Genomic DNA, 70,543 nt, shown 5'->3' on the forward strand with positions numbered 1-70,543 from the left:
AAATAAATAAATAAAATCTTTTAAAAAATAAAATAAAATAAAATAAAAATAAAAAATATTTGACTTTCGTTAATATTTTTATCATTACTTATATCTTGTTCTTTTGCCTTTTTTCACCTATAGATTGACGGTTCTTATATTTTTTTCACTATTTGTCACTATTTCACTAGTTTATACTTTTTCTTTCCCTTTATTTTTAACTCACATGAGGGGGGGCACAGTGTACAGAGAAAGAGCATGAATCCTGTGGCCTTCCTGTGTGGGTCGCTCTCCTCCACTCAGCAGCGGCCTGACTTGGGCCCGTTACTTGATCTCTCTGCCCATCACTTTCCCCATGTGTTAAATGGTGATACAGTATTATTTATATGAAAACCTGATGTGAGGATTACATTGAATTAATAAATGTAAGGTTATAGCAGTGCCCCAAAGCAGTGAATTCTGTATAAATGCTGTTGCAATTACTCTCTCTCTATTAACTATTTGTCGTAAGATTCATACCATGAACCCAATTCTCGGCCAAGACGAGACACACGGCTTGGATCAGGAGCTGCGTCCTCACGTGCACGCGTCTGCCGTGTCCTACTTAATATATCCCTTCTCTAGGTGCTCGTAATAAGGGTTTGTAACTTTCCCTGCAGAAGTCTGGCATATAATTTTTAGATTTATTTTTATTTTGAAGATTTTATAAATGGTGTCTCCCCCCGCCCCAAATTCCTTGTTGGAATGTTTGGAAATGCGATAGATCTGTAAAACAATTTTTTCAATCTAATTAAATTGTTAAATATCCTAATTCAAATAAATTCTTTGTAAGTTCTTCTGGACTCCTACACACATAGTAACATCATTTGCCAGTAATGACAGTTTGATTCTTCTTTCCCAATCTTTATTCCTTTTTTCTTTTTTTATTCTTTTATTATATTCTCTGGAGCGTCATGTGAAATATTGAACAGAAGGGGTATAAATGGACTGTTGGTTTTTATCTCAAAGGGAAATTTTCTGACATTTTACTATTAGATTTGATACCTGCTCTGGCTTCATTGTATATGAACCAGATTAAGAGATATCTTTCCGATTCTAGTTTGATACAAGTTCTTGTTTTGAATGTTTATCTTATCATCCTTCTTTAAGCCATTAAGGTGGGAAATTATATTACAATTTTTCTTATGTCAAAAAAAAATCCCTTGCATTTTGGGGGTTAAACTCAATGTAGGTCCTCTTAAAATAGTGCTAATATTCACTATGTGTTAACGTGAATGTGCGTGCATGGGTGTTTGTGTCCATAATTCGTGAATCATTGAAACTGCGGAGGCCATGTGAGCCTGGCTATTTCTTTATTGAATAGCTTATAAATGATTCAATTGTTTAATGTTTAAACAAACGCTCATATCTTCCACAAGAGCTCATGTTAAGGTTTATTTTACAGAGACTTCATCGATTTTCAACTAGCTTTCATAAACAGAGGTATAACATTCTTCCCAGTGTGTTCTTATTAACATGTTATTTCCCATAGCATCTCTGGTCATAGCCCCGTTATCATTTATAACAACTTTTATTGAATTTCTCTGTCTCTGATCAGTCTTATTGGAGATTTATGGCATCAGTTTTTCTCAGAGGAACAATTTCTGACTTTACTAATCACTTCTATTTATTTTTTTCATCATATAGGCTATGCTCTTGTAACAAACACTTCTAAATTCTAAATGATTTACAACTTCAAAGGTTTATTTCTTGAGCAAGTTGTGTTTGAGCATCAGATGATACTTGCATTAGGTGTTGCTTCCTCTTTTCTGGGATCCTGGCTGAAGAAACAGCCTTTATCTGGCTCCCACTATTCTCATTGGAGCAGGGAAAGCAGCAGGTAGATCCATGCCAGGTTTTAAAACTTCTGCTACAGCGTGGCCCACACCAATGTTTACATCTCCTAGCCAAAGCAAATCTCATGGTCGAGTTTGATGTCAACGAGACAGGTAAATACGTGCTCCCCATGGAGAAGCATGGCAGATCTAATGGCTACGTATATAATGCTATGACATGAGAAACAAAAACTATGGTCAAGATAATGGCCTGAAATTTTCTTTTATTATATTATCCTTGCCAAGAACAAAAATTAATATCATGCTGATGTTCAAAATATAGACATTCACTCCAGATCTCTTACCCTACCCTTTTCCCCAGAAGGCTGACCTGTATGAATCACAATAATTGAATGCAATACGAAGGATATAAAGACTAGGATGCTCCTAACTCCTGGTAACTCTCCTATGCCTTGAATTTCCTCAGTTTTACTGGGCTATTCATTTTCCATTGGGGCCTTGGCTAATACATCGATTTGATAAAGAAATGACCTGAAGGGGGAAAAAAAAAATCATGGGGTTCTAGGACTGGGTTACTTATCTATTTAAGAGTATACAGACAACCATACTAGTGTGAAAAGGGATGAGTTCATCCTTGACATCTGACACCGTTAGCCCTTCCTCAGGTCAGCACCAGTGTGGCATTGTTTGAATTATGGAGGGAGGCCACGGCATCGGACAATCATGGGCCTTCACTTAGATGGCAAGGTAATGACAGTGACTACAAAGAATTTTTAAGCTTCTGGCACTTTTTCAATTATCGAGAGTGAATCCAGACCAAAACAAAGTTACAGGTAATGAATAGACAATTAAAAATGTGTGGAAAACCAGAATGCCCCCTTAACAGATGTGAAGGAGTTCCACATTATCCAGAGTCTTAGGACAGCTTATCCCTAAGGGCAAAAACCATAGCGTATGTTTAGGTTTTAAAGATCAACCTGACCAGAGCTCTTATGCTAAATGAGACATGAGGCACGAGACATAGGATGGATACATTTCAGCTGATCCAAGTGAGGCTGAGATCTTGATCTTCTCATACCCTCAAACCACCCTTGTCTATTGAGGAAGATAGCACCCCCACCCTGTACATGCACATCTAAGGAAATCAACCGTTCTCCACATAAAAGACTCCACGGTTGCACCTGGGCTTATTGACCCATTACCTAACTTTGTTTCTAGGCCTACAAGAGGAACCAGATCACAATGCAATCTGGATAGAGAGGTACAAGGCCTGCTCTGGGGTAGCTTGAACACAAAAAACAAAAACAAATACCTACAAGTTCTGCCAATTTGTGTCAGTGGGAGTTAGGAGGCCATGTTTCTATGCAAAAGAGAATTATGAAGATCTTAGACCAGAGGAGAAGAAACATCAATTTCAATCCCGTTTAATTCATTGATAGAGGAACACTCAACAGGGATTCAGAATTTAATCTGTTGACTCATGCATCCAGAAACAACATCAATCCTCTCATGGAATAACTAATTGAAGTCTGAACTAACCATTGACAAATGTTTAACAAATTGGATATGCCACGGTTTTTTGTAATACATCATAAAGGAATCCCAAAGCTCTGGGAAATAAATGTGTTGGGATAGAAATACTATAGAAAACCTCCTCATCTAACCATTAATCACTATCACCCAGGGAACCTGCTGGTGTTTATAAAACGCAGTGGTGATAGCAATATAAACATCTTTAAAGAGTTCTTTGGTAATTGTTATTATAGACTAGAGATGATGGTGGAAATACTACACAGCAAATGAGTTCACCGATTTCAAAGAGAGTAACAGTATTCTGGAGAGCGGAACCCTAGGAGCCACACAGAACTGTCAGAGATAAGATATGGACAATAAACAACATTAATTGAAGTTTAGGATGATGATTAGTATTATGACCTGCAAAGATCTGTGGAAACAGCTGGCCGAGGGGTTTGGAGCCATAAAATGGATGAGCAGCCAATTGATAAACTGCTTGATCGTATTCTATGTCTGGTGGATGGATGGCTTGGAAGTTATGGTATGGCAAGTCATGGCCATTTAACTAAATTTCAGTACTACGCCAATTCCCAAACCTGAGCCCCCTTGATTATGAAAGAAGATGGGTAATTTTGGTGAAAGATCCTGCAACACAGCCACAACTGTATCCCTAAAACTTTGACCCAGTATTTTCCCAAGGGACCTCCACCATTTACCGAAGTTCCTGTGCACTGGATAAAGGAAAATATCTTGTGGGGATTCTTAGATATTGTTTGTATACTTGTGTTCATCCCAAGAGACCCAGAATGCCACACGATCTGGTCAGAAGAGGGACCGATGGAGGTCACACACTAGATGAAGTCTTGTTTCAGGTCTGCCAGGATCTGAGGCTTTTTGAAACTAGTCTCAGGCTCTGAGAAGGCTGGTTGGTCTATCTCTTGTTTTCTTCATTCCTATTGTGTTCCCTTTGTGGATCTCAACCCCAAATCTTGGGGAATTCTTCAGCTTGCCACTCCTCGGTGGTCCATGAACTGTATTTTTGTCCTCAGATCTCACAGGTCTCAACCTCTTGACTTTTCAGGATTTTCTTCCAGAGTTGTATAATCTTTGTAGATTGACTTTTTTCACTCAACAATATGTATTTAAGGTGACTTGATGTCTTTTTACAGCAGCATAGCTTCTTTCTTTTTCTTTTTTTTTTTTTTTTTTTAGACTTTAATTTTTTTTATTTTTTATAAACATATATTTTTATCCCCAGGGGTACAGGTCTGTGAATCACCAGGTTTACACACTTCACAGCACTCACCAAATCACATACCCTCCCCAATGTCCATAATCCCACCCCCTTCTCCCCAACCCCCTCCCCCCGGCAACCCTCAGTTTGTTTTGTGAGATTAAGAGTCACTTATGGTTTGTCTCCCTCCCAATCCCATCTTGTTTCATTTATTCTTCTTCTACCCACTTAAGCCTCCATGTTGCATCACCACTTCCTCATATCAGGGAGATCATATGATAGTTGTCTTTCTCCGCTTGACTTATTTCGCTAAGCATGATACGCTCTAGTTCCATCCATGTTGTTGCAAATGGCAAGATTTCATTTCTTTTGATGGCTGCATAGTATTCCATTGTGTATATATACCACATCTTCTTGATCCATTCATCTGTTGATGGACATCTAGGTTCTTTCCATAGTTTGGCTATTGTGGACATTGCTGCTATAAACATTCGGGTGCACGTGCCCCTTTGGATCACTACATTTGTATCAGAATCTATAAAGAACTTAGCAAGCTTCTTTCTTTTTCTATTTGTCTATTCCTTCACCAATACCACATCGTCTTGTTTATTGGTACTTTATTGTAAGTCTTGAAGTCAGGAATTATCAGACTTCCTGTGTTATTCCTCTCTTTTAATGTCCTTTAAGATGTAAACTTTATTTTTTTCCAGTTAGACCAATGGATCAGGAAATAATTGCCTTTGAAAAGATAGTTTATTACACACAGTTCCTGTGGGGAAGGGGGTACACCATGTCACTCAGGGCCATACCAAGAAACACTGACTTGAGTCAGAGGGAGAAAGGGTTAGGGGAACTGCAAAAGATCCCCTTTTGTTGTTGTTGTTGTTGTTGTTTGTTTGTTTTCTTGGGAAGGAATGGGCAAGCCGGGGTAAGCAGGCTATGCAGGTTTAGGACTGGCCAGTTAATAATTTCAGTGAGCTCCTGGGTGTAGAGCCACCTCTTGTTTCTAGTGCTTGGCCCTGGGATACCCAGCACAGGGAAATCATGTAAAGAGCCTAAAAAGCAAATATTTTAGGACTATGAGCCCTAGATTGTTTGCACTTGAAAAGCATCTTCTAAGGAAAGCCATTTGTTGTCTCCAGGAACTGGAATCCTTTAACCCCAGGGGGTCAGTCCCTCCCTGGTCAAGGTCCCAAAAGGTAAAACAACAGATACATAAATCAGAAAATGTGGTTAACATGCAATATTGTGTTGACTACCCTGGGTCTTTAGCCTTTCCATATAAACTTGATGATTAGTTCCTTAATATTTCTAAAATAACTTGTGGTTTTGATTGGGAATACCTTGAATTTATAGATCAAATTGGGAAGAACTAACATCTTGACAATATTGGGTCTTCCCATCCATGAACATAGACTATTTTTCCATTTATTAAAATCTCCTATTTCTTTCATCAGTATTTTATAATTTCATAAAATTGACTTCTGTGTATTAACTCCATATGCTGGGATCTTGCTTTAATCACCTATTAGTTCCAGGAAGTTTTTAAAATCTATTCTTTGGGATTTTCTTTTTTTTTTCCTTTTTTTTTTATTGTGTTATTTTAGTCACCATAAAATACATCATTAGTTTTGTTCCAAGATTCATTGTTTATGTACAATACCTAGTGCTCCATGCAATACTTGGGATTTTCTGTATAGACAATCATCCCATCTGTGAAGAAATGTGTTTATTTTTATCATTTCAATTTTGTTCTTTTCTAGAAACTAAGCAGAGTTTCCTTTCTCCAGAGGTAATCCATATTTGTGTATGGTAGATGTTTAGAAGGACTACCAGTTTAGGTCCTTTAAAAATTTACAGTAAGTTTACTATAAATTTACAAGTTTAGATCTACTGCAAATTAAATTCAGAGCTCAAGCTTTCCTAGACCAAGTTGAGATACAAATCTGAGCTGTAAATTTGATGAAGTCTAACTTTTCACCTCTCTTGAATGGATGTATTTTCCCCACCCTGACCCAGTGTCTTTGGCCAGCCTTGAGGTAATTTTTCCACTAGTACTTCCTAACAGGGAGCTAAGGAGTGAGCTTAATTCTGCTTCGTGCTTATGTTAAGGCAGCATCCTTCAGTTACAGCTTAAAGTAGAAGATCGACTCTTTGACCCTCATTAGGTGAGTGCTGGATTTTCATTTTTGTCAGGGTTGTCCTGCGCTTCCCTCAAATCAACAACTTGGATTTGTGTTCCTTCCAGATAAGCAAATGTCCTCAGTGTGAAAGGAACTTCCAGCACTCCACTCACTTTTCTAGATTCTTGCTTTTTTTCAGATTTTATCCTGAAAATTCCTAGCATAGGAATCTTTGCTCAGCTTGCTATTAATGAACATTTTTAGAATATTTCTCCCGTAATTTCACTTGTTTTCAGAAGGATGGTTTACTGAAATACCCATATTGGGGAGCCCAGCCTTCCCTCTTGAATGTCCTGGCACAAAAAAGACAGTAGTTTCCACTTAAGTTTCTCATTCTTAATGTTTTTGTTCACAAAGTCATGGAATGAGTCTCAGCCCTGGTTGTGTCTGAGGGTCTTCACCGGGACATGGCCATCTCTCCAGTGGTCCTGATGTTCGCTGGCACTGTCCTGGTGCCTCAGCATGCCCCTTGTAGATAGCCATGCTGCATTTGTCCCTGCGAAATTGGAATGATCAGTATGATCGGTTTATCTTTGAGGCACTGTGATGTGTAATGTCATGCTTGGCAAATCACTGCACTCTGTGAAGTGTTGCTGAATAAAAGTCTTCCCAATAACTCCCTGAAGGACATTTGAAAAAAACAGTTGTCTAACTTATTCAGGCTTTTGGTAGAGAAGTAAAACAGAGATTTCCTGCGTAATCGCCCACCCTGTCTTTACTTCCTTCATTTGTTAAATCAATCTTCATGTAAACCTTAGGGTTGGAAAACTTGGTTTCTCTTGACATCCTGGTGTTTTGTAAACTTTTTTTCTGAAAGTAACTAAATTCCCCCCATGCTAAAAAAAAATACTTGCTTCCTTTTTTGTGCTTTACAGAGAGGGACATTTTTTACAATCTGAATTATTTCTTCTTGTATTAGATAAGATGCTTTTGTCCACATTCAGCCATTTATTTTCTGTCTCCCGTCAGCTCCCCGGGGTCTCAAAGGGCCCTAGTCCTTAGACTCCCAGAAGACTGGAAATACTCTCCAACTTAATTATAGAATCTGAATTGACATATGAATATAGAATGGACTATTTTCAGCCTCTTACTTAAGACTCAAAGAGGTTTGGACAACTAAGTGTCCAGATAAACTCATCATGAAATATTTCAGTGCATTTTTTTTTTCCTCAGTCACTTAATCTTTCAGGACACATGCCATTGCTTTTACAAGTGACCTTGTACTACTCCTTCTTTCAATATTCAAAAGATCTACAAGACTGGGAGCCATTAAACCCAAAGTCATATGTCAACGTTCTTGATCACTTGAACCTAAGTGGGTAAGTGTATTTCTTTAGTCAGTTACTATCTAAAGAAACATTTTCCACCAAGGAGTTCAAATTTGAATGTATTTGAATAATAGTTTTTACTATTATGAAAAAGAAAAAAGATTCTGCACCAAAGTAAAACTGAATTTGCTTTTTTCTCAAAATGAAAGAAGCATCCACTCTGATTGAGTCTGCGTACACACACAAACAGAACACACACACACACCGCACTGTACATCAAACTGAATGCTGAGAAATCCCAGAAGTAAAGAAGTAAAGGGGCTGGGGCAGGAAAGTTTATCAGCGTAGATTTCTCCTTTTTTAAGATGACTTTGAGAATTAAAAAAAAAAAAAAGAATTAGGAATGATATAGATTTTAATAGAATAGCAGAGAACATATTCTAGGGGAAAAAATTATGGTCTATGAGAAAACTCAGAAACAAAAGTAGAATGAAAGCACACCATCTCGTATTAGGTTTTTGTTTGTAGGGTCTATTCTGTACCCTGTACTGTGGCGGGACTGTAGGTCATTCAGAATATATTGCTATGGTCCCTGCCCCAAAGAAACAGTCTACAGAAAGTGTGTGCGTTACTAGATACTACATATATACTATGCTAAACATGGTACTATGTGCTATATTCACTCTATATTCTAAACTGTAGGATATATAGTATAATGCACTATACTGTGTGTAATATACTATATAATATGTAATATTTAGTATGGAAATATGGTATATATAATAATCTGTACTCCATATATAATGTACATATAGTGTTACAAGATAATGTCCAACCTACTCACCATACATATGATTTCAAGATCTCTAAATAAGCATCTATGGGGACTGTAATTGTCAGAGAAGGTATATTGGAGGCTGTGGGAAATGATGAGGATTTGAATGTAGAAAACAACAGGTCATACAAGTATGTGAAGTGGCATGAGAAAACATAAATATTGTGGCCCTAAACAGGAGCTATCTTAGATGCAATCAAGTTCTTGCTTAAATCACAGAAAAATAAGCTGATGCTTTAGGGAGATGGTGAAAACGGTTTGAGTCGCAAAACTGTGATTAAAATTAAGCAACATCCTTGACATTCCCTATCTTTGAGTGTGTTCACCAGATCCTGGGCTTACCTTATTGCTATTCTTTTGGTTCTTTTTTCTCACCTCCCAACCCAAGGTTTAGAGATAATAAATCTCATATTCTAAAATTTAATAATTCAGGAAAATTTAAGAATTAAAAGTGAAATATTCCAGGAAAATCAGAAAGGGCAAAATGAGTTTTTACTTGAATAAGCAACATGGGACCATGCCTGCTTTAGTGCCTTGGGAAAAAATGTGTGGGACAGATTCTGTCATAAAATGGCAGTCGCATGGGGAGGGGGGGTTGTCCCCGGGTGGCTCAGTTGGTTTAGTGTCTGCCTTTGGCTCAGGTCATGATGTCAGGGTCCTGGGATTGAGCCCTGCACTGGGGTCATTGCTCAGCATGGAGTCTGCTTCCCCTCAACCCCTCCCTCCTGCTCATGTGCTCTCTCGATCTCTCAAATAATTTAAAAAAAAATATGAAAAATATATGGTGGGTAGAAAGTGGATTAGAAGCTAGAAGACTTAAATTCTCGCACTGACTTGACTACTTGAACATATTATTTAGTTTTTTTTTAAATATTCTATTCAGATTTTAAAAATGAGCCTATGATAAACTACAGATTATGCTTTATGCTAGGGATTCAGCTATTAATAAAAATATCAGTCCTAGCTTGTAGGAAGCGAATAGTCCATAGAGGGAGCCAAACACAGGAGAGGAGTTCAATTTAACACCTTCAGTGCAAAGACGAGGCTGCTCCCAGGTTACTCTGCTCAGGAGAGGACACTCGGTGCTCTCACCTTACCTATAAGAAGGATCCAAAGACACTCGTGCTATCTACTGGGTGGGGAAGGCCAAAATGAGGTAGCGTACATGAAAGCATCTTGTTTTCTGTAAAGTGCCATAAAAAGGGAGAGGGTGACAATGGCCAGTGTGGGGAGCTACCTAGACAAAGGAGCCAAGGCAGAGGTGAGGAAGAGGGAACATGCACGCACCTCGCGGGAAGCTATGCCTTATGCTTTATACCCACTGGAGGAGCCAACAAGTTGAGCGATGCCGAGAGGTACACGTGTTGTACTGGGTTTCTCCTGAGTTCCTGAACCTGCACCTGAAAGTAAGAGGATTAAGGCTTTGGGTGTTATTTTAATATGAAATAGGTACGCTTTGTATTTTGCTAACGTTTCTAGCAATAAAATACCTTACACATGATAACTGTCTCCCTCTGAATGAAAGCCTGTGTTATAACACAGCACCTTATAAAATTAAGGGAAGGAAATGTTTGAAGTCAGACCCTGAGAAATACTGCTTTCAAGAGGCAAGTACTACTTCCTCCTGTGTCTTAGCTGGATGATGCACTGGTGGGAAGATTTCCAAGGGTGTGATGTGGAAATAGCCGTGGAGAGATGGTCTGTTTTCTGAAGCAAACCAGGGCTGGGGAGGTCACTGTTCTGCCTCTGACAGATGTGCCCTCCAAAGCCCCGTTCCAAGGGAATAGTGGCAATGCATTTCCCAACGCAAGAGGAGCAATCTACCTTTCCTCTACCACACCATCCTCATTCCAAACCCTCCAAGATACCTTCTGGTGTAGGTCAAGTGATGAGTTGGATTCTTAGACTATTCTCTGCCAGGAATTGTCCTTGAACTTTAAAAATGATGTTTCTTTATCATTGCACCTGTCTTCTGATTGTATCTGACCATCACATGTTCTTTTCTTGCTTGCGTCTATCATAGCTGGCCATCTACTGTGATGGGTAGTGGTCAGAGGACAGGCATATCATGCTGCTAGTAATCATCTGCACTAGCAGATGTTATCAATAATATGTAATATAGATATGTAGTCATTCCAAAAGCATTTTTTTTTTCATTTTGGAAAAATAGTATTATTGTATCTGGAAACAGTAAATCATTCTTATTTATGTTTGGACAATATCTTTTCCAACAAAAGGAGGTGGAAATATCCTGCATTAAAAGTGAAGTATATTAGAATAAATGAAAGAAGATGGGATTGGGAGGGAGACAAACCATAAGTGACTCTTAATCTCACAAAACAAACTGAGGGTTGTTGGGGGGAGGGGGTTTGGGAGAAGGGGGTGGGATTATGGACATTGGGGAGGGTATGTGTTTTGGTGAGTGCTGTGAAGTGTGTAAACCTGGTGATTCACAGACCTGTACCCCTGGGGATAAAAATATATGTTTATAAAAAATAAAAAATTATATTAAAAAAAAGTGAAGTATATTTAGAGTCATCAAATTAAAATAGATTTATTGTTAAATATTTGAAAATATAAAAATATATCAGACAGCAAACCCAAATCTTCTCCAACCTTACCATAAATACAGGTTGATATCTTAAATATGGCTTGGTATCTTATCTTTTCTCTTATTATGGTAGGAGATTTTCTCATGTCCTCATGTCATCTTGGGGAATATCAAAGTAGCTTCTGTTGTTGTTTCTTTTCATCTTGTACATTTCTATAATATAACTAATCATTCTCTCATTATTGGAGATTAATAATTTCTTATAAAAATCATCAGAAGGAGTATCTTCTCCTATCTTCTCCTATAAAAATCATCAGAAGGAGAGGGAGATAGAGGGAGAGAAAGAGGCAGAGAGATTTATTGATACTCTGGGCCTGAAGAGAAGACACTGAAAGAGAAGTCATCGGGAAGATATTCATCATTGTGTCTCCCAAACTCATTTGCAGAAAGAAGTCATCCAGATGCATGGTTCCAACAGAACCACGATGGTTGCCCAGTTTATCCTGGTGGGCTTCTCCAGCCTGGGGGAGCTCCAGCTGCTGCTGTTTGTGGTCTTCCTTCTCCTGTACCTGACCATCCTGCTGGCCAATGCCACCATCATGGCAGTTATCCGCTGTAGCCGGACTCTGCACACTCCCATGTACGGTTTCCTGTTCATTCTCTCTTTTTCCGAATCCTGCTACACATTTGTCATCATCCCTCAGCTGCTGGCCCACCTGCTCTCGGCCACCAAGAGCATCTCCTTTGTGGCCTGTGCCACCCAGCTCTTCTTCTTCCTCGGCTTTGCCTGCACCAACTGCTTCCTCATTGCTGTGATGGGGTATGACCGCTATGTGGCAATCTGCCACCCTCTGAGGTACACACTCATCATGAACAAAAGGCTAGGGTTGGTGTTGGTTTCCCTGTCTGGAGTCACGGGTTTCTTCATTGCTTTGGTGGCCACCAACCTCATCTGTGACATGCCTTTCTGTGGCCCCAACAGGGTCAACCACTATTTCTGTGACATGGCGCCCGTTATTAAGTTAGCCTGCACAGACACTCATGTGAAGGAACTGGTTCTCTTCAGCCTCAGCATCCTGGTGATCATGGTGCCTTTCCTGCTGATTCTCATCTCCTACGGCTTCATCGTTAACACCATCCTGAAGATCCCCTCAGCTGAGGGAAAAAGGAAGGCCTTTGCCACATGTGCCTCCCACCTCACGGTGGTCTTTGTGCATTACGGCTGTGCCTCCATTATCTACCTGAGGCCCAGATCCAAGTCTGCCTCTGACAAGGATCAGCTGGTGGCGGTGACCTACACTGTGGTGACTCCCCTGCTTAATCCACTTGTCTACAGTCTGAGGAATCAGGAAGTGAAGACTGCCCTCAAAAGAGTCCTGGGAATGCCTGTGGCAATCAAGGTGGTCTAACAAAACCCCTGAAATTAATGAGGGAAGCTATAGTTGTCAAAGACAAGATATTTTTTTCTGTCTTTTTACCAATCCAGTCCTGACATGGACAGCATTTCTAAGGATTAAGACCTTTCTCTTTCCTCCCAGTCCAGAAAACGGATGAGTCAGTCTACATGCTACATTGTTCAATGCTTGGTTGAGAAACAAAAAACTGGGGCACCTGGATGGCTCAGTTGGTTAAGCATCAGACTCTTGGTTTCAGTTTGGGTCATGATCTCAGGGTCATGAGACTGAGCCCTGCGTTGGGCTCTGTGCCGAGCATAGGGTCCACTTGGGATTCTCTCTCTCTCCTTCTCCCCCGCCTCTCTTTACTGACACCCTCTCCCAAAACAAACAAACAAACAAACAATGAAACAACTCACACTTGGCAATAAGAGAAAAGTATATATATATATATATATATATATATATATATATGGCATATATATGTGTGTGGGGGGTGTATATATATATGTGTGTGTGTGTGTATATATATATATATATATATATATATATGTATATATATATATGTATTTTTATGAGAAGACAATAATCAAATTGAAAAGTGGTCATGGTTAGCTTTCCTGGATGAGTAGAGAATAGGATCCAAAGCTACTGGCCATGTCTTATCGAAGACGCAGGCATGGCATCTATAAGTAGTAAACCATCTATAAGTAGTAAACCCACTATATACCAGGTTCCATGAAAAGTGGGAAAATCATGACCAGTAAGCTGATAGTTTATAGAGAGGTGGGAAGGGTAGGAACATGAACAGAGAAAGGAAACTATGACAACGCACGATGACCAAATCTGTTAAAAGGATATAAACTAAGAGTTATCAGAGCCAAAAGAAAAAATATATATATTCTTTCTGAAGGAAAAAAAATGGAATAAGTGAGATGAGAAAAGGGGAAAGAAAATCTGAACTGGGCCTTAAAGAAAGAGCAAGATTTCAATATCAAGAACGGGGTTTTCCAGTGATGAGAAGATCCATCAATATTACCAGAACTGTTGATTTTTTCCCAAAATTTAAAACCAGTTTCTTATTATATTAATTATACATTAGATACATTTAAATCATGGTTTGTAGTTTTGCTTTGTTTTCATGGTGACGTGTTCAAGTTTTTAATGGATACAATTTTGTTTTAATAATGGACCTAAAACAACCAGTAATGACATCACACTTGCTACTGAAGTGCAACACAATGTTCTGGAAAGTCTCAAAAGGCTCAGGGCTCGCAGCCCACTGACCCTGCAACGGTCCCAGTGTGAACCTCCCCTGACTCTAACATCTGATCGTCATAATTTGAACTACAAATACTAAATGGAATTGGTTTTAAATGTTATTTTATTTTGTTATTTTATTATTTTAAACCTATTATTTCAAGCCATGTAATTTGAGACAATATCTAAAACTCTTCAAACTGATGTGCTTTGAACTTTTTTTTATCTGGACAACTGAGGAGCTTTTTGTTTTTGTTTTTGTTTTTTTTCCTGGGAATATGCAAATTATCCAGTGAGCCCAGAGCTTGTCTTCTACTTGGGAGAGTCGGTTCTATTAATTAGAATTTTTTCTCTGCCCAGTGACCTAACCCGTACTAGAATAAAAATCTCCTGATTTGTTAAAATTATGTTTCATCACCCAAAGGAAAAATGGTTATCATTAAGTACGTGACTGTGACAATAGCTTGTAAGCAGGGAACGTGTGTTTTATATAAACAGTTACAGCCAGCACGCTCTCTTCCCCGGGAAAAGCTCCCTGGCTAATTCCTCAACATAATCAACACTCGTGTCCAGCACATCACTTCCTGGGGTGTCTGTGTGGCTCAGCCCTTCTAGGCTACACTGTCTACGTCTGTCCTCAGAACCGAGTGTGACAGTTGCACTGATGATCCTAATCATCCTGCTGGTGACGTGTAATTCTGTAGTACGGCCTGGTGAGATGTTATTGCAATCAAGATTATTTGTGTCTAATAGAGGCAGATGGAGTGTTCTGGAAAAATAAAATATGAGCAAGAAAATCACAGAAGAAAGGAAAATCCTAAAAGCTTAGAAGTGTCGTTTGCTTAGATTATTTTGCAGGTGTCTCTAAGTTCCCGCTCGTCCATAAATTCGTGAGAATTTTTCTAATGAGTTATGGGTTTATGCTAAATATGGTCTGAAGGTCTCCAATCATGTGGGCCAACATTTAAAGTAAAAGCTTTATCCCCAAGTGAAAATATGCATGGATATGTGCATGTTTTGGCATTTTGAGTCTAAATAAAGCATTTTAATTATATAAGGGTCGTTCTTTCACTATTCTGCTCTATCAGACTTTTTTGGGTTAGCCACCCAACCATCGGAGCCTATCTGGGGCAGGTATGTTTCAAACAGTGTGAAAATATTCTTCTCCCTGTGGATGACACAGAGACATGATAAGGCAAAAAGAAAACAAAGGAGATCGTGCTATCATGATGGGCATCTAGCTAATTTTCCTTGAATGCTACTTAAGGCCATACAATCTTCCAAAGTGCTCTACAGCCCAATCTCACACAGGCCTTGTTGGCAAGGAATTTACTACTTCCTTCTTGAGGTGACTAAGCCGGAATTTTCAGGAAGCCTGGGGAGGCACACAGTTAAGAAGAGTCAGAATGGTTTCCAGACAAACGTGGAGCGCGGGCTGGTTCACTGAGCTGCTGCTCCTCCCCTCACCCCCGCCCCGTCATGCTCGGTGCCCCTTGCAGAGCCGCCCCTGCAGGACCCAGAGGCAGTTCTGGTGCTTCCCCGGTGGTGTGACACTTTGAGGAATGTGAATCCACGTCCCCCACATAGATGAGGCCTCCTGACACATATACTCCCAGGTCTGAGCTCCAGCCCCCTTTAAGGTAATGTACTAAAGTACTAATGTACTCCGTCCTCCTTTAATTCCCATTCACAACGCTGCCCTGTAGCTGTTGGCACAAACCCACCAGGGTCTGGAGAAAGCCCGAAGTCCAGTTGGTGATTCTTCTTTGCCTTAAAGCAAAACGACTTTTCCCCCTAATGGTGTGCTGTTTAACTCCTAATTTGGCTTAGATTGTGTAGTCATGATTTATCTTCTCTCATGGCTTTAGTAAGTCCTTCGTCAAATTATACAGGAACTACTGAAAACATGTCCTGATCCCTTAGCTCCCTCCTCACACGGCAGACCCTGTTTTCTTTCTAAAATGAAACTTTATAGCTCATTCCAACCAAACACTCTTCCTGGTATCAACAAGTTGAATAAAATATTCTTAAGTAAGAAATGGGAGAAGTGTATCATCAGCATAAGTTTCAGCAGGGAAAACCCCAGCAATGCTGGAAATCAGGTCTCTGGGTGCTGCGTCCACGCCTTCCTGTTAGTTAGCGCTACCCCAGTTACAGACACAGTTGTATCTCTATCAGCTGCTTCATTGTTTTTCTTCTTCTGACCTTATGTCTGCACACCTGGCATCTCTGATCATCCTTCTACAGACTTCCTGTATAAAAAAAAAAAAATGCACTTGGCCTTTTACAGATCTGTGAAATGAAATGGTGATCACTCCGACCTGGCACATACTCTGGTTCCCAAATTTGCCACCCCTCCGGTTGCACACCTTTACTGAAACCCACATTTCTTATTGCGTCAATAATTTGCTGGTTGGCTTGTTAGTACATTAGTGAATTTTTTAAAGATTCTATTTATTTATTAGAGAAAGAGTGAGAGAGAGAGAAAGCACACAAGTGGGAAACGGGGTAGAGGCAGAGGGAGAAGCAGGCTCCCCACTGAGCAGGGAGCCCGATGTGGGACTCGATCCCAGGACCCCAGGATCATGACCTGAACTAAAGGTGGATGTTTAATTGACTGAGCGACCTGGGTGTCCCGGTACATTAGCAAATTTTGGCACATGCTTGAGATATATCTTTCTAAGGGTTTTTAAATATATTTTTAAACATATTGGATTTCTTATGAGATAACATCCACATAACACAACGACACACAATGGCCTGGGTGTCCTGCTTCTTACTTCCAGTCTTAATTTTAGCCAGGTCCTCTTCTCATATTCTATATCTGAGCTTTTCAAACTATTTGGGGTGAAAGACTAACTTTCCTGACAAGTTATTATGTACCAGTGATGTTGTAAAATACAATGAAAGTGAATTATTTAAAAACAAAATTAAAAGGACATGAAAGAACTTATTTTGTCTTACTATTAGACTAACATACGGACAGTTAATTGAGCTGTAAAAGTGTCTGAGCCTGGCTTCTCTCATCAGGAAAGAGTCACAGTTCGTCCTGCTCTCATCCTGTTCCCTGAACAGCATTGCTCAATCTTCTGGTATTTCCAAAATACTTGGACTCCCACAACATTCAAAACTGAGATATTATCCATCTCTGAGCCTGTAAGTTTTCAGCTTGGAGTGTCCCTTGAGCAAGCCAATTTTCCCTTTTGGTGAAATCTCTGACACCTCTCTTGTGATCCAGCAGGGAGAACTGGTCACCCCTTCCTTCTGCCCACAGCACGAAGTTCTCTGCCTGACCTGCTGGCTCTTCCATCTTCTGACAAACTGTTCATACAGCTCTCTCCAGCACTGCAGAGTATTTCTTGAACTTGTTACTGCTCTCAAATAAGTGTCTTCAGTACGGGCATATCTCAAATTTAGAACTAAACCAATGGCTCCTTTGACCTCTAAATTCAGAAATTTATCAGGCATTTCAAATTAAACATCCGAAGCAAAATTCTCAACCTGTTCTCCAGCTCTGTTCCTTTCACAGTCTTATCTCTCTTAGTTAATTGTAAATCCCACTGGAATTCCAGTTTCTTGGAACAAAAACCAGGGGTCACTCCTAACTGTCTTCTTAAAACATGTGACACACTGTTCTCCAAAGTGGCTGCACCAACTTGCATTCCCACCAACAGTGTAAGAGAGTTCCCCTTTCTCCACATCCTCTCCAACACATGTTGTTTCCTGTCTTGCTAACTTTGGCCATTCTAACTGGTGTAAGGTGGTATCTCAATGTGGTTTTAATTTGAATCTCCCTGATGGCTAGTGATGATGAACATTTTTTCATGTGTCTGATAGCCATTTGTATGTCTACATTGGAGAAGTGTCTGTTCATATCTTCTGCCCAATTTTTGATATGATTATCTGTTTTGTGTGTGTTGAGTTTGAGGAGTTCTTTATAGATCCTGGATATCAACCTTTTGTCTGTACTGTCATTTGCAAATATCTTCTCCCATTCCATGGGTTGCCTTTTTGTTTTGTTGACTGTTTCCTTTGCTGTGCAGAAGCTTTTGATCTTGATGAAGTCCCAAAAGTTCATTTTCACTTTTGTTTCCTTTGTCTTTGGAGACTTATCTTGAAAGAAGTTGCTGTGCCTGATATTGAGGAGATTACTGCCTATATTATCCTCTAGGATTCTGATGGATTCCTGTCTCACATTGAAGTCTTTTATCCATTTCAAGTTTATCTTTGAGTACGGTGTAAGAGAATGGTCGAGTTTCATTCTTCTACATATATAGCTACACACCACTTTGGAGGACAGTGTGGAGATTCCTAAAGAAATTAAAAATAGGGCTTGCCTATGACCCTGCAATTGCACTACTGGGTATTTACCGAAAAGATACAGATGTAGTGAAAAGAAGGGCCATCTGTACCCCAATGTTTATAGAAGCAATGGCCATGGTCACCAAACTGTGGAAAGAACCAAGATGACCTTCAACGGACGAATGGATAAGGAAGATGTGGTCCATATACACTATGGAGTAGTATGCTTCCATCAGAAAGGATGAATACCCAACTTTTGTAGCAACATCGAGGGGACTGGAAGAGATTATGCTGAGTGAAATAAATCAAGCAGAGAGAGTCAATTATCATATGGTTTCACTTATTTGTGGAGCATAACAAATAACATGGAGGACATGGGGAGATGGAGAGGAGAAGGGAGTTGAGGGAAATTGGGAGGGGAGGTGAACCATGAGAGACTACGGACTCTGAAAAACAACCTGAGGGTTTTGAAGGGGTGGGGTTAGGAGGTTGGGGGAACCAGGTGGTGGGTATTAGGGAGGGCACGGATTGCATGGAGCACTTGGTGTGGTGCAAAAACAATGAATACTGTTACGCTGAAAAGAAATTATAAAAATAAAAGATAGTGGTAAAAAAAAAATGTGACACAGTAGATAGACCCTCTCAGCTCTGTTTACACAGCACACACAGTTTCAAGTCTTTGTTCACCATCTCCATCTCTAGCCCCGTGTTTTATCACCATCATTGTCATTGTCTTCTTGAATTTTTACAGGAGGCTTGAAATAGGTCTTGCTGCTTGCCGCTGCCCCCAAGTCTATCTATTCTCAACAAAATAGAATGATCCTTTGAAAAGCAAGTCAGATTATATCTCTTCTCAAGTCAAAGCCTTCCAGCAGCTTCCATCCTACTCCACGAAAGGGAATCTTTCTCGGGGTGAACTACAAGCCTGGTAGTTTTCTGGAGGCTCACTCTGCCAAGATCTCATTTCTGGACACTCTCTGGAGCAAAGATCTGCAGGGAGAACAGGGCAATGGGTAGGATGGCTTCCCATCTGTTCCTTGCCTACTTTTTGGGGTAAATTTGAACTTCAGCCCGCAGATATGTATATTTTTATTGTTCAGTGGACTTTCATGTGTGGATGGGAAAAGTCCCTAAAATGTGTACTGGCTTAAAGTTTGTAAAGACTTGAAGTCATCTTACTAACAACATAAATACATCAAATTATATTCTTCAGACCTTAAACACTCATAGTCTTTCTATATGTTTATGCATTAAATGCACAACTAATTATAAAGCATAAGACACACAAAATTAGAAAAATTAATGAAACACCAAGAAGGCAAGTTCAAGAGGAAAGTTAACTAGGCGTTTATAGTATGTGTGTGTATGCATTTCTCCTTTATTAAAATGGTGGCACTTCAAGTTTTTATTTATTTTGAGGTCAGTTTGAACTCAGTACATTAAAAGACTTAAGACGTATTCTTAATCTCTGTCATATTGAAAGCATCCCAAGCATTAGCAGCACCAACTTTGCATTCCACTGAAATGCCATGTGTGTCCCAGCGCACAGATTCTACAAGAAGAAGAAGAAGAAGAAGAAGAAGAAGAAGAAGAAGAAGAAGAAGAAGAAGAAGAAGAAGAAGAAGAAGGAGAGGAGGAGGAGGAGGAGAAAAGAAGAGAAGAGAAGAGAAGAGAAGAGAAGAGAAGAGAAGAGAAGAGAAGAGAAGAGATTCCTTTCAGGGATGTATTTGCTTCATTTTCTGTGTCAGAAAGTAGGTGACTGATGGTCTTCAAAGGCCTTACCCCCTTCCATGGTCCCCACCACACACTTCAATAAGCCGGCCATGCTGGAGTGCTAAGAGTTTTAAGAACACACCCAGTATAACAGGGCTTTCTTCTGCAGTTCCTTGGCTTGGAATGAATGCTCTTCTCCCTGACCTGCATGGCATGGTTCTGGTTCTTGTTTTAGGTCTTCTCTCAAAAGCCACCTTCTCAGAGTGGCCCATTCTGACCACTGTCTTTGCAGTAATAGCCCATTTTCCTGCCTCTGATCCCCTTTGAAATCGTATCACATGTCATTATCTTACATAGAGTATTTTAATTTGCTTATTGTCTGTCTTCCCTGCCCTCTACTATTGTGGAAGTTCTGTGTGTAAGGGATTTCACCCTATGTCTCTGCTGTATTTCATTACCTATCACAACATAGGCTTCCAGTAATAATGTCCTTAAAATATATGTTTAAAAAATTAAAATTAGGCGCCTGGGTGGCTCAGTGGGTTAAAGCCTCTGCCTTCAGCTCAGGTCATGATCTCAGGGTCCTGGGATCAAGACCCACATAGGGCTCTCTGCTCAGCGGGGAGCCTGCTTCCCCTTCTCTCTGCCTGCTGCTCTGCCTACTTGTGATCTCTCTCTGTCAAATAAATAAATAAAATCTTTTTTAAAAAAATTAAAAATTAAAATAAACGTGGAAGTTATTGACTTAAACATTCCCTGGTAAAAACAATTAGAACTTTATTCCCAAATACACTCAGCTGAATCTTCCCTTCTTTAATCCTTCTCCTTCTCCATACTTTTATTCTTGGTCATTTCCTTCCTCCATTTTTATTCTAGAAGAAAACATAAGCAGCTGAGTTTATGTGTCTCCACTGCAACTGTAGTCTTTCATGTCCTGTGATGATGTCATAGCTCGTATGATGTCACTAGTGAGCCAGCCGACTGACACTGAAGAAAAAGCTGTGGAGAGATTCTTCGTTGGGTCCCAAGACCTGGGTGAGAGCCAGAGCCAACGTTATTGCACACTAGAGCTTTAGGAGATTAAACACCAGGGAGGTGGCTTCTAGAACTGGACGTCACCTGAGAGAAAGAACGGGGGAGAAGCCATACCCCTGCCCCCCTTCGGAGCATCCCTCCCGTGCAGGCACCTGAGAGCTGGTGAGAACCTTTGGGTACCAGTGGTGGTGGAGGTCCTGAAGATGCTGCAAGCAACCCCGTGGGCAGCAGGCTGGGGCCCGTGGGGGCGTGACCAGAGAGGAAAAACCCATCAGGTGCACCTGGTAATCCTCGTTGCAGACTGGTTGGTGAGCATCACTGAGACAGACTTTCAGTTAGTGCCAGTACAGAGAAGCAGACCAGGGTGTGGGAGTATGTGCTATTACACCCCATTTTGTGGTCCCCCAGTGGTGAGGCCAAATAGCCCGTGCACCTGAGAGCTCATCTCCTTTTACCTAAAGATGCTCTCTTTTATCCCCGATTCTCCAGTGACTTTCAGCCCCTGTGCAGTGCCCTGGAGGCCCCTTTAGGATCTGGCTCCGACTCACGGACCTCCTCCCATGTTCCCCACCATGTACCCCACTACCGTGGAAGTTCTTTGTCTAAGGGGTTTCGCCTTGTGTCTCTGCTGCATTTCATTACCTGCCACAAGGCAGGCCTCCAGTAGTTATTGTTGAGGGTGTGGTGTACTGGCCAAGCGTGGGTTTGGGAGCAAAGCTGCCTACGTCGCTTACTAGTTATGTGCCCTTTGTCCCCTTATCTGTAAAGTGGGAATAACGGTGTCTGCCTCAGAACTGCTGTGCGGACCACATGAGTTAATACGTGTCAAGCGTGTAGGACAGTGTCTTCTGCACAGCCGACTGCATTTGGATGTTTATTAGTATCTAATCAGGTTTAACTGTACCATAAAATAGGTACGTCGCTTACTTATTTATTATTAATTTATTTATTTATTCATTCCTTAGAAAGAGAGCGTGTGCAAGAGAATGGGAAGGGGCAGAGGGGAGGGGAAAGAATCCAAAGCAGACTCCACACTGAGCACAGAGCCCAATGTGGGGCTCAATCCTACAACCCTGAAATCATGACCTTTCCCCCCAACAAGGGCTCCACAGCACGTTCTGCATAAAAATCTCTCTTCCCAGCAGGTAGCATTCTGGGAGGCTGGATCCCTGTCCCGGGGAGCATTGCTCCATGTAACCAAGTCCTCCACATCCTTGGCCATCTTCGTTTCTCAGGCAGAAGACAGGAGATGAGCGTTCTCTCAAGCAGTGGTTGTCCAAGGTCTTATGGCGACTAAGCGTGGCCCAGCGCATCCTGGTCCCACATGGTCCCACTGCAGCCTCCTCCAATAGTCACTGCCGCTCCTGGAGAATTCACCAGCAACCAGGAATCATGCCTGCATCTCTGCTTCCAAATGACCTTGTAGTGTTTGTACCACATTTGTGTGTGTGACAGAATGCAGCAAGCTCTGGGTTGGACAGGCAGCAGATCAGATCTTCTTCTCGGTGTTACAGCTGGCGGGTGTGGAGAGGGTGACCCCTCACTACCTAGAACACCTGGCTCTCCAGAGAAATAAGCCGGGTTCCAGGAGTCCAGCCAGAAGCACACAGTTAAGAGTAGTCGGTGATAGCTGTCCTCTGGGGTCATGAGGTGACACATTTTGCTCTTAAACACTAGGTCCTCACCCAGGAGCTTAAATTACATGAGATTACCCAACCTGAAGGTCTACACTAGGATGACACCCAGATTCTCTGACAATCTCCTGAACCTGTGTGTCAAACTTCTCCAAACGTATCCGGCAATACAGTCATTTACCCCAGGGCTCTCTCTGAGCTCATCTGTGACAGTCTGAGGGGAGAGAGGAAAAGGATGCACATGTGTAGGCAGCCCCAGTCCATCACTTCCGGGTGCGTATCTTGTGCCTCAGCCAAACATACTCCCACCACTCAACTACGGGACTTTGCTGGAAGTAGAGCTAAGACGGGTTAGGGTATCATATTTAGGAACCCAGAGTTTCCTGAAAATCGCTGTATTCAACAATCATCCTTCCCTAAAATACTCCGTGACTATCCGTACAGTTCAGCAGCTGAGACACCCAGAGCAGCACTCTGTGGTTAACTGGTGTCCTCACTCACAGTATAAAGAGTCCTGAGGGGAACTTCTGAGATCTCCCTCCTGCCTTCCTCCCTACCTGCATCTCGAGCTCTGGCTACGTGTATCAAGACAATAGCCCAAGGGAAAGAGAGAGTCGCCGGTGACCACATGGCCACAATGTTGAGGACGCACTTCATCTTTCACTGACACCAGCACTTTGGAAACGTGTCACCTCCCAAAAACCTAGGGCTTCCTAGAGAACTGGTATCTCTAAGATCTTTTCTGGGAAGTCAAAGATGATGGTATTTGCTCATTCAACAAACATAACTTTGGTCACCCCCTGTATGTCCAGCTACACTCTAGGCACTGGGATTCATATGTGGTCAAGACAGATCTATACGGGATGTCACAGTACCTACGTGGTAGGTGGGAAGGGCACTAATATGTAAAAGAGAATGAGATAATTTCAGCTCAACCCAATAGTTAACACAAATAACTAAAGAACATTGGAATAGAAAGTGACTGAGAAAGAGGGGCCACTTGGGCTACACTGGCCACAAAGGGCCTCTGCGTGAGGATGACGCTTGAGTTGAGAGCTGAACGTTGTCTTGGAATCATCCACAGAAGATCAGCGTGAATGAAGACGGCTCCAGGCGGAGGGAAGAGTTAGAATAACGGTCTAGAGCTGAGGAGCTTGGCACAGTGAAGGATGGAGAGAAGCCTAGCCTCCCAGGACACACACTCGGGAGGGCGGGTGGACACGGAACCTGAGAACCGAGCTTCAGGCATCTTAGGGGTTCAAGATTATTGTGACCAAAAAATTAGAGTAGTGGGGAAAGGTCCATCCAATTGGATCATCTGAACTATATTTGCATCCTACACTTGTGCTAGGAACCGAGAAGTCCTCCGTGGGACTCTTCATTTTGGTAGAGGCCCCCACTTGTGGCCTTGTGCCATGTGAGGGCACCTCGAACTTCATCACAGAGTGCTCCAAACGGCCTGGAAACTTCTGCCTTCTTCCCGGGGCTCCTCTATCCGAGCTGCCTGAACATGTCGTATAGAAGGGGATGGACTTGGTGGGGGAAGGCCAGACCCCAAAATCTTGTCTTTGAGTGAGCATATGGCCTGAATAAGGGGCCACGGAGCCCTGTGTCTTAACCTGAAAATGCCCACTATGAAGAGTGACCCATTTCCACTAAGAAATCTGCACACGGTGCTCAATTGTCCCATCTAAGGGGTGGTATCGGCTGCACATCTGGAGGAACTCGACACCGCACCGGCTTCCTGCTCTCCTGCAGGCTCAGACAATGTGTCTCAGAGTTGAGTAGATAGTTTTTAAATCTGTATTTTTAAAAGTTAGGGGAAACTAAGTAATAATACCAATATTTATCATAATAACCTGAACCAATAAAGAGACGTGAACACAGCATCCGAGACGTAAGCACAGCGTCCGATAGCTCTTCTCCTTCGCCGTTGACTCTGCCCGTCCTCCATCTCCTCGCCCTCTTCCCGACCACTCCAAGGGGGAGTTTCTTCCCTGAGTATCTGCCATGTGAAGGCGAATGTGGCCACACCCAGGCTCAGAGACGTGGGAATGCTCCGTCCTGCTCTGACGGCAGATACCTGCTGTGTTATTATTTCCTGAGATGTCTCTGAGGACGCACGGACGCGCCAGTCACAGAGCCGTCTGGAGCACACACCTGCCCTCCTCACCTCTGGTGACAGAGTCAGGGAGGCAGAGTTGTTTTTTTTGTTTTGTTTTGTTTTGTTTTGTTTTGTTTGTTTTTAGATTTTATTTATTTATTGGACAGATAGAGATCACAAGTAGGCAGAGAGGCAGGCAGAGAGAGAGGAGGAAGCAGGCTTCCCGCTGAGCAGAGAGCCCGATGTGGGGCTCGATCCCAGGACCCTGGGACCATGACCTGAGCCGAAGGCAGAGGCTTAACCCACTGAGCCACCCAGGTGCCCCCAGAAAGAGTTTTAATGAGAACACAGCCAGATGGTGCCGTGAGGTCAAAGGGGCATGGATTGAGAAAACATCACTGAATTTGACACAAATTTATTTCAGGCAGCATTTACTGAGAAACATTTTACTCTGAACCAGCTACGTAATTTGTGGGGCGAGCCCAGAGTGAGAACGCAGTACCTCCAAGTGTTATGAAACCTTTCAAGACAGCAAGCCCTGCGTAGATGACATGCCCGAGAATCTGGCCCCGAATCCAGGTCAGGGTTAGGGTCACAGGTGCCATCCCAAACGCCTACATCCTGCGTTCAAGCAACTCGGGAAAAAACAGAAAAGTCGAGATCTAAATAAGCAGTGTTCCGAGTAGGAAGAGATGAGCGTGTTTAGTATGACCCCACCCGTCGTGGAAGGGCAAACGTGCTCTCAGTCGGACAAGGCAGGGACGCTTCCCTGTGAAAGGAGCACCCGAGTTAGAGTCTGAAGCGTCAGAGAACTGCCACGCGGCCACGCAGAAGAGATACTGCTGGATGATGGGAAGCGGTAAGACAGGTTCCCAGAGCAGTCGAGATTTCTGCTGCAACAAGCCGTTTCATCAAAATTATGCTTTGCTCATAGGCACAAACCTTATTGAAGAAGCAGAAAAGGACATTATGCACTGGGTAAAACTAACGTCCCCAGAGTTGGTTTAGGCTTGTTTTCCATTTCTTTAAAAATCTATTTTTGATCCATGACTCCTGCGGCGTGTAGACCTGGCGTCCGGGAGTCCTGGGGCCCTGGCCGTCGGCCCCGGTGGGCGAGTCAGGACTGGAGGCAGCGGGCGCCAGGGCCTTCCGGTTGGAGCTGTGGGAGAAGAAGACGATTTTCATCCCGAGGAAGGAAATTGGAGAGAAAGCCGGGCGGGGGGTGGGGGGGTGGAAGAAAGAAGAATGAGCTGGTAAGTTGGAGAAACAGAAGTAGAAGAGGCTCACCTGTGCTTTCTCAAGCAGAAGTGCCCCACAAGCAGCACCAGCAGGCTGACTGCGGCCACGAGACAGAGCAGGGTCAGCACGGCGGAGTTCCCACTGCCTGGGGCGTGAAACAAGGACTTCAGTGTCCGAGGCTCTCCGTGGGCACCACCATCAATGCTTCCCTCCTTCCTAGAATGTTCTTCTGCATCTGAAGACTTCATCTCGATTCCTCCTGACTCGGTGTCCCCAGTCCCCACCCCATCTGTTGCCCAAGTCAGCAGGGCCTTCTTCCTTTTCTCTTCAGTACTCCAATCCCCTTCCTCCATTGCTTGGAATCTAGTGGCGCCCACTCTCTGCCCTTCTTTCTCTGGGTGGTCCTCTGGTGCAGCGTGTTCCCTTCTGCCTCCAAGCACCTCCCTCAGCAGCCCCAGGACCGTTGTTTCCCAGACAGGCCCCAGCTCTTTCTCACCCCAGTGGAGGACGATGTCCTGGCCTCCCAGACTGCTGTGTCTCACTCGGCAGGACAGACCGGCCGCCTCCCGGGCCGCCACGTCCAGGGTCACTCGGAGATACCACGTCCCGTCCGCGTGGGGCAGGACGTCGCCTCGCCGGGTGCCCCGCTGCTCCTGCTCACCCCGCATCCACATCACCCACACGGGCTTCGGGTGGAAGCCGGAGACGTGACACACCAGCAGCAGACGGCCGGGACTGGGAGGGCGGCCGGCGGACAGCCAGGCCTCGGGCTTCACTGGAGAGAAGACGAGGAGACGAGGCGCTTAGGGGCACCCGGGCCGAGCTCCGTGACTCGGTGGTCTTCGCAGCTGGAGTAATCACTTCCTTCCCTCTTTTAAGGAACAATCCCAAGCTCAAGCCCCACCCTCAAGCCTCTCAGCATGTGTTTCAGACGGACACGGAAGGGCAGACCATGAAGCTCAAAGTGCCGGGAAGCTTACCTTGTCGTTCCAGTTCTGACTTCCCGGTTTGAAGGATTCCCGCCAGGAACCGAGGGCAGGTGCCCCTGAGAAGGGTCTGCACAATTTCCTTGATGTCTAAGTAGTTGTTGAGCACCTCGCAAGCCTTCTGAGCCGGACTCCCTGCTCCTGGAGATGGCTTCCAGGAGTTTCCTTGGAAACTCAGGAAATCGGAGCCTTGATACGCCCCATTCAAGAAGCTTCCCGAGGCCTTGCCGGCCTGTTCCGTACAGCCGGCTGACACCTGGAGCTCGAAGGGGTCTGGGGGTGGACAGAGCCATGTGGAAACAGTTACAGGGAAGGGAAGTAAGCCGTCTGGGAGCTTTTCTCTGCAATCACACAGCATGCTGGAGTCGGGTGCGGGAGGGGAGGGATTTGTGGGAAGACAACGTGAAGGTACGAAGGTATTTAGGAATAATTGATGCAGACGGGCTAGATGGGAAGGTGTTGGGGTGTTGAGGGCCTGACTGGAAGGGCTCCCTTGGCAACGGGTAGGTACAGGCTGGGCCTGGTTGACTCTCAGGCCGGGGACAGGGGAGGGCAGAACTGGCTGGAAAGGCCATGTCTGGGGTCAGGGGTGGTGGGCGGAAGACCACAGGGAGACACGATTGCAAGGAGCCAGAACACGGTGGGTTATACGGTGTGAAGGGCTGTGTCCTTGCAAGCCCATCTGTGTCTCTGGTGGGTGGGCAGGGGGACTGGGGACGGAGGTGACTGCTGAGGCAGAAGAGAGAGCGAGAGCCCAGCGGGGACAGGGAACAGGTCAGCAAGACTGGGTGAGGTCAGAGCCCCTTTGGAAGCGGGCTGGAGCCTTCAGGCAGGTATGGGCTTGGGACAAGGAACTCACATTCGAACTGAAACTCGTGGGCAAAGGCCTGCACCTCGATGGTAAAGCCGTGGAAGTAGAGCATGAAGAGGTTTTGCAGGTTCTTCAGCTCCTGGGTGCTGAAGTTTCCCTGGGCCCAGGGCCACAGGAAGACGATGGTGCCCAGGACACTGTCCCAGCCGTGCGTCTGCAGCTCGCCCAGCCAGCCTGAGCCGTGCAAGGACGCCCAGCTGCTGTTGGCGAAGGAGGAGGTCTGGAGCACACGGAAGGAGATCGGCTCTTCTGCGGCTGCGCGAGGGGGTCCTGGGACCTGGGATGCTGAGAAGCCAGGCCATGCAGACAGAGTATGCGAGGATGGCGAGGGAGAGCCCTTGTGGGAGTGGAGCCATGGAGACGGTTCCACAGCCTGCACACACTCCCCAGCCCACGCCGCTCCCCGGGCCTGCTCCCTCTCCCCAGAACCAGACACAGGAGAGAGCTGGAGCAGGAGGCTTTGCCTGGTGGCAATCTGGCATGCAGACACCGAGGGCGTCCAGTGGGAGCCCTGCTCCCTCCCGCAGGTCCTCCCAGACGCCCCCCTGCTGCGCCCAGTCTCAGGCGCCTTCCCAGGGCCCTTCCTACCCTCCGCGCTTGCCCCGCGCTGGACAAGTCCCTCGGAGAACAGGAGCAGCAGGAGCAGCATTGCGGCTCAGTCAGGCGAAGGAGCCTCCACAGGCCTCAAACACCACTGCCCTCGGAACCCTCCTGCTCTGTCTGGCTTCCCCTGCCACAGAGAGGCACACCTCCCCCTCTGCCCACTTCCCTGTCAGAGAAGCCCTCCTGCCTCCTCAGCACAGCCCCCGGGGCTCTCATTTCCCCTCCGTCTCTGCCACTCTCTGGCTTCCAGGTTCTCTCCCTGCTTCCCCTGACCGCCCCTGTGCACACGCCCTGTCGGAGGGGTCCTGGCCCCGGACAGAGTCTGCAGCCCGGGCTGGCTGGAAAACGTAGGTCCTTCTGGCCTCGGAGGAATCAGGTCCACACGTGGGTTCTCGGTGTCCTGAGGGGGTGGACAAGGCCCACGGCGCTCGTGGCCTGTCCAGCAGCCCCTCATCCAGCGGCTGCAACCCCTTCTCCCTCTCAGTGGTCCTCCCCAACCCTCATCCTCTACTTGCCCCTGTTTTTCCCTCTCGACACTGCTCCCCCCACCACTCCCCTCCTCTCTCCCTCCCCTCACCCCCTCTGTCTCTTCCTTCTGTTCTTCTCAAACCAGCGTCAGAAGACACAGGACATCCGGAGAGCTGCTGTACCACCACCACGACAGGGAGCAGCTGTAGCCATGCAGGCAGCCTGTTAATAAGAAAAGGCCCTTGTGCCCAGCTTCCGCCAACAGACCAGCTACCTCTGTTGAAAGGGTCCAAGGGTGGGCTTGCCCCGACAGCGGGGAGACAGGTAATTCTCACTTGAGTGGTATGAGTGGGTCTGGAGGGAACACACAGGGGCCTTGGGTCCCCCACCCCAATTAGTCTAGAAGTCCGTGGGCAAGCCTCACTCTGGGTGTGAAGGGTGCTCAGCTCATGGCCTGGGAGTACTGGTGTCCCCTGGGGGTGTCTGGCCAAGAGGAGTTCCGCTGGAGCAAGGAAAGCATGCTGGCGGCCTGTCGTGTTGCTGGGAGAATTAGTTACCATGTGGAGTCCTTATCTGTGTTCCCCTCGGGATGCTGGCCAGGGTAGCCTGAAGCCAGTTGGAATACCGCTGTTCTGTTTGGTTTTCCTGGATTCATCAAGCTGATGTGAAGTCAGAACATACCTGTTGTCAAAATATTCATAAATAATGAATCTTGGAACACTGAAAAAAACAAAATTAAATTAAAAAAATAAAAAAAAATAAAGTCTCAAACATTAACTTTGGAGAAACCTCAATCAAACAAACAACAAAACAAAACAAAACAAAACATTTGCCAAGGACAAAGATGTCAGAGACTGAAGTCTCTTGGAGAAAACAAAACAAAACAAACCTGAAATCTCGACTTCTCCTGTAGAGAGGACTCACAGAATCGTGACCAAACATTAGAAAAAGCCCATACCCCATCTTGTCCTGGTATTATTTCTTAATTCTAGGGGTAAAGAAAAGCCCTACAAAGTTTCAGACAAAATGCTGATTAGTTTCAAAGAAAAATGACACTGACTTCAGATACCTCCCACTCAAGGCTGTGGGGAAACATTTCAAAATTCTGATCTATTACAAGATCATCCCCAAATTTTTATTTAAGCAAGTTATCATTCTCTGATGCGACCAAAATTAATCCATATTTGAAGACTCAAAACCCCAAAGAATATGTCACACACTCTTTTCATGAAAGCAGTTGTCTGAGTAAAACCAAAATCGACCTGAAGGAAGCACCCAAGAAATGATGTGAGAAACCCCCGTATCCAAATATGTTAAAAAGAGAGAGTTAATTTTAAATAACTATTTAAAATGTATTTGTAAAGTTTTTCAGTGTTCCAAGATTTGTTTGATATTTCAGAAAAAAAGAGTCAGTAATAATGGAAGAATCACTTTGCATATCACCCCACCAAAGCCTGGGTGGGGAATGAAAAGAGAGAGAGAAATAGGATTATTTCAAACATCTCTTATTGACCAAGAACACAATGCAAAATGGAGTCAGGAAAATGGGATAAATCATGGTGTTTGTAGAAAACTAGACGGTGTTAGTGATGGAGAGGAATGGAATTACAGAGATAGCGTGGCGGACCCGGCATCAGCCAAAGAGGAGAAAGACGGTGCCATTCACAGAGGCCGATGACGCAAGTTTGCAGGGACGGTACTGAGGTGCACAGATCTGTCTGGTCGCGTTGAGACTGAGGCTCCAGGTGGAGGTATCAGGTGGTTCACAGCATGAGGGCTGTGGCATGGGGGGTTACAAACCTGCCACACACGTGGTGCCACAGCCAGAAGTGTAGGTGTCTACAAATCTGTCCCTCTTCAAATTACATTTGTAAGTTAAATTTAATAAGTATTACATCTGTATCTTAGAAAATCTACAAGTCTCTTGAAGTTTGGTCATTTATTTGTTCTTTCTTTCACTGATTAACACTTAACTATGTGCCAGGCTTTTTTTCCCAGGCGTTGAGAATATAACAGTAGAGCAAATCAAGAGTAGGGAGGGAGGCTATAAACTTCTTGTCCTGGTAGAGTTCGGTATGAATAAAAGGACTCACACACATCAACATATATATGAATTCTACATCCAACTGCTGGGAATGACATACATCAAACATCCATGTCACAAGTAACTGTACTGATTTGAGGAATTTTAGGATCATGTACAATATAAAATAAAGCAAAAGTAAGTTGGGGATAAAACAGTTGCCTTATTCCACGAGAAATCACGGTTACGTGGGTAAAACCACACAACAGTTTGCTATTTGGAGGTTACGGAATCCGCAGGTCACTGTAATGAACTGAGCAAAACAGAAATCGTTTCCTGATAGCAACCCAACAACGGTGAACGAAACCATTAAGGGGATTCCTTTTAAACTGAAAACACACAGAAGACAAATTCTGCAGGAAAAACACCTAACTTTAATTTCTTGCTACCTAAAATGGCATAATTATTTCCTCCTTGGTTGACAAAATTTCCCTAGTGTAGAAACACAGATTTTTACTAAAAACAAGACAAAACAAAACAAAACAAAAAAACCTTACCATTTGTGGTCAGGTCTCTTTTAAGAGGAAATTTCCCCTCCTACACTTGTGTCTGTCCCTCAAACTCCCAGATCCCTTTTGTAAAACTTCTTGCCCAAACTGAAAGGTTCCCTGGAAACCCATCACGAGTTGTGGTTTTAGACAAATTAATCTTCCTAAGAAAGAAAGGGTTGGGGGTGGGGGTGGGGATCACCTAGAATTGATTTAACACAGCAAACACGTTTTGGAACACGTTTGTGTAAATGTAAGGAGATGTTCCATCTGCTACTCCTGGAAACTCTGTAATCCTATGAGGACCTTCCTGTTTTTCCGGCAAAGATGTCTGATTTACAACTTTAATGATTTTGGAGTAAACAATGTGAACTCAGCAAACTGTTAACAGAAAGCATAAAATAGCCTCAATTCTTACTACATCTACAGTCAGTAGCTGACCACAGTTTTGTGTAACAAAATCTCATCTTTGCCTCTGAAGGTTTTGCCCTTCCAGCCCAGCCTCAGGAAGAGCATGGACGGGAGCGCAGACTGCCCTAGACCGTCGCTTAACCAAGCCTTTCCTGAGCCTTCCTCCTCTGCTAGGTATCGGCAAATGCTTCATCTTCCAACTGCACACACAGTCAGCGCCTTCCTATGGCTAATTTCCAGGAGGTTTAGAATTCCATTCCTTCCTCATCTAATTCTAAAAGCTCAGTGACATTTTCTGCCTGAGCCTCATTCTTTCTCAAAGAGATTTCCCTAGATAACCATTTCATTCATGTGAAGAGAAGAAGCCAACGTTGTCACGGATAACTGCAGTAAAAGGACATGAAAAGGGTTCTGGCTCAGACCATGCCCCTTGCCATGTTTTTCCTTCAGGTCCCCCAAGAGCTCAGTGGTGATGCTGCCATGAACTCTCGAATGTGTCCCCGTACCTCCCACTTTTTGAAAACCTGTGTGAGAGGTCCTCGGCCCCGTCATCCACAGTCACCACCTGTCATGTCTGAGAGCAGTGGTGGCCGTTGACATGAACTGGACCCACGTGTCCTGAAGAACAGCACACTCTGAGGTCCTCACAGTGCCTAAGTCCATGAAAATCCCTGTCTTTCTCCGCACCTCCAGTTGCATTTTATTGATGTGGCTTAAGAAGTTTTCAGTTATGCTCACCACGTCTTACAGCAGTGCTCTGTAAAAGAACTATCTGCATGATGGAGATGTTCTAATCTGTACTGCCTAGTACGCCATTTAATTTAATTTAATTTTTAACTTAATTTAATTTAGTTTTAGGAAGTGCAGTTTTAGTGTCTAAAGTACAAGTAATAATTTGCAGTCTTTATCTACATCTCTATGGCTTCCTATAATTCAAATGTGCTCACCCACAGATGAACCAGACCTTCGCCTCACATCTGGAGTCCCAAAGACTGACGCTGCTCAGCCCAGACTGGAGCCCCTGACAGCTGGGCATGGTCGTGCTTCCTTTAGGGAGTCTGGAGGATTCACCACCACATCCTACGCTTCTCCATCCACGCTGCCAACTTCATGATATCTTATATTCTATGGCTAACCTTGACTAGCCCTTCATCCCCTGCACTACGAGTCAAGCAGCGTGAAGATGGAGCAGCCATTGGGGAAGGTTGGTTTCTCACGACCCATGTGCTGGTTCTCTCCATCTGGGAGACCTGACCCTTTTCAGCAGGTTCATGAACAGGTCCAAAGACAAAATATTTGAATAACAGGTTTGATGCTGAATTTCAGCCTGTGTATTGTTATTCCAATTAATTCAGCATGTTGTCCATCTATTTCTAATTTAAATTTTTCTTTCTATTGCTCATACTCCAGGAACTTTTTTCTCAGCTGTTCCTAGTTTCTGTCCTAGAGCATGTATGTTCTCAGAGCAAGTGCTGTTTCATGAGGCACACACTTGTGTAGGTCATCTTAACAGTTAACAGACTTTAAGAACTCTGAACTCTGCCTTTCTTAGGTTTTTCTTAGGACTTTACTAGGACTTCTAAAGAAATGTTTTATTTCAGAATAATTTCAGATTTAATGAAAAGGTGCAAAGATGGTATGGAGATGTCTTTGACCTGGTTTTCCCTAAAATTAACATCTTACATAACTGTGGCAAATTTGCTGAAACTAAGAAATGAACCTTAATATAATTATCATGAAGTAAAGGGCAGATTTACTTGGATTTCACCAGGTTTTCCACTACTTTCTATTTTCTGTTCCAAGTTTCAACCCAGGGAATTATGCTGTATTCAGTGACACATTTCAGTTTTTTCAGTCTTGCCTTGTTTCCATGACTTTGATTTGGAAGTGTAATGGTCATATTTGTAGAATTTCCCTCACTTTGGGGATGTCTGATGTTTTTCTCGTGACCAGTTTTGGGTTATGGGTTTGAAGGAAGAATACTATGGAGGCGGCATGCCCTTCTCTTCAGACCATCTGAGGCGCCTGTGCTATCAACATGACTTGTGACTGGTGATAATCACCTTGATCATTTGGCTAAGGACATCTGCCAGGTTTTTACACTGTAAATTTATTCTTTTACCTGTCCACACTCTGTCCGTTGGAAGTGAGTCCAGCCCACACTCGAGAGCAGGTAATCAAGCCCTATCTCCTGGAAAGGAAATATTTACATAGATAATTTGGAATTCTTCTGGAAGGAAGATGAATGCCTCTTGTCCCATTTAAGATATTATTCATCATTTATTATATTTGTGGGGTTTGTGCATATTTATTTTATATGTTGGATTTTACTACATTTTTAAGAATTACTATCACCCCTACCCCTGCCCATGTCCATGACCATTTCTGTCTCTGCTATCCATTGCCTTAACTTTTCCTTGTAAACCAGCTCCCCAAGTTGAGAGCAATTAAACTCTAAAATTGTCTTTACTCCTATTCTGAAACTATATGAAAAGTGTTGTAAGTTCTTCTTTCCCCCAAGAGTCACTTTAAAAAAAAAAAAAAAAAAAAGAATTGAAACAAGAGTATTATTGGGCTGTCTTGCTCTATGTGGATGTAACAAACAAATTGCACAATTCTAGGAGTTACAGCATCCACATGTGAAATGAGAACAACTATATTACATTCCTCATGGGGTTATTTTAAGGATGAAACAAAGAATGTGAAACACACATACACACACACAAAAAAAAAAAAAAAAAAAAAACTTAAAAATTATTAGGACTGGGATGCCTGTATGACTCTGTTGGTTAAGCCCCTGACTTTTGGTTTTGGCTCAGGTCATGATCTTCAGGGTCATGAGCTGGAGCTTCACATCAGGCTTCCTGCTTAGTGGGGAGTCTGCTTAAGGCTCGCTCTCTCTCTTTGTCTCCTTCTGTTCCTTCCCCCTCTAAAAAAAAATAAATAAGTAAAATCTTTAAAAAAAAATATTAAGACCATCATCATCATCATCATCCTCACCATCACCACCACCATCAACACCACCACCACCACCACCATCATCACCATCATCATCATCACCATCAACACCACCAACACCACCACGACCACCACCATCATCATCATCATCATCATCATCATCACCATTACCACCAACATCATCATTGATGATCTCTGCAGCTTGAGAAAACAACAATGTCTCCCCTGAATGTGCTAATGTCATGGGTCAATCCATTTCTATCTGCCTCCCTGATTACTAAATCTTTATACTTTCAAGGTCATGGTCCTAACCAATTTTATTGATTTCTAAAATAACACTGGTAGTGATTAGTTACATTGTTTAGGGTAAATCATCCTGCTAAGAACAGCTGGCAAAACTAGATTTTGAAAAATATCATCTATTTAAAGACATTAGAGACCTCTCCAGGCTGTGAGGAATGGAAAGTCCATGATCCAGGAAAGGAAAGAAGTCCTGAGAATTGAAAGCCAGCATTTGGAATCTTTTTTTTTTTTTTTTTTTCTCTGATAAGTCCCTGCCAATCCCAAGAGTGGCACCCGAGAGGCCAAGAAGTTGAACAGAAACTTCTACAGAACCAAGGGACTAAAGGAGACAAATACTGGAATTTGGTGCCTAATTGAAAGAAAAGCCCTGGTAAGCAGCGTGGGGCTCCAGGTTGAGACCTGAGAAGCTTCCATTCTAAAACCCTCTACTGTAGTACTGCCAGTGAGTCAGAAATAGAAAAAAATAGAACAGACTTCACAGAGATTGAAATCCACACTTGAGGAATTGCAATTCCTTGTTCCAATAGGGTCATCTGACACTGCTAAGCCCCAACACTGACTGCCACGGTGAGCGCTGCAAAGGACAAATAAACAATAATGAATGTAAATAAATTTAACTCTGAATTGATTTAAAATGTTAACTTTGTTCTGTGAAATAAATTAAAATATATGGCAACTGCAGCATGTAAATCAGGAGAATAGATGAAGTTAAAGTGTTTTAGGGTCATCACACTGGCACAAAGTGATAAAATACTAACTTGTAATACATTTGATAAGCTTCAGAGGGATGCAAATGTTTCTTGAATGACCAGTAAAAGAATTATAAAGGACCATGAAGCCAACGAGCTTACATAGGGAGAGAATATAATTAAAAAATACTTAATCCAAAAGTGGGCAGGGAGTCAGGGAGGGAAAGAATATAAAAGGGACTGGAAAAGAGGGAGGCAGGAGTAAGTGGGTGTGTGTTAAATTTAAACCCCAAGTTTCAGTAGTTATCCTGAAATAAGTAGACCAACTAAAAGATAAGGATTCTCCAACTGAACAGAACACAACTATATCAGATCATGTTCATAAGAGAAACTCCATGTGTGTCAGTAAGCAGAAGATTTGAAAACTTCAACCAATGGGAAAGACACGCTATGGCAACAGGAGTCACAAGGAAGCAGGTGCAAGGCTAGCACTGAGGGATGACAAACTAACCACACAGGTGAGGCTGTAAAGGAGAAAATGCTTCTCAGAGAAGATGGGACATTTGTAAACTTGTACACATCTAGGCCTTTAGCCTCAAAATTATAAAGCAAACCCTGATAAAAAGGAAACATATTTTTAAAAAGAAAATATTTTTCAAATGTATAATAGTGGTGGATATTTTTTGAAGTGTACTTTTCTGAATGATAGAAAAAGCAAATCAGCAAGTATGTATAAGACTCACACAACACACTTAATGAAGAAGACTCGGCTGATACATTTAGAACTCAACACTTACCAATAGAAAAATACATATTCTTTTCAAGTGCACATGTATCATTTACTCAGATGACTGTATAAAGAAAATGTGGTGTATACATACAACAGAGTATTATTCAGCCTTAAAAGAAAGAATCGTGCCATTTGGGAACTTAGAAGACATTATACAGAATGGAATCAGCTCCTCACAGAAGGACAAAAACTGCAAGACCCCACGTACATGAAGCACCTAAAATCATCAAAGCCCACAGAAGCAGAGAACAGAATGGTAGGGCTGAGGGGGAAGGGAGATTGGGAATTGTTTTTTAACGTATCTGAAGTTTCTATCAGGCAGGATGAATAAGTCTTCCTGATCTGTTGTATTTAGTGCCTAGAGTTAACAATATGGAATTGTGCACTTGAAAATACACTGAGAAGATAGATCCCATGTTAAGTGTTGTTTTTGTTGTTTTGTTTTTAAATGTATTTTAAAATAATATTAATTTTTAATAAATTAAAAATAAATATTCAATTTCTTGCTTAAAAAAGATGTAGATATTAAATGTCTGTGATTTTTATGTATCAATGATACGTCAGTGAAGTGAAAAAAATGACAACACATTTGTTCATGAATTTATGTGAATTAATTTCAAAAGTTTAAAACCACACAAAATGTTTTTTTGAGATGTGGAATTAAACTAAAAAAAATCAAAGACGAAAGCAGAACCAGAAATTATTCCATGTCTAGAAACTCAGAAATACCAATTCCAGATAACTAATGTTGATGAGAAAACGTATTGAACTGACAAATTCAATGCCGCTTATCAAACTTTCTGATATGCAGCAACATCCCTGTTTAAAGGGAATATTTATTTATTTATTTTTATTTATTTTTTTAAATCATTTTGTCTTTATTTCTTTGAAAGAGAGAGAGAGAGTGACAAGGGAAGGACGGGGGGAGAGGGAGAGAGAGACTCTTAAGGAGGCCCGTGCTCAGCATGGAGCCCCACACAGAGTTTGATCCAAGACCTTGAGATCATGACCTGAGCTGATATCAAGAGTCAGACACTCAACTGCCTGAGCCCTCCAGGTGTCCCTAGGAGGAACTTTTAGGCTTAGAAAGACATAGAAGAAAATAATGACTGAATATAAATTGCTTATGCATCTACATTAAGAAGTTAGAAGTAACATTATGATTTATAATAAAAAATATGTACTTGGTCCCCATTTCTGGCATGGAGCTCCTAAAACCCTCGAACTTCCTAAGTGTTAAGAGTAATTTTTATGCTAATGAAGTGACTTTTAGATTGCACCTAAGAATGGGGCCTTGTTTAGGTTAGGAGCCAGCCCTGTGATTGGAGGATTGGAACTTTCAGTCCCACTGCCCCAGATCCTAGGAGAGGGAAGAGAGGCTAGAGGTTTAATCAGTTGTGAATGGCCAGTGATTTAATCAGCCATGTTTATGTAATGAAGCCTCTATAAGACTCAGAAAGACTGGTTTGGGGTGTTTCCAGGTTGGGGAACACAGGCAGACTTAGGGGAATGGTACACTCGGGAAGACATGGAAGAAGCTTCAGGGTCTTTTCCACACTTTGCCCTGTTCATCTCTGTCACCTGGCTACTCCTGAGTGATATTCTTTTGCAATAAATTGATGATCTAGTAAAATCAGATGTTTATCTGAGTTCTTTGAGCCACTCCAGCAAATGGATCAAACCCAAGGAAGAAGTCATGGGACCTCCCGTCTATAGCTGGATGGTCAGACACACAGGTGACCACCTAAACTTGCAACTGGCATCTCAAGTGTGATGCACAGTTTCAGAAGGGCTGAAAGTCTGATGGGTGGGATCTGATGCTCCCTCCAGATAGATACAATTGCATTGGGTTGTTGTAGGACATCCCAATGGTGTCAGAAACTTTCTTGGGGTTTGTGTATGGGAAACCCCCTCTTGCACACACTGGAATTTGTTGATTACAACAGGTTAAATACAAAGAAAATGCCTCATTTTATGGAGCTTCATTTTACTGGGCTTTGCAGATAGTGCATATTTTACAAATAAAGGGGGTTTTGGAATCTTGCATTGAGCAAGTCCATCAGCTCATTTTTCCAACAGCATTTGCTCATTTGGTGTCTGTGTCACAGTTTGTAATTCTTGCAATATTTCAAAAACATTTTCACTGCTATTATATTTAAAGTGTTGCAATCTCATGATAAAATTCAAATGGATGAGGAGTTGCTTCTTATGGATGAGCAAAGAAAATGTCTTCTTGAGCTGGAATTCACTCCTAGTAAGGATGCTGTGAAGATTCTTGAAATGACAACAAAGGGCTTAGAATATTTCATAAACTTGTTCTATAAAGGAGTGGCAGGGTTTCAGAGGGTTGACTCCAATTTTGTAAGAAGTGCTACTGTGGGTAAAATTCTACCAAACAGCGTGACATACTTACTCCAGAGAAACCCTTGTGAAAGAAAGAGTCACTAGTGCAGCAAGATGCACTGTTGTCTGATTGAAGAGATTGTCACAGCCACTGCCGCCTCCAGTAACCACCGACCTGATCAATCAGCAGCCCCCAACATGAAGGCAGACCCTCCACCAGCAAAAAGATTACTACTTGCTTAAAGTGTAAAGGATGATTAGATTTTATAACCATGAAATATTTTCAATTAAGATAAGTACATTTAAAAAAAACAAAAGATAAGTACATTTTTTTGACATAATGCTTCTGTGTACTTATTAGACTATAGTGCAGTACAAATGAAACTTCCATATGCACTGGGAAATGAAAACATTTGTTGGACTCACTTTATTATATTTGCTTCATTGTGGTGGTCTGGAAGTAAACCCACAGTATCTCTGGGTTATGTTTGCAGAAGGAGGGAAATAATAAAATGAAACGCTCGTAGAGAGAACCAGAGAGGCCAAAAGTTACTTTTTGAAAACTTTATAAAATTGATGAGCCCCTGTGAAAATGAGAAACAGAAAGAACAAACCAAAGAGAGAACAAATTTCCAGGATCTTGTAAAAAGATGATAATGACAATAAGGACATTATGAACAAGCTGATAAGCAACTGGACATTGGAACAACTTGGATAAATCTTACTTACCAAACCTAACACAAAAAGAAATGGACAATTCGAGTAAGCCTATACATATTTTTAGAAATTAGCAGTTAAATTTAAAATCCTTCCCACACCAAAACAAACAAACAAAAACAAAGTATTAGACTTCAATGATAGATTTTGCCAAATATTTAAGGGGGGGGAGAAAAACTACAAAACTTCCCTGAGAATAGATACAAAGAAAGATTTTCCAAATCATTTTATGAAGCAAAAAGTCCTGACAAGGAAATTATTCTAAAAAATGAATAAAATATTCAAACTGAATCCATATACATACATTATAACAAGATAGTTCATAGAAACATCATTTTCATTTATCATTTGAAAATCAATAAGTGTGATTCCTCACATTCAGGAGAAAAAAGATATAAAACATTTTGTCATTTCAAGAAATGCAGAATAAGCACCTAATAAATTTCAACAACTATCCATAATAGTAAGGAATATAAAAAGTTTTTATCAAATTTGAAAAAGTGCTTAATCTGATTTTTTAAAAGTGAACATGAAGCACACAGCAATTAATATAACTAATATTAACTCCTGAATAATTCCTGTCGGATATAAGTAAAAAGATGGGGGGCACCTGGGTGGTGCATTCTGTTAAGCATCTGACTCTTGGATTTAGCTCAGGTCATGGGATTGAGCCCCACATCTGACACCATGCTGAGTTGGAATTCTCACTCCCCTGTCTCTCTGCCTCCCTGCCCACTGTTCTTGTTCTCTCTCTCTCAAATAAATAAATAAATCTTAAAAAAAAAAAAAGATGAGAATGTCAGCTGTCAATAATTCTATTCACCAGTGTACTGGAGGTCACAGCCAGTGTAATTGGGCAAGAAAATGCAAGAGAAGATCGAAGGATTGGAAAAAAAAAAAACAATTGAAATTTTCATATTTCGTGATGTCAGGAGATTATGTATAGAAAATCCAAAGGATCTCCAGATAAAATATTAAACTTAATAAGTTAATTTAACATGAGTACTAGAAGCAAAGTGAAAATATTTTAAACATATCTTTATATACTAGCAGAAATTGCACAGACATGGACACATGCACACTCCCTCAAAAAGAGTTGGAAAGCCCTTGTATTTGAGAGTGAGGATCTATTTCTGAAGGTCATTCATTCAGAGGTCATAATTAAATCATGGGTGCATTAAGGTTTTCCAGGAGGACAATCAGAGGAAAATCATAAGCCCAACAAACCACGTTGGAGGGATGATTTGGAGAAGGGAGGAGACAGGGAGAGTAAATAAAAGGTAGAAGAAAAAAATGAAGGAGCTATTGCAAGACATCAGAGATCATAGGACTATCAGAATTTTTTTTATTAAATTGATTTATTTATTTTCAGAAAAACAGTATTCATTATTTTTTCACCACACCCAGTGCTCCATGCAATCTGTGCCCTCTATAATACCCACCACCTGGTACCCCAACCTCCCACCCCCCTGCCACTTCAAACCCCTCAGATTGTTTTTCAGAGTCCATAGTCTCTCATGATTCACCTCCCCTTCCAATTTACCCCAACTCCCTTCTCCTCTCTAACACCCCTTGTCCTCCATGACATTTGTTATGCTCCACAAATAAGTGAAACCATATGATAATTGACTCTCTTTGCTTGACTTATTTCACTCAGCATAATCTCTTCCAGTCCCATCCATGTTGCTACAAAAGTTGGGTATTCATCCTTTCTGATGGAGGCATAATACTCCATAGTATATATGGACCACATCTTCCTTATCCATTCGTCCGTTGAAGGGCATCTTGGTTCTTTCCATAGTTTGGTGACCGTGGCCATTGCTGCTATAAACATTGGGGTACAGATGGCTCTTCTTTTCACTACATGTGTATCTTTGGGGTAGATACCCAGGAGTGCAATTTCAGGGTCATAGGGAAGTTCTATTTTTAATTTCTTGAGGAATCTCCACACTGTTCTCCAAAGAGGCTGCACAAACTTGCATTCCCACCAACAGTGTAAGAGGGTTCCCCTTTCTCCACATCCTCTCCAACACATATTGTTTCCTGTTTTGTTAATTTTGGCCATTCTAACTGGTGTCAGGTGATATCTCAATGTGGTTTTAATTCGAATCTCCCTGAGGGCTAGTGATGATGAACATTTTTTCATGTGTGATAGCCATTTGTATGTCTTGATTGGAGAAGTGTCTGTTCATATCTTCTGCCCATTTTTTGATATGTTTGCCTGTTTTGTGTGTGTTGAGTTTGAGGAGTTCATTATAGATCCTGGATATCAACCTTTTGTCTGTACTGTCATTTGCAAATATCTTCTCCCATTCCATGGGTTGCCTCTTTTTTAAGCAACTGAAGTTCCAGCCCCACTGATTCAAAAGGAAAAATGAAACTTGTTAGATTCCAATAACTAAGATACTCAGAAAAGGACAGTCTGCAGGTATAGCTTGATCTGACCTTTGGCCCTGTATTCCATCATTCTGTTTTATTTGTGAACTCCATTCCTGGGTCAGCTTTGCTTTTGGAACAAAACTCTATAGCAAAGTTTTGAATTTTGAAGGCATATGATGCCATCCAAAAAGAGAGCCCCTCCTTCCTCCACCACCAAATGGAAACTCAGGCTCTAGCTGGATTGGACCAAATTAGGTCACATACACACTATGAACCAGTTATTCTAACTAAGCAGAGGGATTAAATTATGTTCATTATCTTAGACCATGATTCTCATCTGGAGTCCATTTTGCCCCATAGGAGACATTTGACAATGTCTGAAGACGCATTTAGTTGTTAGAACTGGGGAAGTGTTACTGGCATCTAGTGGGTAGAGGCCAGAGATGCTGCTCAAAATCCTATAGCACACAGGACAACCCTCCCTAACAGAGAAGTTTCCGGCCCAAAATGTCAATAGTACAATGCTGAGAAATCTTTAGAGAAGCGTTTCTCAAACTTATTTGTACATCAGAACGAGCAGAAAGGTTTCTTAAAATACAGATTTCTGGTTCCCATTCCTGCATTTCCTGATTCAAGAGGTCTAGGGTAGGCCTGAAGACTTCTGTTGCTAGCAAGCTTATAGGTACTATTCCTGCTGCTAATTCATCGTCCACACTCCAAAAATCACACTCACTGGGGCCCCAGGTGATAGCTAAGGGTGCCTCGCTCTAAGGTAAGGTGCAGTGTAATGCGTCCTGAGAGTCACCAGCTGTGCTAACAGAGAAGAGAGGAAGCAACATATTTCTCCAAACCTTCTCCAATCCTAAAGTTCACATTCTCCTAGAATGGGAAAATTGCTTCCAATACTTTGGCTTCTCCAAAGTCTCTGCTTATTCTGACCTCCCTTCCCAAATTTCTATAAAAAATACACTCAAAGTTTCCCCCTTCTTCCTCCTCCTGCTGTTTTAATAAAAATGAGGTTGAATTTTTTTTTAATGGGGCTCCTAAAAAACTATGGAAGAGGCAAAAGAATGATGAAACATCAATGTAAATCAAATATGACTGAATTGGTACAGCACAGATATATTTTTTAAATCCCTCTGAGTCTTTCACGGGAGTATTTAACCCCCTGCTCTGTTACCTGCTCTCCTCCACCCCACTTCTGCTCCTAACTGGAACATGGGAAGCAGGGGCCCATCCAGAAGAAGAAGCTTGGCAGCTGGACTGTGGTCACAGCGAGGACTCGAGAGATTTTCTCTAGGACGCTTCAGGGCAGAAAGGAGTAGAGCATGGTATTTTTTTTTTGTAATTGAGAAATACCTTAGAAAGAGGGAAATTGAGAATATCAACCACGGGGTTGGGGAGAAGAAAAGCTATAAACTTTGAAAAAAAAAGCCCATCAACATGGCAATTACATCAACTCAGACCATTTTCAGTGAGCAAATGCTCATGCACAGAAGAGCTCTTGCCAGAGATCCACCTGGACCAAGCTCTTCTCTCAAGGAACTCACAAGTAAAGGGAGAAAGTCAGAAGTAGCTCAACGCCATGGGTACAGAGTGAAGTAGATCTCTGCGTGATGCCACGCTTCCACTGTAGCACTAAGGAAGGCTTCCTGGGGGAAGAAGCATCTCAGCTGTGCCTCCAGGGTTAGAAAGTCATTGAAGCAGAGACAGAGACATTGAAGCAAGCATGCTTGGCAGCTCTGCAAATACAACCATCGCGGCATGATTATCACTAGCTTACTTTGACAAAGGACATTTCAGCAGAAGCAGAACAAAAAAAGCTTTAAAACAGAAAACCAAAGAGACGTCACCCGCAAGTTGTATACCATATTCCATTTATTCTAAGACACATTCTTTTCCATATCTCACATGTAGATCAGGGCAACCATACTATTGATACTATCTCATAATAAATGGACGGTTTTCTATTACTTTTCTGCTAGATGTAAGTAGTGATTTATCTTGCATCCTATGGGAGCTCGACGTGATCAAATAGCAGGATTGTTTGATGAAATAGGAGGCTGATGGCTTGAGCTTCTAGGCTTCTGGGTGCTTCTTCCAGATGGAAGAGGAGTCATGACAAGGGTTCATGAGATACTCTGATATGACCTGTGAAGAACACAAACAAAAAATATCTCTACAGAATAGACACTTGTGGTGCCATGTTCACAGTGACATTTTTCACAAAGAGCCAAAACACGGAATTAACCCCAGGCATCCATCAATGGATGAATGATAAACAGTGTGTGGTTTTGGTGTAAAGGAATGTCATTACTCAGCCTTGAGAAGGAAGGAAATTGTGACATGTGGGACAACATGGATGAACCATGAGGACTTTGTGCTGAGAGAAGTAAGCCAGTCAAAAAAGACAACTCCTAAAGGTTTCAATTATATGAAGTCTCCAGAGTCATCAAATTCCTAGAGACAGAGCATAGCATGGTGGGTGCTGGGGCCTGGGGAGCAGGGACGGTGGAGGCGTTGTTCAATGTGTATAGACTTTTAGTTTTTCAAGATGAAAAGAGCTCTAGAAATCGGTTGCACAAAATGTGAGTGTACATCATACTTCTAACCTATGCATGTGAAGATGGTAGGCTTTATGTTTTATGAGGATAGGTTTACCACAATTTAAACGATAGATTCATGTAAGGAAGATGGGACTGGGGAGAAAGGGAGAGTCTGGTGGAGAGACTGAGGCTAAGGTGTTGTGATTGATGCAATGGTTGAAGGAACCGATAGGCAGACAAAAAAGATGAGAAACAAAAACTCACCAGCGTCTCAAAAACCCACAGAGAAAACCAATCAAAAGGATCAAGAGGGGCACTACTATTGCCAATGATATCAAGCCAATGGAGATGGGGTTTCCTGAAAATTGGGAAGGACACAGGATGTCACTTCAAAACCCATTCTCTGAATCTTCTGGCCTTCCTTTTCCTACCTGATGGTCACCTACTCTTGAGTATGCCCCCTCTGTCCCTCCACCCCTGTCTAGCCCTCCTCCCCTCTCCCCTTCCCCTCCTTTTCTCCCTCCCCCTCCCCCTCCATTCTTCCATCCTTCTCCCTTCCCTCTATCCCTCCTCTTGTCCCTCCCCAGCCCCCTCTCATGGGTCAAGCCCACCTGTGGCCAGGGTCTCCTTCTATGCTTGAGGACCATCTCCCCCATGCCCAGCTGGGCCCCAGCTCTTTCTCACCCCAGTGGAGGACGATGTCCTGGCCTCCCAGACTGCTGTGTCTCACTCGGCAGGACAGACCGGCCGCCTCCCGGGCCGCCACGTCCAGGGTCACTCGGAGATACCACGTCCCGTCCGCGTGGGGCAGGACGTCGCCTCGCTGGGTGCCCTGCTGCTCCTGCTCACCCCGCATCCACATCACCCACACGGGCTTCGGGTGGAAGCCGGAGACGTGGCACACCAGCAGCAGACGGCCGGGACTGGGAGGGCGGCTGGCGGACAGCCAGGCCTCTGGCTTCACTGAGGCAGAAAGGAGCAGGGAGAGTATCAGATTATGACTCCACTCTAGAGGACAGGGATTTGGAAACTTAGAAGTCTGGACAGTGACCCCTTCTCCTCCTTTGGAAACCAGAGTATTGATTAAGTCCCTCTCTTCATAGGTACCTCCTCTTCAATTTAAGGAAAGTGGTGGGAAGTGAAAGGGAAAAGCCTTAGGGGAATGGGACTAACCTTTTCTCTGCAGTTCTGTCTTCCCTGCATCGAGGACACCCAGGAGATACCGAGGGCATGTTTCAAAGAGGAGCTTCTCGCCAATGTCCCGGATGCCTTTGTACTGACTAACGAGCTCACAGATGCGCTGTGCCCTGCTGCCACCCTCTGGGGCGGGCACACAGGAGTAATTCTTGAGGCTCACGAAGTCCAGTCCTCCCAGAGCCCCCCGCACGAAGCTCTCGGTGCCCCCGCCGGGATGCAGCTGACAGCCGGCTATGCCCTGGATCTCAAAGGGGTCTGGCACAAGGAAAGTGGACAGTTACTAAGAAGCAAAGAAGAAAGAGATGAGGGGGAAAATCTGGGATTTGGGATTTGAGTGACGCAAAAGGTCTGAGGCATGACATGATGAGCCCAAATCTCATCACAGCAATCTGAGAGTTTTCAGGAAGCTGAGAACCAGGGAGAGGCACATGTGCAGGTCACTAATGATAGAGAAGGAGGTGAGATGATGTATGAGGTCAGAGGGGAGACGGGGCTGGGTGTGGAGGCTGGGGGCCAGCCATCCAGGGTCAGTAAGAGGAATGCACTGGAAAGAGGGCCAGGCAGGAGGCTCCAAGAGAGGGATTGCAGGAGGAGGTCGCTCAGGCATTGGGGAAGACAAGTGGGGCTTCTTGCTTGGGGTTTGAGAGAAGCAAGTTACCCAAGAGCCAACCCGGAGCTGTGACAAAGGGTCACCTTCACCTGGCAGAGCAGAGGGTGAGCAGCAGGACCAGCCTGGAATGCTCCGTGGGGGTGTGGGGTCAGGGGTACAACTTCTCCAGAGAAGTGTGTGCGTGCAGCTGGGTGATGCAGGAAGTGTGTGTGTCAGTGGGAGGAGGGGGAGAGGGGGGATCAGAGGGAGTCGTAGCCTGAAGCAGGGGAGAGGAAAGTCCGTGAGAGCCCCCGCGTCAGGGGACTGGACTCACACTGCATCTGGAACTCGGAGGCATGGTCCTGCACTTCCAGGACGAACCCGCTGAGGTAGACCTGGATGATCTCCTCCACCTCCGCCACCTCTTCATCACTGAAGTTCCCCTTGGACCAGGACTTCAGGAAGATGGCCCTGTCCGCGGCGCTGTCCCAGCCGTGAATCTGCACGTCGCCCACCCAGCCCGAGCCCTGGGTCTGGGCCCAGCTGCTGTTGGCGAAGGACGAGATCTGGATGGCCTGGTAAGAAGTGGGCCCCTGAAAGGCTGTGGGGAGTGGAAGGGTGAGAAACGTGAGGAGAAAGGGAAAAGCGGGAGACGATGAGAGGACGGACACTGGGAAGATCCAGAGAAAAGGGGCCCAGGGTCTGAAGAGCAACAGAGCCCAAGACATTGGTCCCCAGGGCCTCAGGCCCCCTCCCCCGGTCTGGAGGGTGGTGGGCCAGGCTGGCGAAGCCTGACCTTCCGGGGCTTTATGTGGACCCCGTCCCCGAGCTGGTGTGGCCTGTTGCCCACTTTCCTCACCGCCACGGCCCGGGCAGAGAACCACGGGCAGCACCAGCAGCAGGAGCAGCATCTCCCGGAGACTCTCGGAGCCGCTGCTGGTCTCAGGCTTCAGCAGCTCGGCTCAGAGCTAGACAGGGACTTCCTCTTCAGCTGGCAGGTCTCCAGGTCTGAGATTTGGGCTTTGAGCGAAGCAAGCTATACACACGCCAGCCAGGGGAGGAGGGCTGCACTCCAACAGCCCCGGGCCTCCCACTCGCCTCTCGTTTCCACTCCAGCCCGACTGTGACTCTGACTTTTTTATCTCCCTGGCCTTCAGCTGCTTCCCCACCCTCAGTTCCTTCGTACTTACTATCTTGGAAGCGCCGCGGCGACACTGACAGGTCACGTCAGCAGCCCACTCCTGTCCTTCCACTCCCCGAAAGAAGAGGGTCACGTCGGCAGCTCCCGGAGCTCACGCTGACCCGGAAGGAAGTTTAGGTTTATCCATCCAGCTCAGACTTTTCCCAGTCTCTCCGCACTGGCCCTCTGTCGTCCCCAGTCCCCGTGTCCTCAGGGTCCCTGTTGTCCCTGTTGCTCATGTCATGCCCCTGCCTCATCCCTCTCATCCACGTTCACATGGTGGGGGAGTGTATGTTGACCGTCGCTCACAGGAAGGCAAGGTGTTGCAGACACCACCCCGACTGCCGTGCTACAGACCCAAACCCCAAATCAAATAGGATCAACACTGCCGTGTACACTGCAACAAAACTGAGCTTCTACCACAGTCATTTGTGACAGTGAAAGTGACATTTTCTACTGGCATATGGTCTTCTTTTCAGTAGCTCTCTAGCTTTGGAGCTTGGAGTAACAAATCTTTTTGAGGCCCGGAGAACCTAGGGAGTCAAAGATAGATTTCTCTAGAAGGTTCACAAGCAATAGAGTCTCTCTCCAACCTCGATCTGCATTTTGGCCTTTCTGACACCAAATGAAAGATCCTGAGGTGACCAAGGAGCTTGTCACTTCTCACCAAAAGTTTAGAGGTGTTTGTCCTAAGATGCCATCCTGTCTTCTCTGAGAATGCCCTTGGCACGTTGTAACAATATATAGAGCATTGCTGAGTGGACTATTAGGTCCCTAATCAATGTTAGCTGTAAAGAGAATCCTTGGATTTTCTCCAATCGGGAAGAAATGACAAATTTGCATAGATCTACATATCATCTAGCAGAAGGTGGTAGTAACATCCAAGCACAGGGGCCTTCACCAAGATGATCCATTTACGTAGATAAAAAATGCAAAATGAGGGGCACCTGGGTGGCTCAGTGGTTTGGGCTGCTGCCTTCGGCTCGGGTCAGGATCTCGGGGTCCTGGGATCAAGCCCCGCATCGGGCTCTCTGCTCCGCGGGAAGCCTGCTTCCCTCTCTCTCTCTCTCTCTCTGCCTGCCTCTCTGCCTACTTGTGATCTCTGTCTGTCAAATAAATAAATAAAATATTTTTTTAAAAAAAAATGCAAAATGAGGATTTTAACGATCTCTATGCCTGGAAATGAATGGCTCACGATATTAAGAGTGGGCTTTATCCAAGACTGATCGCAACATATGTGAGCCAGGGCAATATTCCGGGAATCCAATTCCTCTTATAAGCTCATTCGCTTTTTGGGTCACAGCCAGTGACAGCAGAGACTTAATATTATTTACCGTCGACATTGTCATTTTTCTTTTCTCTGCGAGCCTTGAGCCTGAGTAGAGCACCCAAGACTCTGCTGGGTGTGCTGTTGGTTCGCTGGCATGCACAGGTGTTAAAACTTAGTGGTGTGTGAGCACAGTGAGCAGACGGGTTCTCCCGCAGGACAGATCCTCCCCTGAGAGCCACGGGGCAGCACGGGGAGGCAGGGCAGCTGGGCTGGGAAAGGATGCTGCTGCATCCCGTGAGCGCCTGCCCTCAGCATCCTGGTGCACACTCACGGGGAGCCTGAGAACTTCAGCCTCATTCCAGGGCCAGGCACCTAACAGGTGCTTCTGCCACCCCCCTCTCCTCCCCACTGTATGCTGCCCCTCTCACCCCCACCACCCCTGCTCCATGCAAACCAGACCTCAGGCGTCCCTGCAAGAGGTACACACAGAGCTTGGCTGTGACACAGCTTCTCCACACTCGGGCTATAAATTCTCCTCCCCAAATGGCCCGTGGCTCCCAAACAAAAGCCTGAGGGGACATGGATCTCTGGACACCCAGTGTCCTCCAGTCAGGAAGCTCAGATGACGGGGTCCTGCCTTTGCTGGTGAAAAGGAGAGAGAACAGGATTAACAGGTGAAAACTTACCTCTCAGTCCTCCAAGATCCCCACAATAGAAATATAACCCTCAAATTCTACACCCAAAGCAAAGAAGATAAACATCTTGGAGCCAAACGTGAGATTTCTGCAGTCACTGTATTAGAAGGAAAAACGAATACATTTTTAAATTATGTGTTTATTTACTGGGGCATTTGGGTGGCTCAGTGGGTTAAGCCTGGGCCTTCGGCTCGGGTCGTGGTCTTGTTGGGTCCATTATCAAAGGAACGAGAATGAGACAAAGTGAAAGTCATGCAAAGCTTTATTCTATGCCAAGCATTAGAAGTCAGACTGACCGGCCAGGCCTGCCTCCAAAGAGAGTGGCAACCCCTCCGTCTTACAAGCTAGTTTTATAGGGCACAATCGCAGACCTCTACGTATGTGGCTGTGGCTGATTGGATGTTTCCACCATCTGGCCTTGTTTTGGGTGTGTGTTTTAGTAACGGTTACCCAGAACCGTTATCAGTAACTGCTGAGGCGTTTATCAAACAACAAAATGGCTACCTAGGCAACATGGAGTTCCTGTGGTTAAGTAGGCCCGGGCAGGCCCTAGGGGTTTAACAGGTTTTAATGTGGAATTGGCCCCAACAGTCTCAGGGCCCTGGGATCGAGTCCCGCATTGGGTTCTCTGCTCAGCAGGGAGCCTGCTTCCCCCTCCACCCTGGCTGCCTCTCTGCCTACTTGTGATCTCTCTCTCTCTCTCTCTGTCAAATAAATATATAAAATCTTTAAAATAAAATGTGTGTTTATTTACTAACTTAAAATGAAAATAAACTGAATGTGTATTTTAAAAAATATAGTTGGGGGAAATTGGAAGGGGAGGTGAACCATGAGAGACTATGGACTCTGAAAAACAATCTGAGGGGTTTGAAGTGGTGGGGGGGGTGTGGGAGGTTGGGGTACCAGGTGGTGGGTATTACAGAGGGCACGTGTTGCATGGAGCACTGGGTGTGCTGAAAAAATAATGAATACTCTTCTGCTGAGAATAAATAAAAAATAAATTTAAAAAAATAGTGATAATAGCGGCTTTGCAGCTGCCATTCTCTTTAATATTTGACTTGCTAGAAGGCAGCTATATTTTCATAACTGCTTCCAAATACCGTCTGATGCCATATGACATGCCTACAGTCTCTGGAGAACAACACACACTGAACCATCGTCGTGGTATTGTCATAAGAATGGTCTTGAACTCATGGAGCCTCTGGGCGGCGGTCAGGAGCTCCCCGGTACACCTTGACACCACCTGGCCTACATCTGGTATTTCTCCAGGGGATACGCAAAAGTATTCCACCTTCTTTATTGGTTAAAGTATTTCTAAAAGGATATATTCTCCTAAATAACAAAGACAAAGACAGAATAAATGCTTGGTCTTTTCCGTTTATTTGCCAGTCTTCAAGAGAACGAACTGTTTGCTTAGCTTTCTGAGTGACCAATGAATTCCGTTTCCTGCTGCAAGTGCAGGGATGTCAGTGTATTTGAAATGCTTGGTTTATCCTCGCCAGTGCTTCTGCTGGGGCTCTACTTGTCCCATCTTCATTTGGGATCGTTTCCTTTTTTTTTTTTTTAACCCCTGATATGCCCTGATATAATGTTATCAGTTATTTTTATTTATTTTTTATTTTTTTAAATATTTTATTTATTTATTTGACAGAAAGAGAGATCACAAGTAGGCAGAGAGGCAGGCAGAGAGAGAGAGGAGGAAGCAGGCTCCCCACTGAGCAGAGAGCCCGATGCGGGGTTCGATCCCAGGACCCTGAGATCATGACCTGAGCAAAAGGCAGAGGCTTAACCAACTGAGCCACCCAGGCGCTACTTATTTTTATTTTTTAACATCTTAATTTTATTTTATTTTTTGTAGTGTTCCAAAATTCATTGTTTGGGCACCACGCCCTGCGCTTCATGCAACCCGTGCCTTCCTTAGTACCCACCACTGGGCTCACCCACCTCCCCGTGCCTTCCTCTCCAAAACCCTCAGTTTGTTCCTCAGAGTCCACAGTCTCTCATGGCTCCTCTCCCTTTTTGATTTCCCCTAATTCACTTTTCTTTCCTTCTCTTAATGTCCTTCATGGACGGGACTGGAGGAGATGATGCTGAGTGAAATTAGTCAAACAGAGAAAGTCAATTATCATATGGTTTTGCTTACTTGTGGAGCATAAGGGATCCTTTCTAAGTCAGCCTGCTTCTGAATTCACAACACCCCTTCCTCGCTGAGCCCTCCTTCTGTTTGTGGGGCAGCAGAGCTGTTCCAGACTCCAGTAAGAGTGATGAGGGAAACAGAGGCAGAAGAAAAATTATTAAATTTCCTCACCTACAGACAAGCCCTTAAAACAGGCAGAGTGACTCTCCTCTAGGGACTCAATTACCCCCACCTTAAGGCTTTTCTAAGGGCAAAGGGCAGTCCTAGCCTGACCGACCCCCCCCCCCCCCAACAGGATCCTGTAAGTCTACATGAACAATTCCTTTAGGAAACTTGATCTCTAAACCTCCAAGAAAGTGTCGACAATCATTCCCAAGCATATGACCCATTGATAGACATTTAAAGGACGTCACGAGATTTTATTACTGATAATAAATAACATTTTCCCCAAACAATAGCTAGCCCCTCCAGGTCCTAGAAACCTTGCTTCCAAAATTCCTTAGAGACTTAGCCATCCCTAATCCCCTTCCCAATTTACAAGTATGTGATAGACCATCCCTCACATCCCTGGGGCAGCAGCTCTTCCTGCCCATGGGTTCTGTCCCCACGCTTTAATAAACCACTTTTTTGCACCAGAGATGTCTTAAGAATTCTTTCTTAGCCATAGGCTCCAGACCTTGTCCCACTGAACCTCACCCTATGTTCTAGAACTTCATCAGAAGCTCCCTGCCCCAAACTAGAATCAGGCATCTCCCCACGGCTCTCTGGTCCCTTGTAATGGGAAAGTAAAGACCCAGCTTAGTCTTGGTTTCTGGGCTTTTTAAGCAGCGAACTTTTTTTTTAAAGAATAAATACTGTGCAGAATCCCAGGTAGACGGAGAGGCCAGCCAACTTCAATAAGGCTGCAGAGAGCAGTTGGTGGCCACGGGGCTGCGCGAGTGGCTCCAGGGCAAGTCTGAGCACTAAGGGCAGCATCTGGGGGCCCAGTCACCCATCAGCGTCATGTGGAAACCAGACCAGCAAGACCATTGTGATGAGTGGCTGTCACCCTGAGGGAATGTGGCAGGTGCAAGGACTGGACCTCACTGTGTCCGGAAAAGTCTGCTGTCACAAGGCCACCTCTCCAGAAATTAAGCAAAGGCGCCTTGTTCCTCCTTTACGTACTGGAGACCATGTCCTTATCGAGGAGGATCATGGGGTCAGCAAGGCCCAGGCAGGCTCTCAGTTCATGTTGGCAGGTTGGGCACTGGTGTGGGCTGCAAGATGGCTGTAGACTCCTTGACAACCCAGTTGGACCCCCGAAACCACCTTGTCAGGCTGCCCAGGGATCTCTGCGTTTGTGACATCTGTGACCCCAGGAGCTGCTGAGTGTTGGTGCTAGGAAGGACCACGAGACGCTCTTGTCCTTGACACAGGCCTTTCCAGTCCACGTAAGTGGGAAGATGCCCTCGGGGACAGAGAGGACCCGTCGACACCCACAAGGAGCTCTCGCATCTTCGACACCTTCCACCGTCTCTTTTTGCTTGTTTTTGCTTACTTCTTTAGAATTTCTCAATCCTTCCAGGCTCGCAGGCTCTTAAGGTATTATTAGCACAATGTCTGGAGGGGATGTTTCCCAATGCGGTGCCTACACCTTACCGTTCTGCCTTTCCTTCCTGCTGTTATCCATGGAACACGGAATCGCCCGCCCCCAGCACCCTCACCCCGGGTCCTGTGCGTGACGGTCCCGCGTGGGGGCTGCGACGCTGGGCGCCGCTCCTGCCGCAAGCTGCCCACGGGGAGCACCACGCACATCGTTGCTCCCGTATTCCCCACGATATCACATTTATCCAGCGGCCACTACCGTAAATAACTTGGAGGGGCGGGGGTGTCTGTGACTCTTCAGAGCCCAGATTTCTGCTGACTACTAAAGCTTGAAGGGAGGGGTTAGTGGTTCTGTTTTTCCCCAAAATGAACTTAGTCATCATTTTAATGCAGAGGATTAAAAAAAGGCTCTCCACCGTTCTGTTCCAGGGCCTTTGGCTTTCATGGGAAGGGGGGCCCCTCAGCACACAGATTCTATTTTTGCGAAACCCTGGCTTGAGCCACTCCTTGCCTCACGGTGTTTGGGAGCAGCAGGACTTACCTTATTTCTCTGAAGACATAACATTTGTGACATGTTCTCTGGTCGTTCCCTCCCACTCACCCACTCTGTGTCTGCTGTGACCCTCACGGTTCAGACCGAAATAGCCGCACTTGGAGCCAATCACATTGTGCGAGGGGGCCTCTTAAAGTCGCTCTGTAGGCACCGAGCCCCGAGGAGTAAAGAAAGCTGCCAGTCCTGCTCCTACCACCTCCTTCTGGGTGATGCCATGACCTTCGCTGGCTCTTCTCTCACCTCTTGGTTCAGAAGCAAGAGGGAAAGCGGAGGTCCAAGAAGCCTGGCTTTGCTCACTGAATGCCCTGATCCTACATGAATGGGCAGGACGGCTCAGCCTGGAGGTTAGGACTGAGCAGGACCGGCCCTGACTTTGTTTTTGTTTGTTTGTTTTAATTTTTATTTATTTATTTGACAGACAGAGATCACAAGTAGGCAGCGAGGCAGGCAGAGAGAGAGGAGGAAGCAGGCTCCCCGCTGAGCAGAGAGCCACACGCAGGGCTCGAGCCCAGGACACTGGGATCCTGACCTGAGCTGAAGGCAGAAGCTTAACCGACTGAGCCACCCAGGTGCCCCAGGACCTGCCCTGACTTTGTGTCTGGCCACAGGGTTTGCGAACACGGCTGCATGGAATGGATGATCTCCACAAGGTCAATGTAAAACTCTTTCTGTTTTGTCCTTTTTTAACATCGGTACATTAGAAGATTGACACAGAGGGGAAAAAAGAATACTGTAATGAGTTCATATTTATACTTTCAACTCGCATCTAGAAGCACAGAGTTTTACTCATTTATCTCACAACAACTTCTTCTCCCCCTACAGAAAATCCTGGTTGCTGGTAGATCGATATAGTTACATAGTCACCCATCCCCCACTCTACCCTATATCCCGCTGGACCATGCATGTAAGAGGGCTTAGGACAACCCCAACACTATCATGAGCGATACGGTCATTGAAAACAATGTAAGTTTTATCTTCTGACCGTGGGGTATATCCCTGGAAAGAAGTAAACTGTTATGCTTTAAAGTCTCTTGAAATAGTTCCTGACTTGTGGTTTGTCACCAGCTCGATAAAGGGTTCTGCGTACCGCTGTGTTTTGCTTTCAATGGGAAGGAACTGAAACTCTCGTTTGATTTATAATGCTACAAAGTGTCTATGGGGAGCAGGACACCCCAAATGGCTGGGTAAGTGATAATACTGGACATAAAATTCTGAATAAACCATTCCAGAATTCCGCAAAATGGCCCAAAGCACGCAGCCCATTGAGAAGTACTTTATTCAGAACTGCTGTGCCCTCATGGGCAGCAAACAGGGTGACCCAGCCCAGAACTGCTCCCGCCCTCGCCCCCCGCACAGTGATCCCAGAGGCTGAGGACCTGCAGTCTTGCTGCCACCAAAAGGGAAGACCAAATTTGGAGCTCCACAGAGGAGGCCCGAGCCCGGGGAGTTTGTAGGAAATACAGCCGTCCGTGGGAGGAATCAAAGGTCAACGCGACTGTCAAAGGTCAACGCGACTGTTGCCTACGGCTGCGATTCCAGCTGACACAGAAACTGGAGCCACCGAAGCTTCACAGACGTCAGGAAAATGGGTCCGCCGTGGTGGACTTCGAGCTCTTGCCTATTCCTGGAGGTGTGGAACGTTGCACACATACCAAGGAGAGAGCAAAGCCGGTCACAGTTTTCTGCTTATCCGTGGCCAGACATGCAGTTTTGCACAGACAAAGGAGAAGCCAGGAAAAGATTTGTAACCTGCATTTTTCCTTAAGAGTTAGGGAGAAAATGAAGGAGCGAAAGGAATGTGGGATTTCTGGACCAACTCCGAAACACCGGGACAAGAAGGGAAGTGTCAGCCCTTCCGATGCTACAGCCATAGGAGGGAGGAACATCAGGAAGAAAGTGTACCAGCACGACACGGACTCGAACGTGGGTTCCGTTAGTTTGGGTTTGATTTTCACGGAGCTTGTACTACACACAGGAAATGAACCTTCGTCACGACCGTGTCCCACAGGAGCCTGCACCCTGGAAGCTAAGGGACCGCAGGCAGCGTAGAAGTGAGGTGCACCTGTAGCAGAGTTGAAGGGCTCCCCACCTGCGGCTCAGGGAACACCTTGCAGGATGGAATCCGGACGGGCCTCCAAAGAGGAGGACTATGAAGAGATGGAGAAGACAAGGAAGACATTCCACACAGGTACAGAACAAAACTTGTTCATGTGAACAAGTGACTATAAAACAGAAACAGGGAAAAAAATTAAATGGAGGATGGAAGGAACAGCACCATCCCTCTGTGGTCCTAGGCTCCGGGGCCCCCAGGGCAGGCATGGCGAGGCAGCTCACGGGATGTCTTGATAGGAGCTGTGAAAGAGAAACGGGAGCTACTGGGTGCGTTGGAGGCAGCAAGGGAGGGTGAAGGGGGGTTGGGAGACAGACCTAGGAGAGGTAGGAATGGAGTGTGAATGAAGACACAGGGAGGAGAGGAGGAAACAGAGAGGACTCACCAGCGCTTCTTAAACCACAACACGAGGGCTACCAGAAGCATGAGGGGCACTGTCACGGCCAACAGGATCAAGTACACGGAAAGGTGCTGCTCTGTGGGGATTGCAGAGACACACCAATGTCATCCTCCACCCACTGCCATTTCTGCTCTGCCCCCTGATTTCCCCCCACATCAACATGTGCCCTGGGTACGAGCGTCGTCTTCCACCGGCCTTGTCCCTGTGCTCTCACACCCACTCATCTCTGCCTAAGTCTCTCACATCTGTACCCCTCGTGCTCCACCGGTCCGTCCCTACACTCCGGAAGTCACTCTCATGCATTCCGTCCTGATACTGCTCCCACCTCGTCTGGCATCATGAAACTTTCCTCTGTCCTAACCTCTATGCTCAAAAACCACCTTTGCACACCTGCAGACCCCATCTTTCTCACCCCAGTGGAGGACGATGTCCTGGTTTCCCAGACTGCTGTGTCTCACTCGGCAGGACAGACCGGCCACCTCCCGGGATGCCACGTCCAGAGTCACTTGGACATACCACGTCCCATCAGCATGGGGCAGGACTTCGCCTCGCCAGGTGCCCTGCTGCTCCTGCTCACCCCGCATCCACATCACCCACACAGGCTTCGGGTAGAAGCCGGAGACGTGACACACCAGCAGCAGACGGCCGGGACCGGGAGGGCGGCCGGCGGACAGCCAGGCCTCGGGCTTCACTGGAGAAGGCATGAGAGGTATTCAGATGGGGTCTCTAACATGCAGCTTAGGGGTCTTTAGCCACATCAGTGTGCACAAGATTAGGAAACTTGTACCCAGCAACCCTATCTGTCTTGAATTCTTCCTTGTTCCAACTTTGAAAGGGATGATAGAAAGGGGCAAGTCTCGTATGGGAAAGTCTTTGAGGAAAGGGTTGTACGAACCTTGCCTCTTGTAATCCACCTTCGCTGCATCGAAGAGACCCAAGGCAAATCGGGGGCAGGTGTGCGTGAGGAGCTTATGCACTGTTTCCCTGATGCCTTCATACTGGTTCAGGAGGTCACAGACATTCTGGGCTCTGCTGTCACCCTCTGGAGCTGGCACCCATGACATGTCTCGGAAACTCAGGAAATGCGATCCACCATAAGCTGCATGTAAGAAGCTTTCCACAGTGTCATTGGGATGTAGCTCACAGCCAGCTCTCACCTGTACTTCAATAGGATCTGGGAAGAAGGAAGAAGGACAAACAGATGGGGGGGGGGGTGAGAGAAACAGTATAAGAACTTTATTAAAAAGTGGAGCAAGAAGAATTTATAAGGGTGTGGGCATTGGCCAAGGATGTGTTCGGTCAGGAACAGGGAAGAGAATTGGTGGGATGGGGAAGGGGCTGTACAGGATGCATGCCAAGAATTAAGAATTTGACTCAAAGAAGTCAGGGAAATGCTAGGTGAGCTGCAGGTCAGCAGGTGAAGGTGGGGGCAGGAGCCCATGTGAAGGAGCCGCAGGTACAGCTCTCCGGGGCACATGACATGGGCCATAATGGGGGTTGGGTTGTGGACGTAGACCTTGGAAGGTACTGAATGGAGGAATAGACCACAGTTTAAGGCAGGAGGACAACTGTGTGTCTCTGTGTTTTACCACAGAAGGGCAACCACTGGGGAAAGATGAAAATATACAAGGAAAAAAGGAGTCAGAAGAAGCAAGAGTCCAGGACATCTTGAGGTGTCCACATATGCAATGACTCCCAAGAAGTGTATGCGTGGAGATGTTTATGGCAGGACAGGAATACAGAACAGTGGTCCCGAAGGGCATGAGGATGTTGCCCAGAAATAGAAGAACTTTCTGAGGGCTTTCCTTCATGGACTGGATTGAACTCACATCCAAAGTGCATTTGACCGGAATATTCTTGCGTCTCCCGAGTGAATCCAATGAAGTAGACACGGAACAGCAGCTCCAAATCTATCATCTCCTCATCGCTGAAGTTGCCCTTAGACCAGCTGTGTAGGAAAACGATGGTGCCAGCCTCGCTGTCCCAGCCGTGACTCTGCATGTCACCCAGCCAACCTGAGCCCTGATGTTGTGCCCAGGACTGGTTGGCGAAGGATGAGATCTGGATGACGCTGAACAAGACGTGCTCCTGGGTGGCTGAGGGGAGAGAAGGGTAGAGGGTCAGGTCACTGAAGGGGACAGAGGAGGCAAGCAGGAAGGAGGAGACGGAAAGTGAGCCAGTTATGGGAGAGGGGGGGTTGGGGAGAGAGCGAGAGACAGAGGGAGCAGGAGGCAAGGAGAGAAAGAGCCGCAGAGAGAGGTGGGAGAGAGGAGGAGAGAGTCAGAGACAGAGGGAGAAGGAGCGCGCGAGAGAGAGAAAGAGGGAGAAATGGGGGAGATGATAGAAGGAGGAAGGAGACACGCTATGACGGGGCTAGTGACGGCATTTCCCTCACCCGGTGCCCCGCACTCACCGCGTCCTTTCAGAGAGTTATTAGCCTTACCTGGAGCCCGGAGCCCTCAGGGTTGAGCACTCTGGTGACCTGAGAACTGTGACCTGCCTTGGGAGAGGCGAGCCCACCCCACCCCACCCGGACCAGGGACTGGGCAGCGGGCAGAGCTCTTACCTTCCGCGCCGCCTCCGGCCAGGAGGAGAGCAGCCAGCAGGACAAGCTCCAGAGAGGGCATGTCCCTTGCAGGCGATTCTCAGCAACCTCTGTTCTCAGCAGCCCTGCCCCTTGGTGTTTCTGCTCTGACTTCCTTTTTCCACCAACAAGCCGTGCCCCCCACCGACTGCTAATTGAAACAAAAGACGATCTGCTGCTCCTTCAACCTCCAGCTTCCTACTCTGGCTCTCATTTCCCCTCCAGCTCAGACCAAAGCTGTCCTCCGGCCTGGCTGCCGGCTGCTCTCCTCGTCCTCAGCCTCCCCCCGGCCTGATTCCCTCCTCGAAGTTGTGTGTGATGCTGGAAGGTCTCTGTACCTCTCGGAGACTCGCATCTCACTACAACAAAGCACAGGAACAGCGCGGTGTTGCCGAGCCCTGCTTGTCCTAACAGAGCAGAGTTCCAGTTTCTCCACCAGCTCTGCGTCAGTGTCCCCTCCTGCCTCCTGTCTGGTCACTCCATCGTCCTCTTGCCCTTTTCAGTATCTTCACGGCCCCCTCTTTCCCTCCACCTGTCTCCCTCCCTGAGGCTCGCTGGCTCCTTTTAAATGGGAGGACCAGGGCTCTCGGGCTCTGCCGTCTGTCCAGGCGCATGTCTAAGCCGTAGCCGGTTCTCCACTGTCCTTAGAGAGGAAAGCGCAGCCACCCCAGAGCATAAGACCATCAAAAATACAAAGCAGATGCCCTCCTCTTGAGTTCAGACCATATATTCACTCACTAGAAAGTCCCCCAGCACATGCCGGGTACCAAGTGTCTTAGGAGGCGAGTGAACAGACCGAGATGGACGGGCGTGTTTAAACCGAGGAACGGAGCACATCATGATCATTGCCATTTCAGGGTCTAGTGTCTCAGGCGCAGGAACGATGTTCTCCAGGGAGGCCTTTTGACCTCCTGGCCACTGGGGTGTCCATAATTTGAAGTCTTGGGAGGGGGCTGACCTTGCCAGCCTCAGGATGTGGTGGACAATGTGTCCGGCGAGGGACGGGGGTGGTCAGAGGTGCAGCTTTCCAGGCGACCCATGCAAGGGGAGGTTGAGAACGCTCTCACGGACAGTAAGGACTGTGACCCGACGAAAACACATTGTCAAAGAGGAGTGGCGTCTGAGTGTTTGAAGAGACACCGAGAAGTGCCAGGGGATGTGTCAATGGTTCCGGTTCGTTAACGTGCGCCCATCTTTTAACCACCCAAGCCACACGTTATCCCAGCTCCGTTTAATAACGTCCAGAACTCACCGAGCGCAGTGAACACTGACTGAAATCTCATTTGCAGCCACTTCTCTTCCACATTTGGCAGCATCAGTAGTGAGGCTGGAAGTCGTCGTCAGCGAGCTCTTTCTATGACAACCACAGATACGGGGCGATTTCTGTGTGCCACGAACTCCTCCAAGAACCACCAACCACGATTTCAGCCGCACCCAGATCCTGCACGGCCCCCAGATCCCATCGTCCCCTGGACCTCCTTGTCAGTGGCAATCTCTGGTGTCAGGAAGCCACAGCCCACAGGATGCTGTCTGGTTGTCACGTTCCCCCGTAGGAAACACACAGCCCTCCTGCTCCCTCCTGGGGGGCAGGGGGGTTAGGGCCACAAAGGTCCAGCCGGCAGGATGTGTGGTGCTGCAGACCTAGACCCCATGCTGGCCTCGGAGCACCTGGTCTGCAGAGCTCCGACAGCCGCTGCCTGGGATGATGGCCCCAAGACAGAGGCCGTGTGCTCTGTGCCGGTGTCAGAAACCAAGCCGCTGAGATCCTCAGGCTTCCTTATGACTGCAACCCAACCGTCCATACTGGTTATATCATGGAACCTGTAGACCCAGATAACGAGCCTTCTTCCCCCTCCCGAGCTCAGAACCAAACAAGGCAGAGATACAGAGCACAAGATCGTCCATCAGATTGTCAGCTTCGCTTCTGATAAAGCCTCCAGCGACTTTCCGTGACGTGTGCAACCCAAGTGGTTCTGCTGGCAGTGAACCCCAAATGAAGCGGTCTTGTTAGAAACTGATTATTTGTGCCCCTCCCCCAACAAAATTCATTCACCGAAGGCCTAACCCTCCCCCAGTAGGGTTCTGTCTGAAGATGGGACCACTAAGAAGTAGCTGTGGTTACACACGACACTAATGGGGACCTCACGAGAAGAAACAGTCTTCTCTCTGCCTCTCTCCCTGTCCCCTGGCACCAGGGGAGGTCGTGTGAGGAGATATCAAGATATGCAAACCAGGAAGAGAGAATTCCCTGGAAATCAAGTGTCTTGCACTTTATTTATTTATTTATTTATTTTTTATTTAAAGATTTTATTTACTTATTTGGAAGACAGAGATCAGAAGTAGCAGAGAGGCAGGCAGAGAGAGAGAGGAGGAAGCAGGCTCCCCGCTGAGCAGAGAGCCCGATGTGGGGCTCGATCCCAGGACCCTGAGATCATGACCTGAGCCGAAGGCAGAGGCTTTAACCCACTGAGCCACCCAGGCGCTCCTGTCTTGCACTTTAGTCTCAAGGACTTGGGGAAGGTGACTGTGGGATTAGGCCGGGCTAAGCTGCCAGAGTCTACACAGGCTGGAGGAGACCGGGATGACCCTGCGGGCATGGGAAGGAGGCGTGGAGATTTGGTTTACACCCCGTCTCTCTCCTGGACTCACCCGTGATGCCATCCCCGTGATCGCCCCAGGAAAGAATACGGAGTTTGAAGGAAAGGAGAAGTATGTGGGGAAGTTCGGCCACAGGGGAATGAGGAGAGCAGGTACAGCTCAGCCCAGACGGGGCTGTGTCCAGCCAGTCACCGAGCAGAAGCTGGACACCGGCGTCCCTGGGAGCTGTGCCCTGCCTGGTCCCTGCTCCCTCACGTGCCTCTTCCCCTCTGACCTCATTCCCATCTGCTGGAGCGTGACCCCCGGCAGCCCACACGACCTTCACGTCTACTGGGCACTCTGCCTTGGTGCCAAATTAATGTAAACTTGCTCTGTAAGAGTGGGTCAGCGCAAGTCCAGCCATCGTAGCTTGGGCAGCCATCTCAGGCCCAAGGGCTGAACTTCCCCTACTTTACTTTAGTCCCAGGGACCCCCACCCTGCTTTGGTTCCAGAGACCCCCACCCTGCTTTAGTAACAGGAATACCTAACCCTGTAAACACTTCCAGGAAAGTACCTGACCCTGTAACCAGCCCGGCAACAGCTCATCAGCCTACTGCAGAGAAGTCTGAAACTCCTCCTCCCTCCGCCTCTTGTAATGACCCATAAAAACCCTTGCCTTAACGAGCCTCGGGGTCCAAGTCCCTACTCTGCTGTGTCGGGTATACTTGGGCCCAAGCTTAAGCTTGTCAAATAATCCTCGCTGTGTGACTTGCATTATCGAGAGTGTTCTCTGTCTAACTGAGGGGTGGTCTACTCTGTACCCTAACAGCTCATATCAGGCTTGTGCTTAAAATAGTTCAGCTACTTGCACAAGAAACACTCTGGACTCCACCTGAGCGCGTCCGTCTCATACCGACGTGGGCAGAGGAGGGGGTGAGAGTGCCTGTGGGTACGCGCCGTCCCAAAAGGATGATCTGAGATGGGTGGGGCCATCTGCCATCAGAATGCAGCCAGGGGGGAGGGTCTTGGCCATCCGAGGGTGGCCAGTGCTCGGCCTCAGGCACCAGCCTTCCCCGGGCTCCTCTGCCTGCCTCAGTGGTGCCCAGAAGTCCTCGTCCGTGCCTGTCCCCCAGGTTCGCCTCCATGGGGACCTGCTGGCCCCTCGGAGAGAGCGCTCCTCAGCTCCCACTGGGAGCCCAGCTCACACGGTCTCCTTACGCCCGCTCTGCCATCCCTCCCGGCCAAACCTCAGGCTCTGCCCACTTCCCTGTTTGAGAAATCTCGCTGCCTCCCACAACCACGTGGCTTTTCCTGGGGTCCTTTCATTTCCTCATGAACACGCCTCCGCGTTGTTCTCCCCTTCCTGGCTCCCAGCGGCAGCGCTGCCTCTGTGCTCTGTCCTCCACCGGCCCGTCCTCAGCCCTGAGGGCAGGATCGACCCCACAAGGACCCCTGCAGAACGCAAGGGCGCCTCTGAGGAGAGAAGCCGATGTTCTCTAACCCAGCTTCAGCTTTAGCCTTGTCTGACCTGGCCTGGGTGCGCCTTCATTTCCATCGACAGAGGTTTATTCTCTCCCTTTCCTGGGTCTCACTACTCGCTTTCCCATCTTGTGTCCACACTGTTCTCTCGTTAGCCGGAGCCCCGGCCGCTCCTTTATCACCTCTCCCGCTCCTGCTCCTCCTCCACGCACGCAACGGCCTGCCGCCGCCCGGGCTGAGGTCTGGAAGGACCCCACGCCTCACCACTTGGCCCTTCCATTTCTGTGTGCAATTAAATACAGACAGCACTATATATTTTTTTTGCAGACAGAAGCCAGACATTTTTGTAAGAGCGAGGCTTACACGATCAATCTGTACAGTCCCACGCTCCCATGCAAAGCAAAGACTGACTTTATACCCTAAAATGTAGGGTTGAAATTTTAAAATGGCAATTGGCTTGCATCAATGACCATCTTCCTATTGACATCATCTGTTCATTTTCTTTAAAAAAAAAAAAAAATCCCTTAATCCTTTGACGTGTACAAGGAATCAAGTCCATTGAACTGGGATTCTAATGTCATTCTGCTTATGGTATTAATTTTACTAAAATATCGTGCTGAGCTACGGCTGAGGATATCCATTTAAAGGATATTTTTGAAAGTACATATTTGACTTTTATTTTATTAAAGATTCAAATTAGCCCTATCTTTAAAAAGATAGCGCATCTCCCTCTCTCCTGAAAAGACCAGAAAGAGCAATTCAGGGCTGTGGCCTTCTGTTGTATCAGGGATTCGGTGGCTAGCTTCCTCTTTTGTTTTGGATTTTTGGGGTGTGTGTGTGTGTGTGTGTTTTGTTTTGCTTTGTTTTGTCTTGTTATGGTCTTCACCATGCTTGGTCCTCATTCTGAAGGTCACCCCATCCTCTGAGGAGGTCGCTGGGGATCCATCCTTCGAACCCGCGTCCCGCCGGCGATCATGAGAATGGAGGAGGCTGAGCACACCCATCTCCCCGCATTCAGTTCCGTATCACTGAAGTGGTCCTTCCATGGTCAGACGGCAGACACACAGCCACAGCGGCTCGCAGGGGGCGTCAGGGGGCAGCCTTGATCCTGCCCAGCTCATCAATGGGACTTGACGTATTCCAGAGGAAGCAGAAAATGGATTCCGGAGACAACCAGGGTCTCAGCCGTGGAACCCCATTTGACAATCCATCTGCCCACTTAGGCACATGGGTATACGGTTGGCGCTCGAATAAGGTAACGGGTAATCACCCTGCTCAAGGCTCAAAGACCATGGGTGCTTTTCTCCGGACACGTTATACCCAAATTAGGTCTCGTACTTGTTCCTGCCTAAAGTCACCCCTGTCATTCTCGCTGAAGCAGTGTTGGTTGTGCCCTGGGAATGGAAGGAGTCATGATTAGGCCAGCAAGTGCCTCTGTCTTAGAGTAGCCCCAAAATTTCATCTCCAGAAGAATCTCAGTACTCCCATCTGCCGTCAGCCTCCTGGGAGCAAATCTAGGATTCAAGAGACAGTCTTTGAGTCGATTTCCAAACGCCGTGAGAAATGTCCAGTTGCCAATCCCACCCATGGCTCAGCTGATTACGTGCTACTGCCCCGCATTTAAGAGATAACGTACAATGGTGGTACATGAGGTGTGTGTTAGAGTATATAGTGTAAACGTCACTGCTGCCAAAAATCATGACCTCGGTTCAACAGAGACAACATGCTCATTCCTGCAGAGTGTCCAATCAACCCTTGAGCTCGCCACAGCGTGGGAGCGAGGCATACCCGGCCAGATTCTGTTGTGCTGGGCACTTTCTCTTACACGCCGGCTGACGGGATCACCTTGCTTCATTTAAGAGACTGAAGCAGACCTAGGAAACTCGTGCAGCTATTGGAACCAACTTCCCCGACAGCGTTTTCATAGCGCCACGTAGCTCCTTCCTTCTAAGAACTGACGGGAGGGATTTCTTTGTGGTCTGAGGACCAGGAAGAGCGGTACTCTTCCCAAATGATCTGCCAGTCTGCATCTTTCTAGACCCTTCTAGACCCTGTTTCCGTCACCTCGGAGCCCTCTCATAATTTACAGCCCTCATCCTGCCAGTGTTCAGAGCATCAGACGCTCGTTAACATTTATCCCATCCTTGGCCTCATCTTTCTTTACCCGCCGTGTAGTCCCTTGGATTTAATCCGTGTTATGATTGATGGGCTCAGTCTTACACGCATGATTTTGTAAGGAATGTCAGGGACCAGCTAACAAGTCACTGTGAACCTAAGCATGGGTTTGCAAACCCCTTGATTTGGGGGGGCTTCTAATGTCTTAGGAACAAGGACACAGAAGCTTTGCTCTAATCTCCACTGCCACCCAGAGGTAAAATACAGAAGTTTATCCCACCCTGGAGCCTCGGGTGTTCACAAAAATCCCGATGTTTTCAACCAGAGGGTTTGGATGTTGCACGTATTTTGATTCTTTGCTTAGAAATGGAAATATTTTATATAATAGTATATATTTTTATTTTTTCCCCTGGCGCAATCCATGATCCCAACCCTGTCTCTTTATGCTACAGAACTGAATTTGAAGACATTTCCGACATTGGTTTTCCACTGCTGTGTTTTCTGTGTAGATTCAAGTGCAGGGGCTTGAACCAACCCTTCTCCTCCATCCGTGGCCCCCAGTCATCACTTGCTCTGAGCAGACTTCCTCTGTACACCTCCTCGTGCTCCCACCCATTCCCTTCTGCTCCCCACATTCTCTCGTATGGATGCGCAGTCCTTCTGTTTCTACGTGTTCTTAGAAAATGGGGTGCTCCAATGTATACAACTTCAGTTCCCATGAAAGGTATTATGCTGCGTGCTTCATGTACTAATACAACTCGCTGAGCACTGTTCTAAAGACCTCCCCATTGTGATCTGGGTATATACACATTTTATTTTTAAAATTCTAAATACTTCTCTCAACTTTCCACCATTAATTCTTATTCAGCTTATTATTTTTTTATTTTTTTACTTTTATATAATTTTATTATTATGAATTAAACTGTACTCAGTTTATACTTGGTTGATCAGAAAGCCTTAGTTTTGCGAAATAAAATTCAACAGGTTTTATTTATTTATTTATTTATTTATTTTCCCCCCAAGAAGTCCATCCACTTTATACATTTTGTGGTACCAAAGCGACAATGTCCAAAACAGTGGAACCGTCTGTGTTGGCCCTGCTCCTCCTGGACATGCCCATTCCTGCTCCCTAAGGGTGGAGAGCCCAGGACCCTTGCCTGGCAGGATCTGACTTAGCTGCAGGCCCCTGTAGCTGCAGCAGAGTGTGTGTGTGTGTAGGGAGGGTGGAAGCACAACCACCATAGGCCATTTCTCTCCAAGGCTCTGCAGTTTCCACTCTGGGAACTTAGTTTAAGAAATAATTCCTCACCAATGGATCGTAAAAATATTCTGCTTTGTTCTATGCTACTAAGTTTATAATGTTGTGTTTTGCATTTATGACTTCATTCCTTTGTCAATAAGTCTTTGTTCTATTCTTTCAAAAATGACTTAGATATTTGTAGTCATTTATTCTTCTATATAATATAAAAAATACGCTTACTATGTACCTCTAGAAATCCAACTGGAATCTTAATTAGGAATTTACTAAACTTACAGAATAATTTAAAGAGAATTATAATTTTTTATAACTACATCTATACTACTCCAGTTAATTAGAAATATTTTAATGATCTTTAATAGTTTCTTATAACTTCACTGTAGAAGTCTTGTATATTCTTTCTTTAGCTAATTCTTAGCTATTTTATAGATTTGTTGCTATTATAAATGATATCTAATTTTTTAAATTTTTTATTTTTTATAAACATATATTTTTATCCCCAGGGGTACAGGTCTGTGAATCACCAGGTTTACACACTTCACAGCACTCACCAAAGCACATACCCTCCCCAATGTCCATAATCCCACCCCCTTCTCCCAACCCCCCTCCCCCCAGCAACCCTCAGTTTGTTTTGTGAGATTAAGAGTCACTTATGGTTTGTCTCCCTCCCAATCCCATCTTGTTTCATTGATTCTTCTCCTACCCACTTAAGCCCCCATGTTGCATCACCACTTCCTCATATCAGGGAGATCATATGATAGTTGTCTTTCTCTGCTTGACTTATTTCGCTAAGCATGATACGCTCTAGTTCCATCCATGTTGTCGCAAATGGCAAGATTTCTAAATGGTATCTAATTTTATCTTACTTGTTCTTGTTTCTTGCATAAAAAAGTGCTGTTGATTGTTTTCAATGTAAGACATTTATTTCAAAATGAAATTTTGTATATATATGCATACATGCATGCATAAATATACACATAAAAACCTTTAGTTCTAGCCTTTAGTTAATATCTTAGTGGTATAATTACAAGTATTTTTAATTTCTTCTGTATATTTTATATTTTTTATGCTTTCTACAATAAAATATATTGTTGTTGTTGTTGTTTTTAACAGCACTTGGTGTTTAGGGTCAGTCTTTTTTTTAATATTTATTTTGTGCCTAAAGAACTTGTTATGCTTTGGGGCATCTGGGCGCTCAGCGGGTAAGCGTCCTACTCTTGGTTTTGGCTGAGCTCATGATCTCAGGGTCCTGGGACTGAGCCCTGCATTCAGGCTCCCTGCTCCGTGCAGAGTTTGCTTGTTCTGCCTCCTTTTCCCTCTCCCTGCTTGCACTCTCTCTCTCTCAAATAAGTATATAAGTAAAATCTTTTCTTAAAAAAAAGAACTTGCTACATTTTTATGGTAGGTCTAATTGTTAGCTTTTTACTCCACTAGTTTCTAGGTAGAAATTATATCATCTCAAAAAAAAAAAAAAGATTCTTATTCTCTTGATATCCTTGCAATTTTTATCTAAATAAGTTCCTAAATTCTCTTATTACTCCCAGTATTTGGCTTTCTATTTTCTTATATACAATCATATGATCTGCAAATCACAATGATTTTTCTTTAGTTTCTAGTTTCATGCCTCCTTATTTCCCTTGCTTTGCTGGGTTAAGAAGGGCTTGTAGTATTTTCTACAGAAGAGCAGATACTCCGGTAGCTGGGCTGCTTGTCCTTCACTCACTAGAACACATTTCAACCTTCAGAATCAACTGTGGGTCATACAGGCTGTTTGCAGCTACATTTCTCTCTGGTCTGGGTTGTTCAGGTTTTATCGGAAGGGACATGTAAATGCACCAAATGCCTTTTCTATATCTCTGGAGAGGATTACATGACTTTATTTTCTTAATCTGTTAAAGTAATTCTATTAAGAAATTTTTAATGGCACAGTCCTTGTATTCTATGGGTAAATCCCACTTCATCTGACACTAGTTTCTGTTTGCAAATACTTTGAGTCTATATACCTACTTTCCCTGTATGTATGCATAAATGAGGTAAGCGGATAGTCACTCGTTTAATAATTGTTTTACCTTTTTCTGGGAAAAGCCTTGCTGGCTTTGGTGTCCTGAGGATTTTGTGCTGGACTCTTTCCTATCCTTTTCTCTACCTGGACCAACACATCTGGAGTATAATTACCTGCTGCTCGTCTGGTTTGTACCTAGGACCCTGCACTACCAGCAGGAGCTCTGACCCTCCCCCCTATCCCTTAGCAAGCACGGTACATTCAGACTTTCTCCCTCTTCTAGGATTTTTTAAGATAAAATTTTATCTATAGCAAATGTGTTGATATAAGTCATAGACAACACATTCTTCTTCAATCTACATGCCATTCTTATAACATTCTTATAACTTTCTCATGTTTATTACTCTTTCGATCAGTTCGGAGAGAGGTTTTATATTTTTATGAATTTTTTCAAAAGACCATCTTTGGTGTTGTCAGTCATTTCTATCAATTTTTTTTTTGTTTGCTTTGCTTTTTCTTTTAATTTTTAGTGTTTTTAAATGAATTTTCTACCTTCTAAATTCTACTGATTTTGTCCTTTTTCTAGCTTCCTGATTAAAATCTAAACTCATATATTTTTAATCCATCTTATTTACAAATAAATGTTTTGAAGCTATAAATTCCCCCAACACTTGTTACTTCACAATCACTTTGAACCAGAAAAAGAGAATATGTGCTCACCAACGTAAAAGCAACATCTGTCAATGAGACTGTGAAAACTACAGTCTTTAAAAAGCCCAGAATATTTAAAACTGAACAAATGCAGAAACAGAGGGGTGTGAGACCAGATACACACCTTCCTCACCATCCCGGTCTGCATCTCATTAAAAGCACTGAAGACGCTGAGGTTACAAGTCACTGCAGAAAAGAGAACAAAGCATAAGCAAATTATTTCTGAAAGGTAGTGACCACAGCAGTGATCAGATTCGCCAGTGAGTGCACCTAGCTCCATACTAAAGTCACACAGAAAGTGGATTTCATGGCAAAAAAGGCTACTACGAACTCTGCTGATACACGCCCTCGGGTGGTGTCTCCTTCCTTCTTGCTAATGAGGAAGCACGGGTTTGTGTGCAGACATGTCCAGGCCTCATCCGAGAAGAAATGTCCTTTCCCTTGTTTTTCACCGCCGGGACTCATCCTTCCTCTCAAGCTCACTCTTACTCTTTCTGGAAGGGACGAATTCCCCGGGCGTTTGCAGCTTGCTGTGCACTTGGCCACGTAAACTTCCTCTCATGTGAGAATAAGAAAAGGATTATGTTTTAGGTGACCACACACAATTAAAATAATTAAGAATCAAATGATTCATAATGAAATTATTATAAATTATAAATGTAGAGATTCATAAACGGGATCACACAATGATGAGTTAACTCTTCTCTCATGTACAAAGCTGACTGTAGCGATCTAGTCACATGTATGATTGGCCTAAAAAAAAACAAACTAGCTCTTACATGCCATTAACAAGTTTAGAACAGGGACACCTGGGTGGCTTAGTGGGTTAAAGCCTCTGCTCAGGTCATGATCTCAGGGTCCTGGGATCAAGCCCTGTATCGGGCTCTCTGCTCAGCAGGGAGCCTGCTTCCTCCTCTCTCTCTGCCTGCCTCTCTGCCTACTTGTGATCTCTGTCTGTCAAATAAATAAATAAAATCTTTAAAAAAAAAAAAAAGTTTAGAACAAAATTAGGATCTAATGAATAAACTAAGAAAAGATCAAATACTAACTAACTAAACACGCTTTTACTATTCAACCCAACTTTACATTTTAAAATATCTCACCTTTCAACTCAATCACATTACTTTTATGTCCAACAGTCAGGAGAGGGACACAGTGTGGGAACCAAATGCTTAGGACCTGCCATGTCTGAAGACTGGCCGCCATCACTCTCTCAGCTGCTTCCTGTCACCCCGTGGAGTCTGACAAAACTGCCCCCCCTTCCAACTGCCAGATCCAGAAAGTTAACATTTCAGCTTCTCCTTTCTCCCATGTTCAATCACAAACTGGCCTCATGCTTCTACTACAGTATAGAACCTTCCGTGAGGAGGTTCTCCCAGTGGACA

The 70,543-nt window shown here is 45.1% G+C and overlaps 4 protein-coding genes across 5 annotated transcripts; 1 reads left to right on the forward strand and 3 right to left on the reverse strand.

Moving 5' to 3' along the window:
* Window positions 1–11,861: 11,861 nt before the first annotated feature.
* LOC131815283 (olfactory receptor 10T2) lies at window positions 11,862–12,809 on the forward strand. Its single transcript, XM_059147019.1, has one exon. It carries the CDS (start codon window positions 11,862–11,864, stop codon window positions 12,807–12,809), a length of 948 nt encoding a protein of 315 aa, XP_059003002.1.
* Window positions 12,810–25,241: 12,432 nt separating this feature from the next.
* LOC131815021 (T-cell surface glycoprotein CD1e, membrane-associated-like) lies at window positions 25,242–28,824 on the reverse strand. The gene is made up of 6 exons (XM_059146604.1): window positions 28,527–28,824; window positions 27,927–28,223; window positions 27,062–27,340; window positions 26,578–26,856; window positions 26,130–26,226; window positions 25,242–26,001 (listed from the first exon to the last, which is right to left on the reverse strand). The coding sequence occupies exons 1-6, from the start codon at window positions 28,585–28,587 to the stop codon at window positions 25,827–25,829; spliced, it is 1,188 nt and encodes a 395-aa protein (XP_059002587.1). The 5' UTR covers window positions 28,588–28,824; the 3' UTR covers window positions 25,242–25,826.
* Window positions 28,825–44,043: 15,219 nt separating this feature from the next.
* Window positions 44,044–47,890, reverse strand: LOC131814603 (T-cell surface glycoprotein CD1b-like). 2 transcript variants are annotated; one of them, XM_059145661.1, is made up of 6 exons: window positions 47,299–47,890; window positions 46,837–47,103; window positions 45,890–46,168; window positions 45,401–45,679; window positions 44,981–45,074; window positions 44,044–44,321 (listed from the first exon to the last, which is right to left on the reverse strand). In XM_059145661.1, the coding sequence occupies exons 1-6, from the start codon at window positions 47,411–47,413 to the stop codon at window positions 44,300–44,302; spliced, it is 1,056 nt and encodes a 351-aa protein (XP_059001644.1). In that variant the 5' UTR covers window positions 47,414–47,890; the 3' UTR covers window positions 44,044–44,299. The 2 variants fall into 2 exon arrangements, with proteins under 2 accessions (XP_059001644.1, XP_059001646.1); XM_059145663.1 differs by having other exon boundaries at window positions 47,362–47,888.
* A 7,259-nt stretch (window positions 47,891–55,149) lies between these two features.
* LOC131814955 (T-cell surface glycoprotein CD1c-like) lies at window positions 55,150–59,530 on the reverse strand. Its single transcript, XM_059146464.1, has 6 exons — window positions 58,998–59,530; window positions 58,261–58,527; window positions 57,327–57,605; window positions 56,844–57,122; window positions 56,417–56,507; window positions 55,150–56,273 (listed from the first exon to the last, which is right to left on the reverse strand). The coding sequence occupies exons 1-6, from the start codon at window positions 59,056–59,058 to the stop codon at window positions 56,252–56,254; spliced, it is 999 nt and encodes a 332-aa protein (XP_059002447.1). The 5' UTR covers window positions 59,059–59,530; the 3' UTR covers window positions 55,150–56,251.
* Between the last annotated feature and the right edge of the window lie 11,013 nt (window positions 59,531–70,543).

This window comes from Mustela lutreola, chromosome 14 (assembly GCF_030435805.1).
Source record: "Mustela lutreola isolate mMusLut2 chromosome 14, mMusLut2.pri, whole genome shotgun sequence".
Classification (NCBI taxonomy): domain Eukaryota; kingdom Metazoa; phylum Chordata; class Mammalia; order Carnivora; family Mustelidae; genus Mustela; species Mustela lutreola.

Bases quoted from the DNA above. Each gene is read 5' to 3' on its own strand.
- LOC131814955 (XM_059146464.1), bottom strand. From the start codon at position 59,058: ATGCCCTCTCTGGAGCTTGTCCTGCTGGCTGCTCTCCTCCTGGCCGGA. The intron at 56,508-56,843 runs GTGAGAAAGATG...CAATCCCCACAG, and splicing joins GGACATCGTCCTCCACTGGG to AGCAGCACCTTTCCGTGTAC. The intron at 56,274-56,416 runs GTGAGTCCTCTC...TCTCTTTCACAG, and splicing joins TTGTGGTTTAAGAAGCGCTG to CTCCTATCAAGACATCCCGT.
- LOC131815021 (XM_059146604.1), bottom strand. From the start codon at position 28,587: ATGCTGCTCCTGCTGCTCCTGTTCTCCGAGGGACTTGTCCAGCGCGGG. The intron at 26,857-27,061 runs GTAAGCTTCCCG...TCTTCTCTCCAG, and splicing joins GTCAGAACTGGAACGACAAG to TGAAGCCCGAGGCCTGGCTG. The intron at 26,002-26,129 runs GTGAGCCTCTTC...CTTCTCCCACAG, and splicing joins TTCTGCTTGAGAAAGCACAG to CTCCAACCGGAAGGCCCTGG.
- LOC131814603 (XM_059145661.1), bottom strand. From the start codon at position 47,413: ATGCTGCTCCTGCTGCTGGTGCTGCCCGTGGTTCTCTGCCCGGGCCGT. The intron at 46,169-46,836 runs GTGAGTCCAGTC...TCCTTGTGCCAG, and splicing joins CTCCGAGTTCCAGATGCAGT to ACCCCTTTGAGATCCAGGGC. The intron at 45,680-45,889 runs GTTAGTCCCATT...TTTCTGCCTCAG, and splicing joins GACAGAACTGCAGAGAAAAG to TGAAGCCAGAGGCCTGGCTG.
- LOC131815283 (XM_059147019.1), top strand. From the start codon at position 11,862: ATGCATGGTTCCAACAGAACCACGATGGTTGCCCAGTTTATCCTGGTG.